At 37.0% G+C, this 72,089-nt stretch overlaps 1 pseudogene; it reads right to left on the bottom strand.

Annotated features, from left to right (window-relative positions):
• Positions 1-23,339: 23,339 nt before the first annotated feature.
• LOC116900161 lies at positions 23,340-55,768 on the bottom strand (annotated as a pseudogene).
• Between the last annotated feature and the right edge of the window lie 16,321 nt (positions 55,769-72,089).

Genomic DNA, 72,089 nt, shown 5'->3' with positions numbered 1-72,089 from the left:
GAGTACACATGGGAGGGACCCCTGGCTCCAGCCCACATATGTAGCAGAGGATGACATTATCTGGCATCAATAGGGGGAGAAGCCCTTGGTCCTGCGATGGCTGAATTCTCCAGTGTAGAGGAATGCCAGTGTGGTGAGTTGAGAGAGGGTGAGTGAGAGGGGGAGCATCCTCATATAAGGAGAGATAAGGGCTATTGAAGAGGGAGGTAGAGGAGGTAACATTTGAAATGTAAGTACATAAGATATCCAATAAAAATATCAAAATTAAAAACGAGCCTTGATAATAATATTCAACAAAACAATAGCCTCTTGGTATCAGAAATATAATGGCAGAGAACAAAAGCAGCACAATAGGCATTAACTCAGAAGTCCTGTAAAGCCATTCCTCTGTGCTTTCTTCCAATACAGCACACTGCCATGTCTCTGATCATCTGAGAGTCCAGGGCAGGAGTTGGACCCTCTTTTAAACCACAGAGGTACTATTAAACGCAATATTGAAAAGTTTAATGATATTGAATAATGCAAAGTCAGTCCTGGTAAATGATTAAGTGGCTGCTGTGCTGCTGTTCTAGTATTATAAGAGTGTTGTGTAAACTTGATATGAAAAGAAATACTTCTATCTAGGTAATTTTACCCTGTAATCCTAAACAAAAAGGAAACGCTGTTCTGTTTGTATTTCTACTTATCTCTCATGCACTTTTTTCTTGTTTTTGACATTACTATCTATCATGCTGTAGGATGAGAAACCTCATGAATTAACATTCGAGTCTGAGAATGTAACAGAATTCTCAGGTCTTAAAGAGCAATCTTAGTCTTCTATGGCTGTGACAAAACTCCAATGGACGAGCCAACTTGTAAAAGAAGTCATTTAATATAACATACGTTTTCAATGGTGTAGAGCCCACGGTGGCAGAAACAAGAGCATGTTGGCAGGAACAACCGAGAGCTCACATATAGATCTAGGCAAGAAGTAGAGAGAGCAAGAGAGAGAGAGAGAGAGAGAGAGAGAGAGAGAGAGAGAGAGAGAGAGAGAGACTGGGAATCACAAATCATGTGAAACTTCAAAGGCCAAGAGACAACCAAGAGACAACTCTTAATCCTTCCAAAGGAGACCCTCCATCTTGGAAACAAGTATCCAAATATATAAGCACATGGTGCCATTTTCATTCAAAGCACCACATTCCATTCCCTGGGTCCTATAGGCTTCTGGCAATATCATGATGCAAAGTGAATTTAGTGCAAGTTGAAAATATTCCTGTAGCCTTTAATGTCCTCAACACTTAAAAAGTCTGAAGTCCAAATCTCTTCTGAGACTCAGGACAATGAGGTGGGCACTTCCTGAGTTGACTCATGAACTTTGACTGTACTATGTTAAACTAATTGCCAACACTAAGGAGACCTTTGTCCCTTCAAGACATGCGTGACTGCTGCTGTTTTTCCTCTTATTCATTAGGATATTTCTTCACCATATCTTTTTCCTATTGTTTGTAAACTTTTACTATAACCCACCAAGTTATGGTGATGAATTACTTCCTAGCACCCTCCAAACCTCAACAAGTAAGAAAAGGTATAATTTTTTAAACTATTCAGAATATTGAATGACTATTTTGGGCCTTCTACCTTAGCATCCTATAATATGAATTTGTATTGTTATTTCCCATAAAATATTCATTTATCTGAAAATAATTTTTCTGTATTTTTTCACCATTTCATATAATGTATTTTGCCATATTCATCTCCCTGCTCCAACTACTCCCATACTCCTCTCTTACTTCCCTACTTACCCAGCTCCCCAAATGTATGCTTTTCCAGCCCACTCACCCCTTTTCCTCTCCTCTTAAAAATAAAATATATCTAGTCTGGTTTGTACTGGATTATACCTAACATGGAGACTCCCCTTAACAGATGTCACGTATCATTCCATTGGGAAACAAACAAACAAACCAACAAACAAGGTGACTTTCACTCTCTTAAAAGCAATCAAATGCCAATAATTACCCTGCTAGTAACAGGATTTTGTATTCACTTTTCCTTGTCAATTCTGAGGTTTTTTTTTTTTTTTTTTTTTTTTTTGGTCAAGTTTGATCTTGTATAAATGTCATACATATTGTCATAATCTCTGTGAATACATTTGTAAATCAGCAGCTTTGTCAGCATATAAAACAGTCTCTCTCTGAAGTCATCCATCATGTATGGTTCTTAGCAGGTTTCCATGCCTTCTTCCATAGAGATCAGTGAGTCTTGAGGGCTATGACACAGGTATCCAAATTGGGATATACCTTCTAAAGTCCCTTATTCTCTGGACTGCTGAACAAGTGTGGTTATTTGTGCAGATTATCATCTACTACAAGAAAGAGCAATGCGTTGATTAATGAAAATGGCAATGTATCATGGGTAATTTCTGTTTAACAGAATAATTGTTTTCCCAAGGGCTCAAGATCTATCTATACCTAGGTTGTTTGAACATCAATAATAGTATTGAGTATTAGATAAAAGTTCCAGTCAGTGGAAGAAGCTTCAAACCCAAATAACGTTTTGTTATACCCATAGCATCCATGTTCCTATTGCGCCAATAGGCATATCTTGCCACACGTTAGTATTATAGCTCATATGGTTCATAGCTGAGTGAGATTAATGATTACATCACTCCTTCAGTAGCATGCACCATATCTTCCAGCATTATGACTGCTACCCAATAAGGATGAAACTTCCAGTTGAAAACAAGCTAGATTTCTCCATATTCTATGACTCAAGTATGTGGCATCTTCATCCAGAGAACCTTATGAACAAGTTCTTGAACATAACCCACAACAATGACATTAGCCCATAATATTGGGGGAAGGCCTATGGGAACCCACTAACCAACAACTGAAAAATAAAAACAATGTATCCGTGATAATTGGATTTTTATTTGGGACCATATGTTTCCTAGTTGTTGCAATGTTCCCCAATTTTAGGCTGAATCCATTGTAAATTCTACTTATATATGTACAAACTTTAGGAAGCTTATGAAGTGGTAGGGTTTCCATCTGGCTTTTTAAAGAGGTGTTTAGTGTTAGTTCTCCATCCCTGTATCCCCTTCTCTACACTCACCTCCCATCTGCCATCCCACTTAATCCTTCCTGTTCCATTTCCCACTTTCTCCCTTTATAACTCTGTATTCTTCTCCATTTCCTTGGCTGATACCCTACTCCCCATGGCCTCTGACTATGTTCCTAACCTTTATGAGTATTCCCAAAGAAAGATATGTATCTGAAGCTTAACTCTAATATCCACATGTAAAAGAATGGATATAATATTTTTTTTCTTTCTAGGTACGTTGTATAGATATTATTAAAAAGTATGCTTTATCCAAAGCAACATTCTTTCTACACTATTCATTTTTTTTGATACTTGTTTAAAAGCTTTCAAGAGCAAAGGTAAAGCTAGTATCCTATCATGTTAGTGTGTGTATGTGTGTGTGTGTGTGTGTGTGTTACACACGAGTATGCACACACACTTGGCAGAACTTGAAGGTATGCAGCAGTTACTCCAGAGAGCACTTGTGGGAATCGTGCAGGAAGCCCTGACACCTGACTGACTTCACCTTCTCACCCAGACTCATTCCAGGACAGCTGAAGCTATTAACAGGGTATCCTGTCCACTTCCTGTGTGGGATCTATTTCATGACTCCGGGGAGTTCCTTTCTTCTGAGATGATTATTTTTCAATGCATTGGGAAAATACTTATTTAAACTTGTGATATTTCTAGGGCAAATAAAAGTGGTAAGTGTCAGAAATGATATGTTCAATATTTTAAATAAAGAATGAATGAACTCACTAGTTTGAGTTTATGAGTTCAGTTATGTGAAGAACTGAGTCTCTCTTTCGGAGTCAAGTGACTACTGACCACTCCTTCCTATTCACTGCTGTGAAAAATATAAACACAAAGGGACCCTTACCTGGATTTAAAGGGTAATAAATACAGAACAAACAAGAAGAAACATTTCCTCAGACATCAAACAGTTAACATAGTTAACCTGCAGCATCGTTGGCTCAAGGGTTCATTAATGAAATAACCTACACACAAAGAATTGGGTAATTTCATGTCCACTAATAACATCATCCATTCCAGAATGCCAACATGGAAAAGTTAAATCAAACTTCAGCCTCCTGGCATAAATTAATTGCCCATAGAAGATAAGTTGAAATTCTCCTCTACTTGCAAAAACACTGAACTGCCAACTGATAAACCCCATTAACTAATTTAGGAAGATCAGGAAGAATGATTGGAATTCTCCTTTAACCCCCAACATAAAGCACAACATTGGTACTAGAAATATTAATATTTGGATATTTATTGGCAAAATTTAACAGTAAGCCATTGTCTGTGTTTTATACCTAGGGGAAAGGGCGTGTGCATATGTGTGTGTGTGTGTGTGTGTGTGTGTCTTTGTGAATGTTTGTGATTTATGTATATTTCTGATATATTGGCACATAAACATGTGTGCAGATGTGTGTGGAAGCAAGAGATCAATATCTGATTCCTATTCTAATCATATTTACCTTATTTTGGAGACAGGTTATACTTCTTCACTGAATATAGAGTTCATCAGTTAAGGCACTCTGATTGGCTAATGACCTTGGTCCTTACCCCCTACAATTCATAGCTAGTTTGTGCACTATGGTAAGGTTCTTATGTTTGTGCTATAAATCCCTTACCAAGTGAGCCATCTCCTCAGACCCCCAATATAATACATTATATTACGGGAAAATGTATAGATGTGAGAGGAAAACAAATTAGGGAAATTAAAGATAGATGTGAATATTCAGGACTTGCTACATTTCCTGCCTGCTCATTTCTGTTATTGAAATACTAGACAATATATTAGAGATAAAAATGTGAAGCTATTAAGTGTATTAGTCTGCTCAGGATGCCAGGAAATGTTACTTTGAAAACAGATATTTTTTCTCAAAGTTCTTTTAGAGGAGTCTGAGACTAGGGTATTGACATGGTGAAACTAAAGCAAAGAACCTCTTCTTGGCCCATAAGTGATAAACTTTTTCGTGGGTTCAAGAGAGACAAAGAGATGTCCTCTTAAACTTGTCTATGAGGGCATTAATCATCTCATAAGGGCTCTATCTCACAACCTCATCCAAAGGTGATTAAGCCTGTTTCTGAGTGTCGTCATATTGAGGATTAAAGCTTTTACTTAGCCATTTTGAAGACATTAAATTATTCACTTCAAATGGCTAGTTGGTCAGAAAACTTCCGATGTAGTCAACAATTACATTCTTTATAACAGCTATCGTCCCTTCAATGTTTGCCCAGTTTATATGATGTTTTGTGCAATACAGTCACACTGCTTTAGACTCAAAGAAATTCCAGGCTATAGAATGAAGCACAAGAGCTTTGAAAGAGGCACCAGTGTCCCAGACAGAGTTGAACTGTTTACCTTGCCAAAGGAAGAGTAGAGGTCTGGGTTACACAATGTGATAGATCACATAATAAACATATACTATAGAGAATTTGAAAAAAAACCAAAATTATTAAGTAGAGAATCAGTAATAGTAAGGTATTGAATTAAAATAAAATAGACATATGCAATAAGCATGGGATTAAATTAGGTTTTTTATTTCTATGCTGAAACACCATTACTGAAGAAGTTGGGAAGGAAAAGATTTATCTGGCCTACATTTTGAAATCACTGTTCATGGCTGAGGGAAAACAGGACAGGCACTAAAACAAGGCAGGGACCTAGATGTAGGATCTGAGAAAGAGTCTAACTTACTGGCTTGCTCCTCGTGCCTTGCTCAGCCTATCTTCTTATAATATCCAGGAATACCAGCCCAGGAATGGTCCTATCCATAATGGGCTCCCTCTCCTCCCATTCCCTTAGATCATTCATAAGGAAAATGCTCTACAAGATAGTTTATACCACAGTCTTTACTTACCAAGACTCCATTCTCTCCAATGACTATAGCTTGTGTCAAGTTGACACAAAACTAGTCAGCACATCATGTGAGAACATGCAGAAGAATAGGAAATATTAGATTATACTATGTGTATGTATTACGGATACAGGCATTTAGCATCATTTATGCTCATGCGATGATGCGTGTTTTCGTCTGCCACCCTTATGTGGCTTTTACTTGTGAATCATGTAACTTCGAAGTAAATATTGCCCACGTGTTTCTTGACACACTTAAAACTTAAGTTGTACTGAGCTTTTATGACTTTTAAATGGGATCACTTCTATATCTTTAGAGATTATGAATTTGGAACATTACTGTCTCAACATAATGAAAGCTCCTAATACAGAAAAAAAAACCCAAAAACCTCAAAATGAATCCAAATGGTCAGTTTAGAAGAACAAAATTAAGGCACTTCAGCACACAATCCCACTTTCCTACACAGCCATCACTTTTGAATCTATAGTTTACTTCTTTTTTATTCTTAATAAGTCAAAGCCTCCAATACCAGTATACCTAGATAATGTTTGGTGACAGTAGTTAGAATTGTTACACAATGTTTTTGTGTTAACATCATGTCTCTTAAGCTTTCCTGCAGGGGATATGTTATGTAATTGTGGATGAGGTAAACCACCTTTGACTACAGAGCTTCCTCTTACTACTCCATTGTCATACACATAACTTGACTGTTTCCTAGGTGTTTTGATATTTGAAGAGCATGACCATAGGCTGTCAAAGGGACTGTTTTAGAACTATCATACAATGCATAATCTATTGTCCTGCCACCAATAGGACACATCCTCTTAGACTGCACATTATGGATATCTCTTTCAAAATGTTTCCAAGTGACTTCCTGTTTCCTTATTGGGGTACCATGCTTAGAATGCACTGACCATAAACACAATTTGAATGTGTTCATGGAAGCATCCCTATTTATTTCCTTTAAACCTCAGAGTAGAATTTGTCCTTCATACAATCAATTTCTTCTGATTGCCTACTTCTTTTTTTTTTCCATTTAAATTGTGAATTCTATTAGAGAGTACAATAAGGTTATGTAATGGAGTTTAAACACACTTTATTGCAACAATATAAGTTCAATGTACAGTTATAAGCAGTATGGATATACTTAATAATTTTACATTACAAATATAATTATAGTATCAAATTAGTAATTTCCACAAAGCACTCGCATTAGAAATTTCTATGACATAATACATTTCAACTCACAGTTGCACAGGAAGACAGCAATTTGTTTAATAGGAGAACTGGGGATACAGCACATATTCTAAAATCTGATTGTCCAGCTTTTTGCAGAGCTTAGAATCCCACTCATAGAATTTCACAGCTTGAAGAGGCCTTGGAGATCAAATAGTTCAACAACTTCATTTTGCAGAGAAGAAAGTAGAAGTTAAAGGAAATTCTATGATCTCACTAATATAGCATCGAGAGAGTGAATAAAAAACTCAGAACGATTTTTTTCAACTTTCTGGTAATTATGAAAAGATGCAGGTATTGAGAAAAAAAAGTAACCAGAAAAGGAAGGAAGTAACCAGTCAAACATTAATGGGGTATAAAAGCACCAAACCCATGAAAGACCCAGACTTAGTTCTATACCAAATTTTACAACATTACACAGAAATGACAGTTGACCTGACAACTTGGTCTTATCCTACAGCATGGAATCCATTGGTTTTCCTGACATTTGTACATTGATAGAGTTGCTAGTACAAATCATGGAGGCAATAGCGAGAGATAAGAAAGTATACAAAGTACCTTAGGATGTTGTTTTGTAAGACAATGGTAAGGAGCTAAAAGCTTAAATTACATCTTCACTTAAGTGTTTCAAGTTTGTATACCAAATGGCTGAGGAAGAATTATAATTAACATCAGTAAATGGTTTGTAACTTTTATATCTAACATGTGCATAAAATTTTATGTATTTTGCCCTACCAGGGTTTCATAAGAAGTGAATTATTTTTTCCTAAAATGTTGATAATGTTTACCAGAATATTCCAAGGTAGAGCTCAAAAGTCTTACATTTTTTCTTTGGTCTTACCACAGCACCCAGGCAAAACCTCAGAGAAGTTCCTTTATCTTCCAATGCGAGCTGACACAGGCACCCCTTGTCTGAAATGGTCTACCTTACTGACTAGCTTCTTCCAGTCGAGCTCATCAATATCTGCACAGTCTTGCCGGCAGTGAGGAGGCTTGTCCATTAATGAAATGTTAATGACTGAATTAGACCTGTAATAACTGATGTAGCATGCACTGCTGTGAGTCCATTAGCATCAGCGGATCCTGCTGTGGAACAAGCAAACACAGCACAGAGTGAGAAAACTTTCTACAGAAAAGCTACAAGTACTGGCACAGGTGTTTTCAGATGGAAAATGGCATTTCCCTGAAGCAGAATTAGTTTATTTAGGAGAGCTAATCTCACTCATTGTATTTCTTCGGAGTACAAGAAGGCTGACGTCCTATTCAAGAGTGTTTAGCTTTTGAAAATTCCAGGCTTGCACAATTTGATTTTGCAAGACTTACAAAATTTGTTATAGAACTAAGCCTGCGTCTTTCAGGATAATTTGTAGGTGTCATCAGGTATCAATTATTCTAAGCAGATACTGCTTTTCTTGTCAGATTTATGGTTTATATTTTATATTTCCCAATTTTAGCTATTCTGTTGTTTTGATCAAAGTCAGGATATTTATAAAAATGAAGGAAAGATTGTGAGGTCTGCATTTTTTTAAGTAAAATTTGATATGTTCCAATGAGTTCTAGATATTTTGAACATTTTTGGAACCTGATTGTAGAATTTATTTCTGAGTTTTAAATATATTATATAATATACTATTATGAATTAGGACCCCACTAAGTTCAATAACATATTGAAATATGGCATTAAATATTTACCATTATTATTAAAACATTGTAATTCAATAATATTTGAATTTTACCAACTGATGTGAAGCAAAAATAATCATTATTGTATTTCAAAAGAAATTATTGAAGGCAAAGTTTACTAGATTTATTATGAACTAGACAGTTTTTTATTGTTAATTCTTATACTTAAATATTTTATTATACTTAATATACTTAAATATATTAAATGAGAGATTTGAGAGGTAGTCTTTAGGATTTTACTAATATGTTTTTGAAATATAAAATTAAAATGCATTTTTATAGATATAAGATTAAAGCATAAAATTTTGAAAACATAGTAATTATATATAACTATCATATCTGAAAATTGTCCTTGAATTCCAGCAATTTATTATACTACTAAATTCCTTGTGTATTGTGCTTGTGTATTTGAACAAAACATTCTTTAAGATATTATATTGTACATTTGTCAAGAAATATGACTTTAGAACAGGTCCTTTACTTTTTAGTCGTAAAAAGGAGAACTTTTCAAGGTTTATAAATAGTACACAATAGAGATACTTACATTAAATATATTTTAAGCTTAAATTTTTATAATAGGTTTAGAACAATTTTAATCAAGTGAGAAACATGACTGCTTTGGCAAGAAATTACATCCAAAGACCTTTTGGGTCTGTGTGATCTGGTTGGAATACAGATACCACTAAAGTATACACCATTTCTTTCCTTTTTTAAAAAATTTGGATTTTTTTATTTACATTTCAAATGCTATCTGCTTTTCTGACTTCCTGTCCATAAACCCCCTATAACATTCCCCCTTCCCCTTCTTCTATGAGGGTGTTTCCGCACCCATCCACCCATCCCTTCCTGCCCCACCCCTGCTTTGACATTTCCCTAAACTGGGGGTCAAGCCTTGGCAAGACCAAGGGCTTCTCCTCCCATTGATGCCCCACAAGGCAAAGTAAATTACACCAAAGCAAGATGGGAGCAGTCTTTAGTGCTTTTCAGCAAATTTATATGAGTGTGTGTGATTGAAAAAAAAAATAAACCAAGTATATAGAATGTTAAGATGAGATTGGAGAAATGCAGAAATGACCTGGTTAGGATTATTCAAAAAGAAATAATCATATGCTGTGTCTCATTGCATAAATATTCAAACATCATAAGATTAAGAATAAAATAACTTAGCAAGGATATTTTTAAGTGAGGCATTTTGACCTTACTTGGAAAGCATAGATTTTTAGGAGACAGGAGAGGAAAGGACGATGGGGAGAAATACATTGGGCGGGAGGGAGAAAGGGAACGAGGGAGGGAGGGAAAAGGAAGACAGAAGGAAAGGAAGAAGGGAGAAAGGAAGGGAAACTGGTGGGAGGAAGGAAGGAAGGACAAAAAGGAGTAAGGGGTGGGCAAGAAATAGGGCAAGGAAAGAAAACTGGAACGATGTGTGGCCCTTTGGAGTAGAAGCAAACTCTTAAGTCATTCTTAACTCAATTAATCCTCGTGCCACTTTCAATGCCACTCACTAAAGATAAGCAATCTTACTGTGGACTATTCTGTTAAATCTGACCTTGAGACACATGAACTTTCAAGCATGCTGAGATCGGTTGTTACCAAATAAAATCTAACATGCTGAAGACAAAGGAGGTTCAAAACATGTAACAAAGTAAAAGAGAATCAAGAGTGCTTGGCTTAGGATAGGAAACTATTGCCATAGATACCATCAGTATCATGGTACCATGAAAAATGGCTTGGATTTCATCCTGTGTATTTGCTATTTTCCAAGGATGGCTATGTTTCCCACATTCTTTTCTTGATTATGTGAATCCAGAGGAGCAGAATTGAATCTGTGTCTGTAGATTTATTTTATGGAAATTTGCCTCTTCTATCATTCTCAGCCCACTTAAACACTTTCCAATTTCTCTATTGTTTCTCAGAATCATACTGGGCTAAATTTAGATTGTATTTCACAAAAGCCTCCAATTTCTTATTGATTACTGGTTCATTATCAAGGACAGTGGGAGAAGTATATTTTTCCATCTTGGTAAATTCTACTCAGACTCTCAGTGGTGATCATAATGATTTTTAAGCAGAACTGCAAAGTCTGGCATAATACCTAAACAAGGGAATAGTAGTTATACCCAAAACTAAGTAGTATATTTTGAGCACTATTTTGAGGAGTAGAGGGGAGTTAATGAAAATTGTGGTACAGGTCATAAAGAAAGTGGTGTCAGCATTTCATTGTGTGTTACTCTCACTGTATAACATGAGGTTAGAATGGCCTGGTGACTATTTGGTCCTCTCTCTTCTCTGACACACTTCACACCTTGGGTGTGTGATCTCAGTATAAACTCAGCTGGCTCTTGTATCCATGTAAAAATGTGATAGAGAAGAGTTTATCTGACAAGTTTCTTTTTCACTTGTCAGTTTATGAGGATGGATGGTTACCCTGCACTCATCAACAATAGGAAGGGAAAGGCAAAGCAGAGCAAAAAGATTATGTACTTCATCAACTAGAATGGCTTCAACCTTTATGTCAACCATAGTCCTGCTAAAGGCAGCTAAGAGATGTTTTATCTTCCAGGTTTAAGAAAACAAATGGTGGACAAGATTTCCTCTAGTTTCCAACTCTGCCTGGAGCTAATTTTGTGCCACAGCACTCTTTACTCATATCCCATGAAGAGAGAGCTGCATTCTAAGATGTGTGAACAATCTTACAATCTTGAGAGCACAATTCTACTCACATTCCTGACTGAAAATGAACCCACCTGGAGACCACTGAGGAACAGTATGAGACTGAATACTTTCAGTTTCTGCCTGATCCTGGAGTTGACCCTGTGACAGAGCTCTCTGTACCCAGATCCTGCTGGGAGAAAGCTGGTCTGCAGGGATGCTGTCATACATGCTTACAAGAGGGTCAAGCCACTGTAAGAGACAGCAAGACCAAATAACTCTAGAGATAACCAAATGGTGAGAGGAAAGCATAAGAACTTAAACAACAGAAAACAAGGCTACTTGACATCATCAGAAACAAGTTCCCCCACCACAACAAGCTCTGGATACTCCAACATACCAGAAAAGAAAGATTATAATTTAAATTCACAACTCATGATGATGTTAGAAGACTTCAAGAAGGACATAAATAACTCCCTTAAAGAAATACAGGACAACACAGTTAGAAGGCCTTAAAGAGGAAACACAAAAATTCCTTAAAGAATTATAAGAAAACACAACTACCAAACAGGTGAAAGAATTGAACAAAATCATCCAGGATCTAAAAACAGGAATAGAAACAATAAAGAAATCACAAAGAGAGACAACCCTGGAAATAGAAAACCTAGGGAAGAGATCAGGAGTCATAGATGCAAGTATCACCAACAGAATACAAGAGATAGAAGAGAGAATCTCAAAGGCAGAAGATACCATAGAAAACATTGACACAACAGTCAAAGATAATACAAAATGCAAAAAGCTCCTAACCCAAAACATTCAGGAAATACAGGACAGGATGAGAAGATCAAACCTAAGGATAATTGTGATAGAAGAGAGCAAAGATTCCCAAAAAAGGGCCAGTAAATAATTTCAAGGAAATTATAAAAGAAAACTTTCCTAAACTAAAGAAAGAGATGCCCATAAACATACAAGAAGCCTACAGAACTCCAAATAGATTGGATCAGAAAATAAATTCCTACCATAACATAATAGTCAAAACATCACACACAAAAAACAAAGAAAGAATATTAAAAGCAGTAAAGGAAAAAGGTCAAATAACATATAAAGGCAGACCTATCAGAATTATACCAGACTTCTCACCAGAGATTATGAAAGCCAGAAAATCCTGGGCAAATGTCATACAGATCTAAAAAGAACACAAATGCCACCCCAGGCTACTATAGCCAGCAAAACTCTTAATATAGATGGAGATAATCCATGACAAAACCAAATTGACAAAATATCGTTCAACAAACCCAACCCTACAAAGGATAATAGATGAAAAACTGCAAAACAAGGAGGGAAACTACTCAATAGAAAAAGCAAGAAAGTAGTCTAATTTCAACTAAACCAAAAGTCCAGAGCCACACAAACACAATTCCACCTCTAACAACAAAAATGACAGGAAACAACAAACATTTGTCCCAAATATCTCTCAACATCAGTGGACTCAATTCCCCAGGAAAAAGACATAGACTAACACACTGGATACATAAGCAGGACCCAGCATTTTGCTGCATATAGGAAACACACCTCAGTGACAAAGACAGATACTACCTCAGAGTAAAAGGCAGGAAAACAATTTTCCAAGAAAATGGTCCCAAGAAACAAGCTAGAGTCAATCCTAACATTGAATTAAATCAACTTTCAAACAAAAGATATCAGAAAAGGTAAGGAAGGACACTTCATATATTCATCAAAGGAAAAATCAGCCAAGATGAACTCTCAATCTTGAATATCTATGCTCCAAATGAAAAGGCATCTACATTCATAAAAGAAACCTTACTAAAGTTCAAAGCACTCATTGCACTTCACACAAAAGTAGTGGGAGACTTCAACACCTTACTTTCATCAATGGACAGATCATACAAACAGAAACTAAACAAAGGCATATAGAAATGAACAGAAGTTATGAAGCAAATGGATTTAACAGATATCTATAGAACATTTCATCCTAAAACAAAATAATATCTCACCACCCCCATGGTACCGTCTCCAAAACTGACCACCTTATACTTCACAAAACAGACCTCAACAGATACCAGAAGTTTGAAATAATCCCATGTGTCCTATCAGATGACCACAGACTAAGGATTGTCTTCAATAAAACAATAAGGACAGAAAGCCCACATACATATAGAAGCTGAACAATGTTCTACTCAATGATAACTTGGTCAAGGAAGAAGTAAAGAAAAAAATTAAAGACATTTTAGAATTTAATGAAAATGAAGGCAAAACATTCCCAAACTTATGTGACACAATGAAAGCAGTGCTAAGAGGAAAACTTACAGCTCTGAGTGCCTCCAAAAAGGAACTGGAGAGAGCATCACTAACATCTTGACAGCACACCTGAAAGCTCTAGAACAAAAAGAAGTAAATACACCTAAGAGGAGTAGATGTCAGAAAATAAACTCAGGGCTGAAATCATTCAAGTAGATATAAAAAGAAGTATACAAATAACAAACAAATCCAGTCATTAGTACTTTGAGAAAATCAAAATAGATAAACCCTTATCTAGACTAACCAGAAGACACAGAAAGAGTATCTAAATTAACAAAAGAAGAAATGAAAAAGGAGAGATAACAACAGAAATTGAGGATTCTCAAAAAAATCATCAAATCTTACTACCAAAGCATATACTCAACAACACTGGAAAATGTGGATGAAATGGACAATTTTCTACATAGATATCAGATATCAAAGTTAAATAAGAATCAGATAAACCATCTAAACAGTCCTATAACTCAAAGAAACAGAAGTCATTAAAAGTCTAACTAACTAATGAAAGAAAGAAAGAAAGAAAGAAAGAAAGAAAGAAAGAAAAGAAAAGAAAAGAAAAGAAAGAAAAGAAAAGAAAGGAAAAGAAAACCAGATGGGTTTAGTGCAGAATGCTATCAGATATTCATAGAAGACCTAATACCAATACTGTCCAAACTATTCTACAAAATCAAAACAGAAGGAACACTGTCCAATTCATTCAATGAAGCCAGAATTACACTTATACCTAAACTACACAAAGACCCAAAACAGAAAGATAACTTCAGATCAATTTCCTTAACGTACATCATGCAAAATATGCAATAAAATTCTCCCAAACCAAGTCCAAGAACACTTCAAAAATGATCCTTCACCATGATCAAGTCAGCTTCATGCCAGGGATGCAGGGATGGCTCAATATAAGGAAATCCATCAACATAATCCACTATATAAACAAACTCAAAGAAAAACACCACATGATCATTTCATTAGATGCTGAGAAAGCATTTGACATCCCTCCATAAAAGTCTTGAAATGATCAGGAATTAAAGGCCCATAACTAAATATAGTAAAACAATATCCATCAAACCAGTAGCCAGCATCAAACTAAATGGAGAGAAACTTGAAGCAATCACACTAAAATCGGGGAATAGACAAGGGTGCCCACTTTCTCCCTAATTATTCAATATAGTTCTTCATGTCAATATAGTTCCCAAAAGTTCCACCAGAGAACGACTAAGCCTGATAAACAACTTCAGCAAAGTGGGTGGGTAAAAATTAACTCAAACAAACCAGCAGCCTACTTTCACTCTAAGGATAAACAGGTGAGAAAGAAATTAGTGAAACCACACCCTTCACAATAGTCACAAATAATAAAAAAAAAAATTACTTCAGTGTGACTCTAACCAAGGGAGTGAAAAATCTGTATGACAAGAACTTCAAATCTCTGAAGAAAGAAATTAGAGAACATCTCAGAAGATGGAAAGATCCCCATGCTCATGGATTGGCAGGATTAATAGAGTAAAAATGACCATCTTGCCAAAAGCAATCTACATATTCAATGCAATCCCCCATCAAAATTCCATTCAATTCTTCTTAGAGTTAGAAATAGCAATTACAAATTCATTTGGAAAAACAAAAAAACCCAGGATAGCAAAAACTATACTCAACAATAAAAGAGTTCCTGGGAGAATCGCCATCCCTGACCTCTAGCTCTGTTACAGAGAAATAGTGATAAAACTGGTATTAGTACAGAGGCAGGTAGATCCACGGCATAGAATTGAAAACATAGAAGTGAACCCACATACCTGTGGTAACTTGATCTTTGACAAAGAAACTAAAAGAATCCAGTGGAAAAGAATTTTCAACAAATGGTGCTGGTTCAACAGTACATTAGCATATAGAAGAATGGAGATGGATTCATTCTTATTGCCCGTATAAAGCTCAAGTCCAAGTGGATCAAGGACCTCCACATAAAGCCAGATACACTCAAACTAAGAAAAAGTGGGGAAGAGCCTCAAACATATGGGTACTAGGGAAATTTTTGCTGAGCAGAACACTGATGACTTATTCTCTAAGATCAAAAAATCAACAAATGGGACTTAATAAAATTGCAAAGCTTCAGTAAGGCAAAGGACACTGTCATTAGGATGAAATGGCAATGAACAGACTGGGAAAAGATCTTTACCAATCTTACATCCAATAAAGGTCTAATATCCAATATATACAAAGAACTCAAGAAGTTAGACTTCAGAGAATCAAATAACTCTATTAAAAATGGGGTACAGAGCTAAGGAATGAATTCTCAACTGAGGAATATAAAATGTCTGAGAAGTTCCTAAAGAAATATTCAACATCCTTTTTCATCAAGGAAATGCAAATCAAAACTCTGAGATTCCACCTTACATCAGTCAGAATGGCTAAGAGCAAATGACAACAGATGCTGGCCAGGATGTGGAAAAAGAGGAACACTCCTCTATTTTTGGTGGGATTGCAAGCTGGTACAAGCACTCTAGAAGTCAGTCCAGAGGTTCCTCACAAAATTGAACATCATACTACCTGAGGATCCAGTTATACCACTCCTGAGCATACACCCAAGGAATGCTCTAACGTATAACAAGGACACATGTTCCACTATGTTCATAGCCGCTTTATTTATAATTGCCAGAAGCTGGAATGAACCCAGATGCCCTTCAACAGAGGAATGGATACAGAAAATGTGGGACATTTACACAATGGAGTACTACTCAGCTATTAAAACAATGACTTCAAGAAATGTATAGGGAAATGCCTGGAACTAGAAAATATCATCCTGAGTGAGGTAACCCAATAGCACACACACAAACACACACACACACACACACACACACACACACACACACACACACACACACGGATTTAGCCCAAAAGCTCAGATTGCCAAAATACAATCCACCAACCACATGAAGCTCAAGAAGAAGGACTACTGAAGTGCAAATGATTCAGTCCTTCATAGAAGGGAGAAGAAAAATATTCATAGGAGAAAATATGGAGACAAAGTTTGGAGCATAGTACGAAGGAAAGGCCAACCAGCAATTTCTCCATATCCACCAAACCCAGACACTATTGCTGATGCCAAGAAGTGCATGCGGACAGGAGCCTGATAAAGCTGTCTCCTGAGACCTCTGCTAGAGTGCTAGAGCATGGCAAATACAGAGTTGAGCTGAATGCTAGCAGCAAACAATTGAACTGAGAATGGGGTCCCCACTGGAGGAGTAAGAGAAAGTATTGAAGGAGTTGAAGGGGTTTGCAACCTTATAAAAACAACAATATCAACCAACCAGAGCTCTCGGTGACCAAACCAACATCCAAAGAGTACAAGTGGACAGACCCATTGTTGCAGGTACATATGGAGCAGAGGATGGCCTTGTTGGGTACCAATGGGAAGAGAAGCCCGAAGTCCTGCCAAGGCTTGATCCCTAGTATAGGGGAATGTCAGGGTGTGGAGGTAGAAAAGGGTTGGCTGATGGGTGGGGAAACACCCTCATAGAAGGGGGTGGGGGATAGGATAGGGGGTTTATGGTCAGGAAACTGAGAAAGGGGATAACATTTGAAATGTAAATAAATAAATATACAATAAAAACAAATATACAATAAAATGAAAAAGAAAATAGAAACATTTAGAAGTCTGGGTAAACAGGGACACTGCCCACAGCACTTCTCTATCTGTTCTCCTAGACCTGACATATCATTTTTGTTCCTATTGCTGCAACAGAATGTGCTTTATTTCCCGCAGACCATGTCTTTGCTCCTATCTTCTGTCCATGAAATTCTGCACTGTATCCCAGCCCCAACTTCAGAAAGCAACCCCTGCTAGACAATGGACTAAGAGTCCCAGAAAACCAAGCTGCCTGTGGACCTTCTCCTCTCTGTCTTTTCCCCAAGACCCAATCCCTCCACCTCCTCTGGAATACTCCAACAGGACATGTGTTACAGCATCCCTTACCACATGGCCACATGGCCTTTGGATAGCACTAGCTTTCCATTCATACCTTTGGTTCCCCTATGCACAACAATGTCCCAGATTCTAACATCACCAGTGTTCCCAGTGAACACACCAGCTGAGTAGGGCAGGAAAACGCACGACACACACCTATTACATTCTGAACATCTAGAAAGGAAACAAAATCCAAGCAACAAAACAAAGCCTATTCCATCATCGCTGAAGATTAAGAAAAGGACCTTAAAGGCAACTATGTGGATAAAATAAAAGTCCTTAAAGGGAGTGGGTAAAACCCTTAAAGGAATCCAATAAAACACAATCCGAGGAAATGAATAGATCACTTAAAATACTCCAAGAAAACACAAACTGTTAAATGAAATAAATAAAACAGTTTAAGAACAAATACAGAAAGATAATCAACACAGAAAACACAGAGGGAATTCTGGAAATGAAAAATTCAGCAATTTGAGCAGAAACTACAGGGGCAAACTTTATCACCACAATATAAGTGATAGAAGAGAGAATCACAGTCATTGAGGACACTATAGAAGAAATGGATATGTCAGCCAAATAAAATGTTTGAACTCAAAATTCATGGGCACAAAACATCCTGAAAATCTGGAACATCACGTAAAAACCGTACTTAAGAATAGTAAGACTAGAAGAAAGAGAAGTGTCCCAGCACGAAAATCCAGAAAATAATTTCACCAAAATCATAGAATTTTCCTAACCTATAGAAGGAGATGACTATAAATGTGTAAGAAGCATACAGAGCACCAACTAGGTTGAACTAAAACAGGATGTTCCATCCCTGTATAATAATCAAATCAAAAAAATAGGGAACAAAGGAAGAATGTTAAAAACTGCATGGGAAGAAGACCAAACATCTTATAAAGGCAGAGTTATTAGAATTACTCTTGAGATTCTAAATATCAGAAAGGGCTAGACAGATGTGTGGCAGATTCTAATTTTCTAAAAACAATCACAGATGCCAGCTCATACTACGATGCCCAGAAAATTTTTCATTAACTGTAGATGGAAAAAATAAGATATTCAATGATAAAGTCAAATTTATACTATTCCAGACTTGCAGGAAGTAATATAAGAAAAACTCCAAGCTAAGAAGGTTAACTACCCTTGAAAACATAGAAAATGTGTTTTTGAAATAACTATATTAAAACTAGAAAAAACAAAACAAAGAAAACACACACACACACATACATATATATATATGTATATATATATATATATATATATACACACACACATACACCACTACCACTAAAAATAACAAAATAAGAATAAATAGTCCTTGGTCATTTATATCTCTCAATATAAATCGTTTAATTCCTCAAGGAAAGGTATGAATGTGAAAGGAGGATCTATCCCTCTGCTGCATCCAAGAAACACACCCCTCAACATCAAAATAAGTATCTCAAGGTAGAGGATAAATAATGATATTCCATGCAAATGAATATAAAAAGCAAGCTGGGACAGTCATTTTAATATCGAACAAAATAAACATAAAATAAATCTAGTTAAAGCGAATGAAATACATACTAATTAAATCTAATTAATCTTATTAAAGAGATGAAATACATACTCATCAGAGAAAAAAAATCTACCAAGTGACACTTCAATTCTTAATATTATGCCCCAAACACAGTGTTTTATAAACACACAAGTTTATAAAAGAAAGAGTATTAGAACTGAATTACACATTGACCCTTGCACACTGATAGTGAGAGACTTTAATACCCTATGCTCACCAATGGACAAGTCATTAAGGCAGAAACTAAACAGAGAAATAATAAAACTAACAGATGCTATAAACCAAATGGACCTTACATATATCCACAGAGCATTTTAGCCAAACACAAAGAATAGCACCTCGTGGAACTTTCTCCAAAACTGTCCATATACTAGGAAACAAATCAAGTCTCAAAAATTATTAGAAATTTGAAAGAACTCCCTGCATCAGATTATCACATATTAAAGCTAGACTCTGCGACAACAGAAAAAATAGAAACTTTACAAATTCATAGAAACTAAATAACTTATTACTGAACAAAAATGGATTAAGCCAGAAAACAAACAAACAAACAAACAAACAGCACTAAAGTCTTCCTAGAATTCAATGAAAATGATTACATAGCCTACCCAAACTTATGGGACGAAATGAAACAATGCCAAGAAGAAAGTTGACAACACTAAGTGCCTAAATAAAAAATAAAAGTTGAAATGACTAGAATTGTGGTAGAGGACAAGCCCATTCAAGATAGAGGGAAATGCGAGGGACCAATCAAAAGATGTTAGTCCAAAGCTCCTTAACAAAGTCTGTTCCTATGCATGTGCATTGTCAAATAGACAGGAGCAATGGGAATAGGAAATGATACCAAAGCCATAGCCGTGTGGCCCAGTTTCTAGTTTGCCTGAAAGTACGATGACCCGTTGGAAGTTTTTAATGCACAGTGTTCAAATGGCATTTCAGACTATATAACTAAGCAGCCCTTTTCTACAGTTGCCAAGCAACATTGCACAAATAGGCAGCATTAAAATCGCTAGTTCAAGGCAGTCTGGCTCTTATAAGATTTTAAGATTTTACTCTAGAATGCAATTTAAAGATTTTACTCTAGAATGCAATTTACTCTAGAAATGAATTTTAAAGATGCCCAGATCTATACACTAACAAGCTACATATGAATTTATTTAGAAAAGCACGGCCTTTTAAACATACCATTTGATTTCTAAATAATCCTTATTACATCTGTCCTTTTGTATAAAAAGTAAACCTCTTGTGCACTAACCTAAAAGAAATGCATGGCATCCGATAGTTCTCCTATGTCCTTAGATAGAACCTGGGCAAGTTGGGGCCTTTACTAAACCTGTAAGGTGAAGCATTACAGAGAGAGGCAGTGTTCACACAATTAATACCTTAACAACAACAGAAACTCTCATATTTATGTACAAAGCACTTTAAAACGTAAAGTAAAACACTCACATGTTTTAATAAAGTTTTTAATATCAATAATCCCTATTTAAGTACCAAATCCTAGGTTAAATATTCTAGTTTTTGTAATGGCTGAGATGGTCAGATCTTTTAATGTGGTTTTTAAAGCTCATGAGCTAAAATGAAAATAACTCCTGCTCTTTCTCTTCCCCCATCTCTCTTCTTCTTCCCTTCTCTCCCTCTCTCTCCCCAATAACACCCCCAGACACATCTTTTTCATTTCTTTGCACTAGTGTGATGTGATCTTTCTTGATATTGAAATGTAGAATTAAATGAAATTTCTCTATTCCACAGAAAGGCAGCGCATTAGAAAAACCTCAGGGGCTGGGGGTTTAGCTCAGTGGTAGAGCGCTTTACCTAGAAGCACCAAAGGCCCTGAGTTGGTCCCCAGCTCCGGAAAAAAAAAAAAAAAAAAAAGAAGCAACGGCCTCCTTCATACCTAAATATAATGTCTCAGGCTAAGAAGCATTGTCGATGTAAGACTTTGAAGTTTTACGGCATTTCATTTGTTTTAGAGAAAATGACTTTTTATGAAGATGATAATAAATCATAGGGAGGGGAGGGAAACATAGCTTCTGAGGTAATAAGTTTTGCTATCTTAAACAAATCACTGAGCAAGCCTTCTTGACATTATTTTGTGTGTGTGTGTGTGTGTGTGTGTGTGTGTGTGTGTGTGTGTGTGTGTGTGTTTTATTTCTCCACTAAAAGTACTTGGATAACACTAAGAGTTTAGATGCTTCTAGCCTGAACTTCTAACAGCACATTTTACATCTGTGACCTATGGGAATAATTACATTTTGGGGATTTTGATGGCAATTCATTTCATTTGCTATAAATCAAATGGAGGGTCAATAAGTAACTTATGTAGAGTTCCCAGAAGAGATTGGAAAATTTTTCTTTCCTGTAACTATGCTTTTTATAATTGCAGGTTACGAAATTTCCATGTTATTTCAGTTAGAGAAGTGCACGCTAACATTGACTTAGAGCATCAGACTACATTAAATATGTAAGCCATACAAAATGACAAAATGACATTATATGTGCATATGATTAAGATCCTTGGTTGTGTTTCTGAACAAAATGCTGTTTCTGTAGAAAAAAAATAGTTAGAAAGAAATGGTGGAATACAAAGCAAAAAAAAAAACTTCAAATGCTTAAATACTGCACAAATCAAAACTCAGAATCTCCCCGGTAACAGTGTAATGATCTTTTTTGTATAAGCTGAGAGGCTGGCTTTCCAAAGCACCTCTTTACCCTGCGTACCTGAAGCATGACTTTGTCCATTTTTTTTAAGCACTGCCCATTTGTTTCCATGACTCAATTTGTTTTTGTTTTGGCTTGGTTTGGGGTGGAGGTTCTTTTTTTTTTTTTTTTTTTTTTTTGGGAAAAAAAAATGTGTTGTGTGTTTATACATTTGTGGGTTTTTTGTTGTTGTTGTTTTTTTTTTTTTTTTTTTTTGGTTGGTTGGTTTTGGTAAGAAAAGAATAAGGTGTTCAATGCTGTTATCCACTTCCTTGACAGAAATAGTTCAAGGTTGATCTTTAAAAATCAAATTAATAGGATGGCATTATTTCTTTTTTATAGGGCCCCTAAATCAAAGACAGAGATGTCCGATATTGTTCCTCTGTCTTTGGAACCCACGCTCTGAAGAGACATTATGACCGAGGCAACTCCTGTAAAAGAAATCATTTAATTGAGAGCATGCCTGATTTAGAGACTTAGCCTCTTTTCATCATGGTGGTGAGCATGACACTGGAGCAGTTGGCATGGGCTTTTGAAATCTCAAAGCCCACTCCAAGGTATACACTGTTCTAATGAGGCCAGATCTCCTCCAAACCTACTCCCTTCAAACAATTCATCAATTTGGAAACAAGATAGATCTTCCTATGGAGGTCATTCTCATTCAAATGACCATACCACACAGATGAGAACTATGATTACAAGCTACGAACATCTTCCGAGATAAGTTGAAACCCCTGTAAATGTAAATGAATTGATAGAGTACATCGATGTTGTGGCTCTGTATGGAAGTTTTGTCTTTTTTATTTTTCATAGTCTGTGCAGCTTTTATTTCAACGGGGCAGTAATAAAATCTATATACAGTCTAAAACCAGTAGAAAAGGTGAGTAAAAAGGATCCGTGGTCCATCTGGGTCCAGCCAGGAGCGGTGGCACGCGTTTTTACTCCCAGCACTTGGGAGGTGGAGGCAGGCAGATCTGTGAGTTTGAGGCCAGCCTGGTTGACAGGGAGTTCCAGACAAGCCAGAGATACATAGAGAGATCCTGTCTCAAAACAAAATCTGTGGAGTGATATGAATGGTGGGGCCGGGCAAGCATCATACCTGGTACCCAGAGAAGGGCCTGGGCATTTCTCTGGTAGAAGTAAGAGCAAGGCCTTATGAAAGACCCCTCCCTGAGAAGAGGCAGAGATGACATTCCCTAGCTGTTTGAGCCTGTCCACCTGTCTCCACAAGACAGGCAGACATTCCAAAGTCTTCATGAAGATCCAGCCTGATTTACAGACCCAGAGGGAGTCAAGCCTGGCTTGGATTCTTTTAGTATGTGCAAACCTTCCCAGTTCTATCCACAGCTCCCGGGAAGAGCCGGCCCCAGGAGACAGTAAATGCTCTGATGGTGCAGCAGTGTCTGTGAGCAGATTGTATTGTCCATAATCCAGACCCTGAGGAACTGGTCATAGGATGCACTCAAGACTTTGGTCAGATCTGGTGTTGAAATGACTGCCAGGATATATACTGTGCCCACATGGCCCATTAGGGTCTGCAACTGCTTATTGGATTCAATGTCCCATATATGAATGAGGTTCTGGTAGGTGCTACAATGTGGTGATTCGTCACAGTAACGGAATACATGCAGTCAAGGGTCCAAATGTCCCAGATCTCGATTGTCTAGTAAGAGACACTGTACAGATAGCTCTGTGCTGCCACCTGACCCAAACTCAGTGGCTGAGGCCTGTGACTTCCTTCTTCAACTTTAGCTCAGTGCCCACCATGTCCCAGACGTTGATGGCTTTAAGGGAGCCACTGAATAGCATGTTATGGGAAGACACCAGTGTGCATACAGAGTTGTCGTGGGCCCAGATGATATTCACCTTCTGTAGGTTCTGGATGTCCCACACAATGATGGTGCACTCTGCAGACCCCTGCAGTGTGCACCCCTGGTTACAGAGCGACAGCACAATGCCGTCATGACCTTCCTGTGTCTTTTGGCACTTGTAAGTGGTACAAGTGTCTGGCCACACCTTGATCATCTTGTCAGAAGAGCCACTGAAGAGCAGGTCACCCATGGAATAGACACAGAGACACCAGACAGGGTCCTGGTGTCCCACAAATGTCCCTTTGCAGTCAAAGATCTGCTGAGGATCATAGGATCCAAGGATACCCATGTTCTGGCGTGCATCGATGTGAGACAGCTCATCATTCAACATGGTTGCATCCCTTGGGAATTCCATGAAGTCCTCACTGAGCTTGGTCTGGTTCTCACCTAGGGCATCAAACTTGAGTTCAAGGCTCTTCCAGCTGGTCAATCTTCTCTGAGAGTTTGCCGAGCATGAAACACAGGAAGGCAATCTTCTGGTCTTTCCGAGCCAGTGCCACATGCATCTCGTGGAAGTGGTCTTCGACTTGCTGCAGGAACTCCTTCAAGCCCTCAAAGTGACGGGTTTCTAAGTGTGTCTCATAGGTGTCCTGATTCCCAATAAATGTCCACCCGTACTTAGAGTGGGGACACTTGATGTGATCGCATTCTGGTTCCAGGTCACATCCTCTGAAGAGTCTTGCCGCTAACGGTTAAATTGGCAATCATTCCCATATGGTACTTTCAGTATATATAATGCAGTTTAATTTCCCCTGTTACTTTGGACTGTTGTAGTGAGTATTCTTTCCTACTGCTCCTAGTAAAACTCAGAAGTAAAGTAAGACTGAATCATATGCAATTTTATCCAGGGCTACAGGGAGAAAATTCAAATGTGGGTTTTCTTATTCTTCAGGCTACAAGAAATTATAAGGTCTCTCAAATAAAACAGCACACATTTAATCAGTTCATCTCCATTTACAACATATTTACCCCAGTTTTTCTGTACATGTCGTTCTTGACAAGAGATTAAATGATATACGAATATGCCTTCACATTTGTACATATGCGTAAATACATTAGCCTTTCTAGGACAGGTTAAAGCAATATCACATTTTATGACATTACACTAAATCTGAGTGTGAAGATTTTTTTTAACTCATCATGGTATCTTGTCTGGTACCAAAAAAAGGTATTTGTTCCTGAGCAGGGAACAAATACTCATTCAGAATTTTTATTTCTATTAGGAATTGTTTCTGTTTCCATGTCTCACGGCCTCTCATTTTTCAAAGTTAAATGACTGTCTGACCTCTTCAATCACACAGTTTAGCTGGCACCATTAAGCAAAAGGAAGACCTCTATCCTGAGAATTCTCAGCACGCTTTGTCTGTGCCTCCTGTCTTTCCTTTGGTTTTGATCTTCTTGTTTATACAAGCATCTTTGACAGAAGGAACAAAATAAATGACAGTAGTGTCCCTTAGCTGTCACATTTTAATGTTCTTCTTGGTTTTGGCTTTGTGGTAAGGATTCTATGTTGCTCCATTGAGAACCAAGAAATTAAATAAAGACAATACAAATTACACATCACCTAGTATACTTACTTAGCTAAAGGAGGTCCATGATGCATTGAATCAAATTACTTTCATTGTTTGCTATAGCTGGAAGGGAATTCTTTGAGTCTATCTATCTACCCATCTATCTATCTCACCTATCTATCTATCTATCTATCTATCTATCTATCTATCTATCTGTATCTCACAGGGTAGTGGTGCTTGAGAGTGCATTTTAAGGCAAGGGTTAGATATTGTCCTTAATAACTATTTATGTTCGTTTTTGTGTTTAAGTTTTTCACTGAACCAGAAAATCGCTGAATTAGACTGTCTGGACAGCAAGCCCCAGGATTCTCCTGTTTCTGAAACTCCAGCCTTATGGTTAAGACCAATTCCAGTGCACCCAATTTTATATAGATGCTGCAAATCCAAACGTAGGTCCTAATGTTTGACACTAAACAATCATAAAAATCACTTTTTCTATTTTTAACAGTTTGCAACTAACCCAGAAGAAGGAAAAAGTATGGTTTCTATGGTTTCATACGCTCTTTGAGTATCTGTATACATTTAAGACTTTTCTAATGTTGCATTAGGACCTACATTTCCATATTTTCAATGTGTGAGCTTTTTTGCTTCTACCAAGTGTGTGATGGCTGCAGAATTTTATAGTGAACCATTGTAAGAACTTCTTCTAGGACTTAACACTAGTTTCTCGCATTAGATAATGAAGCAAGGAATCTCTAAGAGGCTAAGTGTTGAAATCAAAAATAATATTTCCCTTTAGTTAACAAAGAAACTCAAACTCAATGCACATATATAGAGATATAATTTACTTCCTCTGTTCCTCACAGCTTTCTTAAAAAAAGAAAAAGACAAATCTCACAGAACATGGGAAAACACTGTAATTTATATTTGCAATATCTTAGTTTGTAGAGAACAGCATTAGCAGACATCATGGTTGGCTTCATTTACAAGAGAGAGAAAAACAGAAACAGAGAGGAGGGTTATAAACTCACTTTGCATTTCTAACTGGTCTGAAACTTATTATGTAGAGCAGACTGGCCTAGAACTCACAGAGATCATCTTGCCTCTGTGTGAAGTAAAGACATGGGCCACTATACCTGGCTGTGGCTGGTTGGGGTGTGAATTTAATAGGACTTAGTATAACTGAGTAGGAAGCCTCACCCACAGTTTTCTGACCATCTTAATGAATGCAGAAAGAAACAACTCAAATCTGGGCTGCACCTTCTGCTAGCATGGCAAAAGGAGGATCATCGTGCTTAGCCTTCCTGCTTATAGGCTAGTTATTTTGCCCTGCTGCTTCTGCTGCTGCTGCTGCTGCTGCTGCTATTGCAGTATGATTCTTTCATCAATAACAGAACTAAATGATATGACTAGGCCTTCATCATGCAATAGGGACCAGTGCACCTCCAGGAAACCTCTAGTTTTCAGTCATTATGAGATTACTCCCACACTGGTACTGTTTTATACCAGATTATTTGAAAGTTAACTTAATAAACCCTTAATATATGTTGATTTGCACATTAAATGTATTTTCAATATAACATTAATGTGTCAATATATTATAAGACACTATAAATAATATAGTGTGATAATTTAATGTTAATAAATTGTAATATAAAGGTATTTACAAGTATTCACCTTATTGATTCTGTCCCTCTGGAAAACCTGGTCAAATACAGCAAATGTCTATCCCACTGAAATATAATAAAAGGTTAACTCTGACACTGTAGTGGCTAACTAAACTAAACCCAAGCAACTAAGTCTGTCTATGAAAAATTTCTTTCAATGGATTATTTGAGGTGACATGACCCTCTCTAAATCTGGATGATAAGCTTCTGATGGAGGCGCAAAATTGAAACTATTGAAATACTTCCAATACTACTAGGCAGTAACCATTATTCAACTATCTGGATCACAGTCTATAAGCCACACTAATAAATCCCCATATGTATGTGTATATATGCCAACATTTATACATATTATGTTCCAATATGTATATTATATGTATTCCAATGTGTATTCCAATATATAATCTAATGTGTAATAGAAATATTTTGATATGTATATACTCCCATATTTATATATACATATATGCATGTAATATACATATATGCACATGCATATATAAGTATGTACATGTTTTATATACATATTATGATATGTATATTATACATTATCATGTATTATGTAAAATATTATGTGTATATTATATAATTATATATGTATAATACCTATATGAATTTATAACACTAATAGTTGAAAATACCCAGGATCTATATATTGCAGTTACTTTCATAAGTACTTAAGCAGATTTAAATAATATTAATCATGGAAAATTTAATAGTCCATTCAAAAATTGAGCTTTTAAATATCCTGAAAGTAGACTCCTATCTCTTCACATTTTAAATGGATCAGTGACCTCATCAGTAGTACAGATACTCCGAAACTGTGTTAGCCACTATGACATCCCACAGGTTCCATGGTGAATTTTTTTTTCTTTTGGGGAGGGACATGGCCAGGGGAGAGGGCAGATATAGAGGGGTATGGAAGTGAGTAGAATTAGGGCATATGATGTGAAATTCACAAAGAATCAAAAAGGGTTTAAAACTAAAGAAATCAAATAAAAGCAAGAAATGAAGCTGGGAAGGAGATTGAATGAAGGGCACCAGGGGAGTGGGAGCAAGGGAGTGGCATATGGATAGAGATCTTTACGAATCCTACAATTGATAGAGGGCTTATACCCAAAATATACAAAGAACTCACAACGTTAGACTGAGGGAGACAAATAACCCTATTAAAAATGGGGTTCAGAGCTAAACAAAAAATTCACAGCTGAGGAATGTCGAATGGCTGAGAAACACCTAAAGAAATGTTCAACATCTTTAGTCATAAGGGAAATGCAAATCAAAGCAACCTTGAGATTCCACCTCACACTGGTGAGAATGGCTAAGCTCAAAAACTCCGGCTATAGTAGACGCTGGCGAGGATGTGGAGAAGGAGGAACACTCCTCCATTGTTGGTGGGATTGCAGACTGGTACAACCATTCTGGAAATCAGTCTGGAGGTTCCTCAGAAAATTGGACATTGTACTACCTGAGGACCCAACTAGACCTCTCTTGGGCATATACCCAAAAGATGCTCCCCAACATATAACAAAGACACATGCTCCACTATGTTCATAGCAGCCTTATTATAATAGCCAGAAGCTGGAAAGAACCCAGATGCCCTTCAACAGAGGAATGGATACAGAAATGTGGTACATCTACACAATGGAATACTACTCAGCTATCAAAAACAATGACTTTATGAAATTCATAGGCAAATGAATGGAACTGGAAAATATCATCCTGAGTGAGATAACTCAATCACAGAAAAACACCCATGCACTCATTGTTAAGTGGATATTAGCCCGAATGCTTGAATTACCCTAGATGCACAGAACACATGAAACTCAAGAAGGATGACCAAAATGTGGATGCTTCACTCCTTCTTTAAAAGGTGAACAAGAATACCCTTGGCAGGGAATAGGGAAAAAGGAAGTTTAGAATAGAGGCTGAAGGAACACCCAATCAGAGCCTGCCCCACATGTGGCCCATACATATACAGCCACCAAACTAGATAAGATGGATGAAGCAAAGAAGTGCAGGCTGACAGGAACTGGATATAGATCTCTCCTGAGAGACACAGCCAGCATATGGCAAATACTTAGGCGAATTCCAGCAGCAAACCACTGAACTGAGAATGGGACCACCGTTGAAGGATTCAGAGAAAGGACTGAAAGAGCTTTAAGGGGCTCGAGACCCCATATGAACAACAATGCCAACCAACCAGAGCTTCCAGGGACTAAGCCACTACCCAAAGACTATACATGGACTGACCCTGAGCTCCAACTGCATAGGTAGCAATGAGTAGCCTAGTAAGGGCACCAGTGGAAGGGGAAGCCCTTGGTTGTCCCGCGCTATGTCTCGCCAGCAGGAACGACGCGGCACACACAGGATCCTTCTACAGAAAAAGGATTAGCGTCTTGGAACACCCATATAGCTACAATGCGGAGGGAGGGGTTGAGGAATAATGTGGCCTGGAAACCCAGGAAGGGCGAATGTCACTCTCGACTGTAAATAAGAAATACCCAATTTAATACAGATGGCGAAAAAAAGACCATAAAATGCTGTCCCTTAAAATTAAAAATTCAACACGAAAAGTGTGCCCTAATTCAATACTAGTGCGTTCTGCCCAGATGCTGGTTTATCTTGTAATGGGTATGTATGCAGAAGCTTTCATAATTCAGGACTTTATCTTAAATGACAGCTCCTAAACATCTTGAGGACAGCTAAAGGACAGCTCAACAATTGGTCCTAGATAAAGACTGAAGGGGTGGGCAGGATTTCTTGAGGGAGGGCCTGCATGGTGGGAGGATGGGGAGGAACACCCATATAGAAAAGAAAAAAAAAAAGGGTTAGGGGATAATTGGCCTGGAAACTGGGAAATTTTATTTGAATGTAATAAGAAATGCAATTTAATAAAGATGGGGAAAAAAGAAAACAAATACTGAAACTAAACTTAAAATTAAAAATTCAACACAGAAGAGTAAAGTAATTCAATATATATTCCTATTTTACTTGAATATAATATGCAGAAATTTGCATAATTCATACTTTATCTTAAATGATAAGCTTAAATAAAAATTTTGACAGGTAAAGGACAGAACGAACAACAATAATAATGTATATCAGAATTTATTTAAAAATCATAGAATTATGAATGTAAATATAGGTATACAGTAGAGGAAAATGGGTAAATTGACATATTTTGAAGATATAAAATTATGAAAAAACCATCAAACTCTAAAATACATATTCCTAATTACTTAAATTTTATACACCTTTTATTTTATTATTTATTTGAATATGAAAACAACTTCTGTTTAAAAAACTCAAATAACATCTTACAATGTATGAAAATTAAAATGTGTCATGTACCTTATGTGTATTTTAGCACACCATGTGCACCCAGTGCCTGTGGAAACCAAAAGAGGGCATCAGATATCCTGCGAATAGAGTTACAGAAGTTGTGAACTGGGAATCAACCCCAGGCCCTCTAGAAAAACCATCATTACAATTAACCAGTGAGCTATTCTCTAGTCCACCTTTTGTCAATTGGATATTTTGTTTATTTACATTTCAAATGTTATCCATTTTCCTGGTTTCACCTGCATAAACTCCCTATCCCATCCCCTCCCCCTGGTTCTGTGATGGTGTTCCCCCACCCATCTACTCATTCCTGCCTCCACGAGCTGTCATTTCCCTACACTGGGGCATCCATCCCTTTCCAGGACCAAGGGCCTCTCCTCGAATTGATGTCCAAAAGAGCATCCTCTACTACATATGCAGCCGCAGCCTGTGACACATTGGTTAGTGGTTTAGTCCCTGAGAGCTCTGGGGGGAGGGTCTGGTTGGTTGATATTGTTATTCTTCCTATTGGTTGCAATCCCCTTCAGCTCCTTTGGCCCTTTCTCTAACCCCATGCTCAGTCCAATGATTGGCTGTGAACATCTACCTCTGTATTCTTTAGACTCTGGAAGAACCTCTCAGGAGACAGCTATATCAGTATTTCTTGCCATCTGCAATAGTGTCTGGCTTTAGTGTCTGTATTTGGGATGGATCCCTAGGTGGGGCATTCTCTGGATGGCCTTTCCTTCAGTCTCTGATCCACACTTTGTCTCTCTGTATTTCCTCCCTTGAGTATTTTGCTCCCCCTTCTAAGGACTGACATATTCATGCTTTGGTCTTCCTTTTTCTTGCGCTTCTTGTAGTCCTGAATTTCATTTTGGGTATTCCAAGCTTTTGGGCAAGTCCAAGTGGATCAAAAACCTCCATATAAAATCAGATACGCTGGAACTAATAGAAGAGAATGCTGGGAAGAGCCTCGAAGACATGAGCAAAGGGGAAATTTTCCTGAACAGAACAGCAATGGCTTATGCTCTAAGATCAACAATCAACAAATGAGACCTCTTAATATTGAAAAGTTTTGTAAGGCAAAAGACACTGTCAATAGGACAAAATGGTAACCAACAGATTGGAAACAGATTTTACCAATTCTACACCCTATAGAGGACTAATATCCAATATATACAAAGAACTCAAGAAGTTAGATTCCAAGGAACCAAATAACCTTATTAAAATCAGGGTGCAGTGAAAGCAATGCTAATTGCAGCCAACAAACAAAGTCAGTATTCTGATGCCAAGAAATGCTTGCTAACAGAAGCCTGATATGGATGTAACCTGAGAGGCTCTGCTAGAGCCCTACTGATACAAATTAAGATGCTTGATCCTAACCATAAGACTGAGCATGGGGACCCTGATGGAGGAGTTAGAGAAAAGACTGAAGGAGCTGAAGAGGTTTGGAGCCGCACAGAAAGAACAACAATATCAAGCAACCAGACCCCCCAGAGCTCCCAAGGACTAATCTACCAACTACATGGGGGAAGTCATAGCTCCAGCTGCATGTGTAACAGAGGATAACATTGTCTAGCATCAATAGGAGAAGAAATCCTTGGTTCTGTGAAGGCTCATTTCTCCAGTGTAGGGAAATGGCAAGGTGTTAATGTGGGAGTATGTAGGTTGAAGGGGTGCACTCTCAGAAGCAGGGGGAGGGGGGATGTGAGAAGGGGAAACCCGGAAAGGGGATAACATTTGAAATATAAATACATAAACTATTCAATAAAAAAAAATAAAGTATATATGACTGAAAAGAAAATGGAGTACAAAGAATTTTCAACTGAGGAATAGTGAATGGCTGAACATCACCTAAAGAAATGTTCAACATTCTTAGTCATCAGGGGAATGCACATCAAAACTGCCCTGAGATTTCACCTCACACCAGTCAGAATGACTAAGATCAAAACTGAGGTGACAGCAGATGCTGATGAGGATGTGAGGAAAGAGGAACATTCCTCCATTATTGGTGGGATTGTAAGCTGGTACAACCACACTGGAAATCAGTCTGGAAGTTCTTCAGAAAATTGGACATAGTACTGCCTGAGGACTCAGCTATACCACTCCTGGGCACATACCAAAAAGATGCTCCAACATACAACAAGGACACATGCTCCACTATGTTCATAGTAGCCTTGTCTATAATAGCCAGAAATTGGAAAGAACCCAGATGTCCTTCAACAGAGGAAAAGATACAGAACACATGTTACATTTACACAATGGAGTACTACTCAACTATTAAAAACAATGACTTCATGAAAGTCTTAGGCTAATGGATGGAAATAGAAAATATCATCCTGAGTGAGGTAACAGTCTCAAAAGAACACACATAGTATGCACTCACTGATAAGTGGATAGCCCAAATTTAAAAAAAAATTGTGTATGAATGTTTGGCTTGCATGTATGTCAGTGCACAGTTTATGTATGTTTTCGAAGAGTAGCTCTTGAAGGAGAATGTCCACATCATTTAGTTGTTAACAGATGCTCAAAAAGACTTCACTAGGCCTTGTGGTACACACTTATTCTCCCAGATTTTCAAGTAGAAGGAAGAAGAGTAGCTAAAACTCAGGCTTCACTCCATAGCAGGTTGGAGGCCAGCTCAAACTACAAGAGGTTGTCTCAAGTCACTCACCATGACAAAGCCCCTGAAAGTACCATGAGAATATATTTTACCAGACAGAATACACTCAATACTGCATACAGTAACCTTTACGTTACTCAGTATTGAACAACGAGCAAGTAATAAGGAAGAGGTATTGTTGTTGATTGATTGAGAACATACTTTCTGAAAAAATTAAACACAGTTCCCTCTGGAAACGCAATTAGCAGTGAGGCATCATGGTGCCTGGGCAGGCCTGGAAACCTCAGAATGAGAATATGTACATGTCAGTAGTCAGCCATGTGGTATCCTGTTTGTCACCTGGCAACCTGAAGGTATTTTGTCCTTTGTCAAAATCCAAACTTTAAGTTTCTAGTGCTGCTTAAATCTTACTTTTATGAATTATAACCAAAGGGATATTTTCTTTAGAGGTACAACTCTGTTTTATTTTGATAGATTTTGCCAAAAGATATTTAACTGCACAGTGACCATAAGTTCTATTTGGATCAGAGTCTGTCTTAATTATTTTAACCTTTGAGAGTGTTACAAAATTTTAAAAATCGTGTGGAATTTTATGTTCTTAGTAGGTCTTGAGATAGTGAATAAGCCTCAGATAGTCAGAGTAGTCTTTTAATATCACTTAGCTATTACTTCAACACTCTTGAGACTTCTGAAAGTCCTAGAAGTCCTTTTGGTTCCAGTTTCTTCTTTTGTAATTTAAGAAATTTTGTTTGGGGAAAGCACCAGTTGGTTGGGTTTAAAGAGTTCTTCAGTTACTTTCTAAAACTTCAAGTAATTATAAAATGAGTTTCCTTTTCATGTTGATATTTCATCTATATTCCAATGCAAAGTCTAATACAGACCTAATATGTAGAGAAAACAAATTCCAATAAAATTTGTGAGGCTATGATTCACATTTACAAAGTGTTTTTGTCATCATCATTATGGATGGTCATCAAAGACATTGAATTATTGTTATCTATGGAAGAATTTTATCACCTCTTTCTGCTTATTCTGTTTACTCTACATTCCATGAATAAGCCAGGATGTTTTATGTAATTTAATTTGGTTGTTCCTGGGTAAGAAATTGAAATTGGTAAAGCACTTCTAAATTCTTCTTGATAGCAGCCTTAAATAATAACTTACATCAGGACAAATAATTTCACTATCTTTAAAGGCCAATTTGCTCTTGCTTCATCAGTGACTATGACATTCAAAGGCTATGGGGTGTATGAGTAAATATTTGTCACTGGAGACCATCAGCCTATGGCAAAATAGACACTAGAGTGCAACATAATTTCTGTTTATTCAGAGAAAAAACTATTTCGATTTTTATTATCCTAATGATAAAAAAATTGCTCTTGCTACATGTTCCAGGAAAAGAGGAAAATATTCTTAAATGGTAAAACAATAGTCGCCTCTTTGGTGAGTGATGTGCCACTTAGTAGAAATGCAGTACATTTTGAACAGATCTGTAGTTTTTCAAAGACAAACATCAAGTAGAAAGAAAAAGGTTATGTCACCTTCACCCTCGCAGTACTGCCATTTATATGCTATCAGCTCATTAAATTCACATTAGGACACTCCATGGGACTTGAGTTGCTATTAGTGCACCTAAAATGGCATAACAAAATCTCAGCTCACTTTAGGAGAGATGGCATTGCGACATTTTGTATTTCATCACTGAATTATTACCGTCTCGGATGCATTCTGCTGTGATGGTAATGGAAGGAGGAGCTCAAGAGACGAAAGCTGTCCATTTGCCGTTCCCCAGGGAGAGAAAGAGCAAAGTTTGATTAAAAAAGATTTAAGGAAGTGAAAGTAAAGCATTAACAATTTAACCCCTGTGTGGAAGCGCTCCATTCTGAGCTGGGCTTTACAGAGGGAGCTTGAGATGAAATGAGCAAACTGTATTCCTAAAGAGCATATTTGGAAGTGAAGTCCACAGGCAGGTGGCCTTTTGGATTCTCTCTTACCTTTGAAGCTACCTACTTGGAAGAGCTTCTGTCTTATCTATTTCATTAGCATCATTACAGCCTCATGAAAAGGTGGGTAATCTCTCCAAAGTAAATACCACAAATGGTTTGATTCTTTTTCTCCCTGGGGATAAATTAGTCCAAGAGGGTAAATGCAAGTAAGCCTCCTTTTCTGAATTACATGCTTCTATCCAAGACTTATGACACACAGTTTTTACTCATCCTAACTGTTATTTGGACATTGGCACCAAGTGCTCATGGACAACAGCCTCACAGAGAAGTGGGAGCGATGGTGTTAGACATAGATAGCTGTTGCTACTTAAAACCAGTACACTTGATTTTGTTTTGTTTTGTTTTTTGTTTGTTTGTTTTCTTTAAGAAATGCCCTACAGAGCGATGGTTCTCAATATGTGAGTCCTGACATAAAACTACCTTCCCAGAGGGGTTACTTATGACCATCAGAAAACACAGACAGACAGACAATCAGATTTATAAGAGTAGGACAATGACAGCTATGTGATAGCAACAAAAGTAATTTTATGCCTGGCCATCATTACATGAGGAACTGTATTAAAAGGTAGCAACATTAGGAAGGTTGATAATGACTTGTCTACAATATACACTTCATACAATATAAAAGAATATATAGTCAAAAATATTTGTTTATAAGTTCCATTATAACATATAAAAACTTTTATAAGGATCACCTGTATGTATATTATAGATCCAGAATTTGAAATAAGAAAGATTACTCTAATATCCTTAAACTATCCAAACAAGTATCCAAAAAAACATAAATATGTGAGCAACACTAAATCCACTCATCAGGAACCATTTACCTATTAATTTTTATGTACGTGTAATATTAATAATTAAAGTAAAAGGAACCATAATTTTGAGTGGGAATGGAGAGAGCATGGAAAGAGTTGGAGGAGAGCGAGGAATGGGTCAAGTGTCATAAATAAAGAAGACACACATGAAATGTAAAAAATATCTTTAAGCTGTTTTGAACATTTAACAGATCTTTACGAGTATTTAATGCCTTGAGTTTATTACACTATGCACACAATATGCAGGTATTGTAAAATTCATGGTTTGTGTGCTTTTCCTGATTTTTTCATAAGTTAAGTAATAACTGAATGAATGTGAATATTCACTGTTCATTAAGATGCCTGGTTGTAGCTGTGGTTCAGTTACTGGCTGATCCAGTAGATAATCATTATAATTTTTTATAAATGCTCAACTTCTTTATGTTATTTAGTGTAGCACAATGTTTACAGCAAGGACCAAAAGGGAATCTAGAATGATAGTTCTGGTTCACTAGTAACCTAAAAATCCTAGAGTCACGAGTTACTAGTGATAAATAACAAATTTTCCTTCTACAATGTAAGGTAAATCTGCTTTCTGATCCCCTAAAGTATTGGAGATCTAACTTTCTATATTTCTGTTCTTCAGTTCTTTCCTATCTTTTATACAAGTTAACATGTGATATCGAGCAAAATACTAAAAATATATTGAGATACATCTTTATTAACTTGTTTACTTCAGAGAAACAGAAATAAAAGTGAAATTAGGTGATTGATTTACATATGACATATTGTGATAATAGATGATAGATAGATAGATGATAGATAGATAGATGATAGATAGATAGATGATAGATAAGGTAGTTTAGTATGAGGAATTAGTTCTTATGACTATGATGGCTGAGGAGTTTCCTTGTCTACCTGGAGAAAATTGAAAGATGGTGACATGGCTCATTGCTTTGGACTGGGTGACCTGCCAAACAGAAAAGCTCATTATGTTAGTCCTAGGCTAAGAGTACGAGTTAAAAAATAAGATATGTCTGCTCAATCATCGAGTCGAGATAAAAGAAGAAACTTCCTCTGGTTATCCATAGGCTGAACAATATCCACCTACACCGAAATGAACATGTTTTCCTGGGTCCTGCAACTCACATGCTACTAACTTCACCATGAAATTTCCTTTACAACATTCAGAAATACTGTTTTGTCTGGGTATAATAGAAATAAAGTATCATGATATTATGGTACAATTCTGCCAACATCTGAGGCATTTTAATACATGGGACTTAACAGGATTTCACATAGAAAGCTATGAGTCTTTTGAGAAAAAATAAGAAGGGAATCTTGGCTTGCTTTTGTGTTTTCGATAGCATGGAATCTTGTGACTCTTTGTTCACTATCTTCAAACACTCTCAGTCAGAAATTCTTCCTAGTTTTAAGAGATAGTCCTATTATTCTAGCCGTCTTAATAAGAGCAGTAAGTGGAATTCACACTGGATGAATAGCTCATGTAAAATAAGGCGGAAGAAATACAGGATCACGAGCCATTGTAAGTCCTAGACCTTTTAGTACCCTGCTCATTTGCTCAGTGCTCTGTTTGGCTAGACTCTTCCTTTCCGTTTCACATCACTTCTAGCAAGGTAAGTTAAATAAATTGTGATTGTACAGTTATAAGATTTTAATGGTAGGATATGAAAAATCAATTGGCCATGAGAAAGGGGTTTTTAAGGGAAAGCAATCCATTCTGGAGCTCTCTGAAATGAAGTGGGTAATAGATGATCATTTACTCAACCTGAGAACAAGTTCTGATCTATATTTAATATATTCAATATACTTTCGGAATAGCATTCTAAATCTTCTTCATCTTCATGTCACTAAGCCAAAGGCAATGCCTGGACTTAAAAGGGAGCTACATTATAAGATTATACACTAATGAATTGTTGACGGTGCCCATCATACAACAGAATTTGAAATTATGTGACATTTAGGTGTGCCCTTCTCCTTACAGAAAGTAAGAAAAATATAGTATATTCACAATGCTATCCCATAACTGTTTATTAATTATGTGGTATATGTTTTGACATCAGGCTACAGAACTAGAAAACAATGCAAAATGTCCACATACAGTTATTAAATATTAGCTAACAAAATGAGGCATTGTTCAAGCACATTATCCATTTGTAGAAGTATGTCTTCCCCAAGTAGCTATTTTATATGTCATCAAGATATGATGCATAGGACTTGGAAACTCAAGGAAGAGTTTCTTCTCAAAACCTTTTAGGGGTGACAGTGATCAGAAATGTAAATAATAAAAGATAAGCTAGAAAACAATAGTTTAAATGAAATAGTTATCACAAAGAATAGAGTAGACAAATGATTATTGCAGGGTCTTTAAGAAATAGGTGGTAACAAATGTGTTTAGATGTAAGTTCTACACTTTGCCATGGCTCCTTGACACGAAAGAGTTGGTGGTGAGTATGCTAGTCTTCATTTTTTCACAGGTAGGAACTTGTATATCCCTAAAGCATCCAATTTGTTATATTTTCCATCTTCATTCGTCATATAAAACAACAGATCATATTTTCCTTTTTCAAGAAGATGCTTGAGTTGCTTGCCATTTGATATAAGTATTGTGTTACACAGAGCAGCGGGCTGCTTCTTGGAAAAGAGTAAATCAGCATTTTGGTTCATAATTCTGCTTGCTACAAATGGGTTTAGCACTAATGACTTTTCTAGAGCCTGGCTATATCTAGGAAAAATGATGAAATTGTGTCTCTGTCTGGGAAAAATGACTTGATTCTAATGCCACTTTAACAGAACTTATAGAAATGCCGTCCTGCCTGGAGGATTCAGTGAATCAGTTATCCCCTAATAAACAGAAGTGTGAAAAACTCTCTTCGAAAGAAAGTCCACAAATGGAGAATACAAGTATCTATGATATTCATCTTCAACCTAATGTATTCAGACATTGACAGAACCCCATGATGCCGGATAGTACAGATGAAAACTATTGACTCCAAGAAAGAATAGAAGTAAATTATTTTTAAAAAAATACAAAACAAAACCATATCTGAAGGAATAAAAGTAATGTTTTTTTTATCTATTTTTCCTCTTTGAGTTATGGTGGAGTTGAGCTTAGATTATTTAGAAAAAAAATTAGTATAGGTTTAAACACAGATTATAAAAGGAAGAAACACTGAAGCGATGGATTGAACACCCAAGAGTGAGCTTTCTTAAGGGAATGCTATCCAGAGCTGCGACACTGCAAGAGCCGCATGAGGGGGTCTGTCATCCTTCACTCAATACTGAAACATTTACATATGAGAACTATTTGCGTCAAGAATTTTACGTGATCACTCTTAACAAATCAGACATCATACCTGAAAAATAAATGGACCCATGTAACAGAGTGCATAAAAAACAGAAAAGAAAAAAAAATGATCATAACTTCAAAGCAAGGGAAGTGTTCAAATTGACTGGTTAAGAAAACAGAAAATCACTTTTGATTGGTTGGTGTACTCAGCTTACTGGAGGGGATATTCAGCAATTATTAACAAAGGTGAATCCAAATTATTTATGATGAGTCAGGAAAAGAAAAAAAATAAAACAAACACATAAAACACATAGCAGAGAATATGGAAGCAAAGAAGAGGTGATGTGACAAGAGCCTATCTATTGCCTGAATAGAACTCAAGGAATATACTCAGGACTGTGTATTTCTTTTAGATGAATATTTTACTCACCATCCCATATCTACAAAGACTGTTGGGTGGAGAGAGAAACATATGTGAACATGATAAACATAAGCATAAGGAGATTTATATAATGCACCGGGGTTTGGGCACATAGACAGTTCCAGGAACAATTACTAGTGTGTTGATAAGGAACTAAATAGATGTAATTCAGTTGATTACGGTTATGAAAGAGTGGATGATTCCTAAGAATTATTAATAAATACAGACATTAGCCCAGGAAACTTAAGAGTCAGGTCATGAATGCACATGGAGCTGAGTAAGTATGCATCCTATACATCCTTTCTCACTCTCTCTCCAATATTTATATCATATATTGACTTTCCCCCTTTTATTCCTACAATAAGAGAGGGTTGAGGAGGCAAAAACCACACTGGCTTCTTCTTCACTGTTCTTGTTCCATTTTTTGCTTCATGGTAAACACTCAAAATATTTGTTTTATTATGTCTCTACATATGGTGAAAAAACTATTTATATTCATTGGTCATACCAAAGGAAAAGGTAAGTTTAGAATAACTGCATTACTTTTAGAAGCATGTTTATTCTCCCAGGCAAATGATATGTTACAAAGATTATATATTTATTTCACTAGAAATTTCAAACTGGATTTCCCATTAAAGATGTCTTTGGGTTAAGTTCAGAAGAATTACATTTATGTCAAATAAAAACAAGCATGTATGTTCCACATATGTTTAGTCAATGTAACTCTTTGAAAAAAAAACCTGGTAGAAATCTCTTGGTCATTACAAATATTTTAGTGAATTATGTCCACATGTGGTCACAAAAACCCATAGTGTGCTAACAAAAGGATTTTCTTCTAGAAGAAAATAAAACTGTGATTTTTTTCCTTCTATTTAAAAAAGTTTGTCTGCTGTCACTCTCCAGTTAAATGATTTGTTTCTGCCATGTGTTGTCTAATGCAATAAAAACTGAGGGTTTTGCAAAATATGCTAATGAGGAAAATGATAAATATATTAATTATCTCCAATTTTACATTTAAACATATTTTCCAGAACAAAATACATAGTCAAGCATATGTGATATCCAATCAGCCTTCCATTTGATCATGTCTTGCACCTGTCTGCAATATGATGCTTCTAGATTGCCAGATCCAAGACTTCTGTGAAAATGTCATGCATGTTAAAATGCAGTTACCTCTTACCTGTCTGCATGTGAAATACCCTACCTCCAGACGAGACACAGCGAACTGTAAATAGTATTGAATTTTCTCTTCCATAAATTTTTATGAAATATTTTATAGATTGTGTTTTAAGGTTTATGGATAAATGTTTATTTCATTTCTTTTGCTGCAATAATAAATAAGTTCTATTTCTACACACTTATCAGGAGATTTTAAAGTGAATCTTTCAAAACTGTATTTTGACAAGATTTAAACGTTTTCATTCTTCTTTGAAATAGAAAGCTGGCACTCTGACGACAAATGCAAAGACACACTTTGCCTTTGCCTGTGCTGTTCCTACCAATTATCTTAATCTGTTTAACTGATGAAGAATAGAAATGTTGCCGTAGCCTCATTTCTGCTCTGTGCTTTCCAGAGTCTTTCTGGATAGTCCAGAAGCTGAGGCAGAAGGATGGTGACTACCAGGAGCTTGTTCTGTGTGAGCTTTATTCTCCTATTCCAGAGGACATTTTCTTAGACCCTAAAAACCTTGTTCATTTCCTTACTTCTCATAGTATCATCTAGGTCAGTCCCCACACTTACATTTCTGAGGGGAAGTATTCGATCATGATGAATATGTAAAAGTTATAACTGTACTGAATGCTAGTAAAAGACAAGAATTATAGTTAAGATGAGCAGAGGTTCTTAAAAAGCCATTGGGCATGGTTTAAGACCATCTATAATAATTTCTTAATGCAAAGATGAGAATTTAGTTCGGTCCCTCTATAACATCTAGAGCCAAATTAGTACTATCTAACATGTCTGTTTTGCCACACTCCCTGAATTTCTTTTACTGATTTTTAGCATCTATACTACATCTTTAAATTTTCTACTTTTTTTCTGTTCAAAAGAACATATCCAGAGTTGCAAAGATATCTCTAAATCTAAATTTATAAAGTCCAGTAAAAATAACATGAACAACTCAACCTGAGAAAACTTTCTATCTTGGTTATATAATCTAATGAAATTACTAATTGTAAAGCTATGTACTTTAATTCATTTACTTGCTCTTTTTGCTTACCCTCCATAGGATGTTTAACAATATTATGTAACATTTGAAACATAGTTGATAGCAACACTTGTGTTATCTGCAATGTGGCAAAGTTTTTTTATGTATATGAAGGATAACTGAAAATCTTCAAGAATTTTGTAAATGTATACAAGAGCAAGATAGAAAATACAGGAAAGTGGATAAAAAGTTAGAAAACCATAATTCTAGAATAAATTTTTGTCCGCAGGGAAAACCAAAACAAAGCAGATTAACAAAACTGGGAAAAATAGCAAAACTGGACACCAAGGTCCTGTATACACAGCAGCTTAAGAGTGGGCATTTGACTGCATGTAGCAGTTTTGAGGAACTTTATTGATCTTGTTTCTTAGTCTTGATGATTGAACCTATCATAATAAGGGAATGTCTTTACTTAAATGAAGGAATGCAAAGATTTGTGTGAATTGGTTAAGAGAGCTCAAAACTATTGCTGCATGCGTTGGAACAACATTTCTTGAAATTACCTGAAAAATAAAACTTAGACTTAAAAGTAAAATCTTTTTCTACAACAAAATAGGATGACTCACTTGATCTTTATGCGTGTCATAGATGGTATTTCATATTACCTCTGTTTCATGTAATCTTTGGATCCTTAACAATTAGTGATTTGTTCTTTTTCCCTATAGGAATCAAGAATACTTGAGACTAGATTTCACTTGTTTTTGAATTTTAAATGATGACAGAAGGAGAGTTATTAGGCAATTATGTATCTAATAAATTATATATATATATACACACACACACACAAATATATATATATATATATATATATCTTTATGTTGTGTGGACTAGTGGACTATACTATACACTCTTAGTTTCTATAACGACTTGTAACTATGGACTAATAAATGCTTTAATATCACATGCTTGGTTAAAATTTGCTGTGACCATTTGGTCAATTCTAGGAGATAACATATCATCTAGTTGGTTTTATTTTTTTTTATAACCACTAATTTTCACAGAAGTGAAATTTTGCTAGCAGCATACCACTGAACTGGAGAAGCAGGACCCCCACACACACACACACACACTTGGAGGAATTAGAGAAAGGACTGAAAGAGCTAAAGGGACTTGCAACACCATAAGAAAAACAATGCCAACCAATCAGAGCTCCCAGGGACTAAACCACTACCAAAATACTATACATGGACTGAACAGAGCTCCAACTGCATATGTAGCAGAGATTAGCCTTGTTGTGCACCAATGGAACCCTTGGTTCTGCCAAGGTTGGATCCCCAGTATAGGGTAATGTTTGCGGGGGCGGGGGGGGGGGCGGGCGGTAAGGAGTTTATAAACAGGAAACCAGGAAAAGGGATAACATTTGGAATGAAAATAAATATCTCTAACAATATAGACACTATTAATGACTTAAAAAGATGGATCAAAAATAAAAGTAATTTAAAATATTATTTTGGCATTCACCTTTTCTTGCCATGAACGGACTCTTGGATTTTTAACAGAAAGAGAAACTAACACAAAATCAGGCACGATGAGACAAGTTGATTTTCAAAATTCAATTAAAAGTAATCAAACGAATCGAATGTTTTTTATTATACTAATAGGTTCTTAATAGCTTCAGACCTTAGAAAGTGAGAGATTTAAGGTTTTTCTTTATATCACCACCGTTGTTACTGTTATTTTTAGAGATGGTTGTTTGTATTCTAATGAGAGACAAAACTAACCGGTTTTTACTTGAGTAGGTGGGGAAGTTGGGAGTCATCTCCAAACCCTTTTTTCATCTCCAAACCCTTTCTTTCACAAAATGGAAGTGCAGGTACAGAGGGACTTTGCCTGGGTAAACAGAAGAACTGATTTCTAAAAAACAAGCCTAATGGATTTCAGTTTACTACAAAAGCAAATCTCTTATGCAGTTTCTTTTGTCAGGAACCTTCCTGAATCCTCTGGGAACTCCCTTTAACCTTTCCCTGAAGATCTACTACCTCTGGCAAGAACACCTAGCTGTCTTCAGCTCAAATCCTCACTCTGATAATTATCATGTAAATTCTACTTGCTTTTCCACCCTCCCTCCTGGCCAAACCCCACTTCCCTGACCTTGGCTGTTTGATCACCAATAAATCTTTCTGCACAGAGAGCTGCCCAGTGTGGTAGTTTTTCTGCACTATTGCTTATAGGGAGAAGCTGGAAAGACTTAGTGAAGGACAAACCGTAATCAGAATATACTATATGAAAAGAATCTGTTTTTTTTTAAATAAAGACGAAAATAAAAATAAAAATAATGGACTAATATTTTTTGACAGATGAGGTTTCAGGACAGCCTAATAATGAGTCTGGAACATGATGATTAGTCATGAATCTACTGTAGGAAAAAGCAGACAAATTAGAAAGAAATACAAAATGTACAGTTTGGAAGGAAAAGGTATATTAAGTAGCTGATGCTATAGTAAGGCTCATTCTGAAAGAGGCTGTAATTGCCAAGGGGATTGTTACCTTAAGGATGGGCCAGGGCTGTTCTAGATAAAGGGAAATGTGCCTTTTGGGCAAACTCCTCCCAGGTAAACATCACACTTAGGAGAGAAAAGAGCCTAAGCTTTTCCCTGCCTCTAGAAAACAAGAAAATTCATCTATCTATCCAGTTGTGGGTATATCCCTAGTAAGGAACTGAACTTGGCAGAGATGTCTATGTGGAATGGATGGATGTTTGAAGGGGTTCTAGACTCTTCTTTCACAATTTCAGTAAGTCACTGAGGCCAGGCAATGTGTGGCAGTCTCCACATAAATTTCTTAAGAGGACATTGTACAAATATGGTAGCATTAGTCCTAAATTCCATTGGCAACCTCAAAATATTGGTGATTCAGAGCTAAGGAGTATTTGACAGAGAGTAACACACAAGGAGCAGCCTATCCAAGAGAGAAATATGAGTGTTTCAAGTAGCAAACCTGAAGGGTCAGAGCCATCTTGTCCCTTTGTCACTGTACATGGAGCCTGAGAACTAGTGTTTGCCTTGCTGCACTTAGACCAGTTATTTCCCACACAATGGCCCCATGCTGGCTAGTTTTATGTCAGTTTTGACACAAGCTATAGTCATTTGCTATAATTGCTCTGTATAAAAAGAAAGCAAATTGCATCCTTCAAACCTATAATGATACAGAAATGTATCATTCCAATATGGATGAATGGGGGCTATCTTAGGTTTACTGTTGCTGTGATGAACCAACATGGCCAACAACAACTCAGGGAAGAAAGGGTATATTTGGCTTACACACCACATCCCTTTCATGAAAGAGGTCAGGGTAGAAACTCAAGCAAGGCAGGGTCTCGGACACAGGAGCTGATAAAGATCGCTACTTACTGGCTTACTCCTGATGATTTGATCATCTACGATTGTCCCCATACATGAAGGGCTGAGCATTCCTCTATTGACCCCTAATTATGAAAAATACTCCACAGATTTGTCTTCTCACCCCCAGAAATTCTGAGGCATTTTCTCAATTGAGGATCTCTCCTCTGACAGTGTATACTATTTGCTTTCTTGCTTAACAGAGACCTAACTACAGTTAAACAGAATTGCCTTGGGTCTCAGAGGAGACCAGATTTTTTTGACTCTTGAACAGTGGCGATACTGTAGACATTTGGGAATGAATTAGATGTGTTTGCATTATATGGCCACAAGTCTGTGGGGCTGGAAGTAGAAGAATGTAGTGGTTTGAATATGGTGGCTGAGACATTTGAATACTTGGTCCCAAGTTGGTGTCTCTGTTTGAGAAGGTACAGGAGTCATGCTTGTTGGAAGAATTATGCCAGTTGAGCATGCTGGCTCCTCCTTGTGTGTTAAGTTGTAACCCCTCTGTTTCTGCTTAAGGCATAGTGTCTGCTAGCTGGTGCCACACTTTCCTGCTATGACAGAATCTCATCCCTTAGGAACCCTAACCTAACTTAACTTTCTTTTCATAAATCACCTTGGTAGAAGTATTTTATCACAGGAATGGGGAGGTATTGATAAATTGTTTCTTGGAGTTTCTTGTTTTTTAAAATAAGTTCATGGCATGAAAGATATTACCAGTTAGTAGATGCCTCAGTTTATAGTGCAAACAAGGAAATAAAAAACTAGCGCTGTAGCTGTGATAGATATTATTTGTGTCACTTATCATGGCTTTAAAGATAATGACTAAGATTTTAAAAATGTATTTGTTGAAATATGGTGACCAAAAACATTGACAATGTGAGAGACCAAGAAGACTGAGGGAGGAATATAGCATAAGATTTAAGCATTCAACTCAACCAGATAAAGTAGGACCCCAGGGAAATGGAACATAGGACAGTCATGTTTTGATAGAAGGAATGAAGAGAAAGATAAACTACAATATCTTCACAAGGTTGACTAAGCACAGCCTTATTTAGACTATGCAATCTCCTTTGAACAACTCATTTCAGCAATGTTTATTTAAAGAAGTCACGATTTGAAGTTGGCATAATAAATTCTATAGCTGTTGACCCTTCAGAAAAATAACTTACTGTAAGAAAAGTGAGTAAAGGTGGTAAAAAAAAATCTATAAGGAAAATCTTTTAAAGGTAAACACAGGTCGAACTACAGCTGTGTCGAAGATACAGAGGAGACGCAGGAAAGTATAAATAATTGCACAGAACTAGTACTGAACTACAATGAAAAGAGAAATGTATTCTTAAGTGTCTAGGTACAGTTGTATTGCCAGGGAAGATCTGTCTAGTGCTCAATGGAAATAACTTTCCTCATTTCTAGTCAGTCACAGCGGCAGAAAAGAAAGCAAATAGAAAGAATAGATGTGGAGTCTGTTCTAAAACAAGCAATGCGAGCGCAGATGTCAGAGCTCACAGGTAGATTATGGGGAGTTGTTCCTCCTTTCTCCTTGAGCTTAGATCTTATCGGAATTTTAACTCAGAAAGTAAAACAAAAATAACTCCGAATTTTCATCACATGCATAAACAGCACATTTGCCGATATAGTGTTTAATTCTCATTAATACACTAAAGAAATGAGGGAATGAATTTCTAAACCTATTAGTAATATTTGAAGAAAATCTTCATTTAAAGATAATTTATAAGAGTTTCTGTGTAATTGTGTGTTTCAACATTTCAATACAATTAAGATGGCCTGAGATACCACTGCATATTCTATGCAGATTGATATTTCGTGTCAAAAATGTTAAGGAACTTACATAAGAATAAAGAGCTACTGGGTAGAAAAGAAAAATCAGCCCATTTTAGCTTGCCTCAAATTTCTACTAGACCACATGAAACAGGAGATGAAGGTAGAAGAAATGGCTTGCAAATCCCAATGCTACTAAAATTAATGTTCCTCAAATTTCCCATATTTAGTTAGACTGTATTTAATTTATATTAAAAATCAAGTCCCATTTGTACCATTCTTTGCTCAATATGAGCCTGGAAGACAGGTACCATAATAATCTCTCACTCAGGCTTTTGCCAATAAATCATGGATCAGGACTGTACTCACTTCTGACATAAGGGGCTAGGCTTCTTTCTATAACCAAAACCATTCAAGTAGTAAGTTTACTTAGAAATTTTAAAGATCACATGAGCTCTTTCTTTAAAATATTTGTTCTTACCTAGCCCTTATTAAAAGACTATCTCCCATTTTTCCCTTCTGGAGGTTTGTAGGGTTCATTTTATCATCAAACCTCACTGAGTACAGTTTCTGGAAGCTAAGTCTCTATGGAGAAGGATTGTGTTTATCATCTCGACTTATCACAAAATTTATGACGTGCAATCCATGTGTTCATAAATACTACATTTATTCACACATTTATTTCTTTTGATGAAAAAATGATGTCAGTTACTTATAGGAATATCAACATCTTCAATAGACATGAGGGAACAAAATAGAAACATACAGTAGAACATTAATTTATATAATCGCCAGTGTTCCTTGACCATTCATCTTCTAAAGGCATTGTTAGTTCCAAAGACAGTAACTAACACAGCAATATGACAAATATTCTTTAGGAGCATACATCATATCTAAAATAAATAAATGAATAAATAAATAAATAAATGACAATGAAATGTACAAAGCCAGTTGGAGATTATAATAGTAAGGAAAGAAAAAAAAGGAAATTTCCTTTTCTTGAAAGAGTTAGCAAGAATTTGAAGTTTGGAGTCTTGAAAGTCTATGATGACTACTAAGTTTCTTCTTTTACCGAGAGAAATATATGTGGGAATAAATAAAAATAATGTCTGTTTTTCATTAGGACATCATTTGGGGAAAGATCGTGTTGATTTGTATTGTTAGCCATAAGTTGCTTTTCTTCTGAGTTAATGCAAAATTTGATTATAAAAAGTTAGATGATGAGATGTGATATTTAACTCAACTTCTAAGAACATGATTAGTTTAGGTATAAAATTGTCTAGGACATGCATGGCTTTCCAAGAAGAGGGGATGGACTTGAAAAATTGCTGAGATGTGAGTCATTCAGACTGTTCAAAGATCAATGACTAAAATTGTTGTATGGAGAGCCATGAACAAGAGTGAAACATATCATGAAAAGAGCAGCAGCCTCATGAGCTCAGAATGAAGATAATTTTTAGTCTGGGGAAGTGCAAACCTATGAGGTGAGTTTGATAGAAACTACAGTAGTTTATCCTACATTTCATAACTGTAGTCCAGATAAAGTTAAAGTGACCTTTGGTTGGATGGTTAATATGAGTGGAAAAGAGATACCTGGGGTGAGAGATGAGGTTTTATCCACTGGGATGGCAAAGTCTGTAGGAAGTATGGGACTTTGTGAAGTAGCAAACAGACAGAATTGTTCAGTATTAAAGCAATATGTTAGGAATATCAAGCTTGAGATATATATGAATAAATAAGAAACATAACAATTTTTGCTATATTTTCCTTCAGTTACCTGACTTATACCAACAAAGAAGTATGAGAATGCTGAGGACAGAAATCAGAAGTTCCATTTACTTATATAAATTGTTTTGGATCATATTCAACACTAGCTTGGAACTGTTGAAATAAGGCACAAAGACAATGGATACATGGGCAGATTATCAATTAATTACTTTCTTTCTTAATATTTTCTGTTGCATAATAGGAAGTATACCAGCACATACAAGAGTTGTGAAAAATAAAGGATAATGGAAAAGTGAATTTAGCTGATTTAAAGAAATTATTTTTGTTAAGAAATATAATAAAACAAAACTGAAAATCAGAATCTAGTATTAAAGTTAATATCCAAAACCAGTGTATTTTTTCATGTATATAGTTAATTTATTAAGAGACAGGGTTGCTGTAGTCAGTCCAAGCTGGCCTGAGACTCAAATAGTTCCCATGGGCTCTTACTCATAATCCTCTTCCCTCAGCTTTACTAGTGTTGGGATGGTGCTATCATTTCTGGCTTCATTGTATCTTAAACACTTAAAATGCTACTTTTTTAAAAGATAGCATGTGTAGTTTTCAAATAGAATTCATTTCTATAATTTCCACCCTCAAAATATACAAAGAAAAAATTGAATCTAATAGTTATCACCTCATTTATTTCAGCGGCAGTTTTTCTCTTCTAAAAAGCTTGTGGGACAAATATTGTCTAGCTCACAAAAAGAGTCTAACTGTAGAGTAAAAATGAGAGACAAAAACTACAATGTGGATAATTACCTACTATTTGTATATAGTCTGTGGCATGCATTCCCATCTGTCATGCAAGTGTATTACCTGAATAGTTTACAAACTGAAGTTTAATTTACGTTTTTTCTTCCCTTGTAGTGGGAAAAAATGCTGGTGGAAATTTAATTTGTAATACAATTTAATTCTGGATTTTACTTTCAATTGTACCCAGGGTTTACTTTGGTGTTTTCAAAATGTATTTTGAAGACCATTTATTCAGTTAAATTTGAGAATGGAAACATGCTGGGACTTTTATCCCACTTGGTAAGCAGCCATCCTGTAGTTTTATCCAAGTTTCCCCATGAAAATGCCAATCGGGAATAGAACTGACAAACATATTCAATCAAAGATGGGATTTTTTTGCTCTTAAGTTGCAAATGGCCTCATTAAAATCAAAACACTTCCTTGGGGACTGCATAAAGCAGAGTATTGGTACCTAAATGGTATTTATGACCAAGCTAAATGTAAAGTGAATTAAAATTTAAAGGATTATAGTCAGGTAGGCCACAGACATCTGTAGAGCAATGTCCATTAAGAAGATGGAAGCAATGGCTGTCCCAGATGACAGGCCACGTCAGGTTAGTGGTCAGCTGTACCTTTGCAGAGAGTGCCACAGCAAATGAGAAACACATTGCCCAGGGGGGAAAGGACTTAGAAATATTTATTTTATCCTATGGAATTAAAACATGAAACCAACATTTTGAGATCTCTATCCATCATTGTCATCAAAATCAAGTCAAAAGAATGAGAAAAAGAAGACGTGGATTGATAATAAATACCCTCACATGTGTGTTGATGTAAACTGTATATACTCCATCTTATGCCTATTTATAGACTCAACATAAAGTATAATCTTTTAAGTGTGTAATTATGCCCGTGATACTGTAACCAAAGAGAGGTACTCATGCTCCGCTACAAATAAAGGCCTTATTTAACAAACAATAACACAAAAATTGATGATGCCCATAGGGCGTTAATTCACCAAGGATCTTTTTCACAATGTGATTTTTGTCATCAAGTCAGTTGCTATTTTTTTTCACCTTTTTGAATCTCAAATTTTTTCGTGTATGCATCATTTTTCTGTTAGATCTGTCTTGTCAAAATACACTCTCCTCTTCCTCTTCCTCCTCTTCCTCCTCCTCATCCTCTTCCTCCTCCTCCTCCTGTTTTAATGGCCATCAAATGTTTTTAAGTGATAAATCATAAAAACAGGAAAATCTGCTCCATCAATTAGAAGACACCAAGTATTCCTTTTTAATCATTTTCTCTGTTTTTTTCCTAAGTGTCTTTATATATTCTCTCTCTCTCTCTCTCTCTCTCTCTCTCTCTCTCTCTCCTCTCTCTCTCTCTCATTCTCTCATAGGAATCATCTAGACAACTGTTTACATACAATATTTTAAACATTGGGAAAATAACTTTAGCATTGACGAGGAAATTAGAGTTGAAGCTGTTAACCACTGCCCCTGAATGTTTTCCATAATCAGAGATTAGCACTCTCCCACTCTATGGTTTGTTTGTTTGTTTCTGCATTACTCAAAATTGAAATTTTTCCTACTAAGTTTTGAATTTATTTTCTATTCTTAGGATATGCTACTTTGACCCACACTGGCAAAACCTCGTCAGCCTTACTTTTTTTAATAAATGTAAAATTATCATCAGTCATAATCTAGAGCATGGAGCATGGGCCTGACAACCTCTGAAGGCATGAAGATTCAAGTTGCATATGCCATTTCCAATAGAATTTGGAGTGAGCATGGGGAACTGAGTTCCAATGTAGTAGTCCAATGGATAGCAGACTATTTCTGAGTCAGTGAACTCTGGCATTCATAAGGGGTCTAAGGAAAAATAAAATAGGAAAGAGAACTGGATTCCAATCTAGTAGAATCTAGCTTGGTATAGTGATCTGCATCCCTACACTCTAGTGAGTAATGCAAAAGACATGTAGGTTCAAGGAGAGAAGGAGCTCTACAGAGTGAGTTTGAGGCCTGTCTGGAAGACATAGTAAGATTATGTCTCACAATGCTAAACATAAGCTGTAGAACAGAGGTGAAGGACAGGGAAGAGGGGAAGGAAGAAGAGGAAGAGTTGAGGAAATCTGTGGAAACATTACATATATTGCATGGAATTTTTAAAACCTTGAATTCTGTGATTCTCAGAAATCTATTATTTAACTTATCTGACCTCACATCTAAGCGCCTATGTTGTACGGGGTGCTTGTGTAATGTATGTGCTGTGTGCTTTCGTTGAAGCCCATGCTGGGATTGTTCTACCTCTCATTAGGGGGCACTTTCCTGCTTTGTTTTCACAATTGCACTTTGCTCTTAGTTATCAAGCAGGTTGATATGAATTCAAAGCATGCAGATGGTAGATAAATGAATGTGTGTGCTATCACAGTTACTTTGAGATTCAATAAACAACAAGCCTTGTTTAAAAAGCCAATCAGAGATGGACTCTCAGCGAATTATGAACAATGCCCCAACACAGCTAGCTTCCTACTCCATATATGTAGGACTCACATTCCCAACGAATTCAGAAGTGAAGGAATGTTCAGACACCATATTGATCACTTACTCTCCTCCACTCTAAACAAGCTACCTCCACCAGCAAGAGATTCTGAATAATCCCCCCCCCCAAAAAAAACCTAAAAATTGGCACTAAGTGTGTTTTTATGAACTGTCAAACAATCCTGAATCTATTTAGACACATAGATTTCTGCTGGGTTCAGATTGTATCATATCATGACTGTGTAATGTGGAAAAGGTTTTATAATTCTCCAACCCCACACTGATTCCTGAGGGAGTCATCTTAGACAGATTCGTTGGAAAGACACAATAACGTCAGATGATGTAGGGTTGGATCTGAGCATGCCATCTCTAGAAACTGTAATCTGAAACGGCTAAGCTGCTTGACATGTATTTATCACTTTTCATTAAGAATGCGCGATTAGGTTTAATTCTCATACCTAAATCAAATAAGTAAAGAGGAGGATATGTCCACTTCTAATATAGATAGTATACCTCAAAGGCAACAAACTAGGTTTTACTCATTTCACAATCATTTACTCAGAAATTAAAACTTTAAATCTCAGCTGAGAGTGGGTGGTGCAAACCTTTAATCTCAACATTTGGGAGCTAGATACAGGTAGATCTCTGAGTTCAAGGCCAGCCTGATCTACAGAGGGAGTTCCAGGACAGCAGCAGTTAGGGCTACACAGAGAAGCCCTGTCTAAAAAAGAAAAAAAAAAGAAAAGAGGAAGAAAACAAAAGAAAAAATAAAAAACAAATAAACAAAAGAAACTTTAAATGTTTGACTTGAAAAGAATTTCAAGCATTAACTACTATCTATGAAATTTAAATTTCCTTACTAGTGTTCAGGTTCATACTTACATTGGTCTATAAACATTGGATTCAGTGATTCCAGAACAAAAGACTTCCTATGACAGCATGTGGAGCTGGTCGTCGAGATGAAAGGTGCAGCATTACCATTTAGTTCCAAGTAAGAAACTGTGGTGGTCTGAATGAACATTGCCCCAGTAGCCTCAAAGGGAAAAATACTCTTTGAAGAAATTAGCACATGTAGACTTGTGAGAGTAGGTATAGCCTTACCATAGGAAATGTGTCATGGGGGTGGTCTTTGAGGCTTCACAAGCTAAAGCCAGGCCGCGAAGGCTCACTATCTTTCTGCTGCCTGCTGATCCAGATGTAGAACTCTCAGCTTCCCAAGACCATGTCTGCCTGCATGCCACCTTGCTTCCTGCCATGCTAATGGAATAAACTCAGCTGAAAGCCATCCCCAGTGAAATGTTTTCCTTTAAAGAGTTGCCCTGGTCATAGTGTCTCTTCACAGCAATAAGACATTAACTTGGAAACTAAGCCAGGCAATGGTGAGGTTTAATCTGTTGTTAGGTATTGAATGGCAAATTCTTGCCCTGCTTGTCCTCAGGGATGAGAGAATCCTCGTATACACAGATAATGCTATGTGAATTTGCTCCTAATTGAAAACTGCTGGCATATAAAAAGTTAATGGTTGAATAAGTTGCCTGCATCTGGGCCAAAGAGAGGTAGGTAGGGTATTGGTTTCTGAGCTTGCAGTCGGAGAAGGACCATGAGGAGGCAGGGAGAAAGAAGGTAGAGAGAAGAGAAGACACCATGGAAACGTGACCATGAGGGCTGGCCAACTGGACTTAAGAGCGGTTCAGATGTATTGTGACAGGTTCTGTAATGCAGTTATTGATGGGGAAGTAGACATAATAGCATAGAGTGTAGAGATTCTGTCCTGCTGTGGTGCTTTAAAGGTTTATTATAATGTAAAAGTTGTGTCTCTTTTATCTTGGAACTGAATGATCAATGACAGGGTAGAAACCCCTCATTGAGATTAAATATCTACTAGTACAGGACAATGGTAGCACATTCCTTTAATCCCAGCATTCAGGAGGCAGAGGCAGAGGCAGGTGATCTCTGTGAGTTTGAGAATAGCATGGTCTATGAAGTGAGTTCCAGGACAGCCTGGCCTGTCTCTCAGAAAAACAGAGAGAAGACAGAGAAACCTTGTCTCTCAAACAAACAAAAGACAAAAAATAAAACTGCTGGCATACAAAAAGTTAGAAAATATAAGGTTTCTATATATAATAAAGGCAGTAAATGCTTTTTCAAGGGGCATAAAGGAAGTCATGAAATGTCCGCCATCTTTTTCTTCAATACTTACCACACAGTCTTATACATTATGGGACAATTTGAGTGTAGGAAGGACCAAGGTCCATTTTTAGATAAAGATGGCCACTCAAAGTGGACCTCATAATTTTGAAGCAGTATAGTCACAACACTAACACACCTGTTTACAACAGCTGTGCATGGTAATATTGTTACCTTTCAGCTTTGGGGAAACGCCTGTGAAAGACCGCCTCAGAGAAAGCTACTCTAACTGGGTAGCAGCATTGTCTGGGTGGCATCTTGGGCTAATGGAAGGGCAAAGGAAGTTGAAGCCAAGCATCCATTCCACTCAGCTTCTTCATTGTAAAAGCAATGTGATTGGCTGCCTAAGACTTCTGCAGGACTTTCCTGTCACGAAAGACTGAACCCTAGAACCATGAGGCAAACTAAATGTTTCCCCGCTTAAATTACTTATTTAGGGTATTTTACCACAACAAAGGAAAAAATTAACTAATTCAGCATCATGTCAACTATTATACAATGTAATGTAAAATAAGGTAATGTTGGACATTTTACTGCACATTAATATAAATTTATTGAAAAGTTGTCCTCTTTCTATTGTATCTCTGTGCATGAAACCGATCTGGGCAAGATAAGTAGGCAGATTCTTCATAAAGCAGTAGTGGTGCTTGATCTGCAGTAACAAGCTACGTTATTGCTCTCATGATTATTTTAGAAAGAAAACCTTCAAGTGTTAAAACGATACAAAATAAAAGTGGCAACCTGCAGCTTTCCCAGGGCCTCCTTCTCACAGCTGAGCGTCTGGATTGACTGGGGCACACCTGGAGTTAGCCCCAAGGTTTGGGGTCCATTTCCAGGCCAAAACCTAAGTTTCCAGTTCAGGGCTTCCAGATTCCATTAAGGTTCCCATGAATCAGGCAGGGCTAATTCAGTCCTGAACAATCAATCACACTCACTCCATTTTTGTGAGTAGGAGTGATTGATGGTCCTCTCCTGGTCATGGCTGACCTAGACGTAGGAAACAGACCTGAGGACGATGCCTCATGTGTGAGTGGCTTATTTAGAGTCAGTCAACTGAATGAAATGCTCATGTGTCTTCCCTCCCTCCTAACTAAGACAAACCCACATCCTTCATACATTTCCTGCTGGCTCTCACTGGCTTGGAACTAGTGTCATTCTCATCCTGTGACTTTCAAAGCCAATCTGAATGCCTATACCTCTTCACAACATCTTATAGCTCCGAAAGCCTGGAGATCTCAATATTTTTTTCACTTGATCTTTTCTGTTTAAAGTCTGTCAGCTAGTTTGTAAACTCTTGCCTCCTCTTCCATACCAAGGGAAAAGGCAGAAGGAGTTGTTCCCTTCCTTGCTGCTTTCTCATCATTTGTTATGGAAGAGAAAGACAAGAAGTGTAATTTTAACTGTCCTCTCCCTTTTTCACATTGTTCTTTCAAGCAGCAAGGGGGGCAGGGAGGGCATGCTGACTTTCTGATTCTGAATTAATATACATTGCTTGCAGTGGTGGCAGCTGTGGTGTTTTATTTTTTTTCCTTCTTGAGAATATTCACGTTGCATTTCAGAGAACAGCATGGCATCCTGTTACCGTCATCATTATCTTTCAGCTGAGAATCACCACTGCTGTTAGCTTCCACACGTAAGTATCTCCCACTCATTTATGTGATAAGAAGCTTCCTCTTGTCCTCACATTCAGGGAGTCCACGTTGGCAGCTTGTGTTGTCAAAGGGAGGCTAGTGTTCCCCACTATTTTTCAGGACCGTTGTTTTCTTCCAGATCCCTGAAGTTGCAAAAATGGTTACAGAAAGGATTAGAGAAGTTTCTAAAGTTCACAATCGAAAAGCCTCACTAAAAGCAGTTCTAGTCATCATTTCTCTTCATTGGTGAAGAGGAAACTGAGGGTTATTCTCTCTTGTCTTGGAGAAATACCATGGTTACAAAGCAATCACCCCATGCACTAACAGGAAATTTCCAACAGGATGTGTTAGAGAAGAAAGCGCAACCTCAAGAATAAGTCAGGGAGAAGTAGTGGATGATTACCCTCAGGGTAGAAAGAAAGGACAGCCCTTGTTCAGCATTAACGGTAACTCATGCAAACCATAGTCAACTGCATACATAGATGTACATGATATGAAAACCAGAGAAGAGTGTTATAAAATACAAAATACATCTGTGTGAGTATATGCACTGTGTATGTGTCTGTAAGATGCATTTTGAAACCTCAATATTTTGCTTAAATAAAAACATGAGAACAGATTCTTTTCTAAATTTAGCTGAATCCCTCAGAGGAGGGAAATATTTTTAGGCAAAGTTTATAATTGTATAATCTTTGCCATGGTCCCAAATACAATAAACATATTCTATGGTGTTTTGCAAATTGTATTTCTTTGTTTTTTCTGATTTAATTCCTCCTTCACTACAAAGATTAGCAAATACTATAAATACATGTTTTGGGAAAAATTTTAGTTAAGTAATCCATGTTACATTTAATTCTATCAATACTTTAAGTAAGGATTGGCAAGTTAATCTGGTAGGCTTCATGTTTTCGGAACTCAACTGGGAAGGAAACACATGGGCTAGTGAGAGAAAGAAGTTATACTTTTGTCAAGTGGGAGAACCCTACATGTGGCCTGCGTTTTCTCATGGCAATGGAAAAAAATTCTCCATTACTCTAGCATGGTGTCTTTGACATCCCAGGAAGCACCTTACTCTGAAGAAGACAGGGGCAGCACAGTGATTTCAGGGGAAGTAGGCAGGCAGCCCACTGTGAACAGTTCTTTCTCCTCATGTCATGGCCACATACTGACACTGAAACAGTGTTGGGTGAAGAATTGTTGAATCCCAGAAGGAATCTTTTGTTGTGTGTTCTATAAACATTCTTAGATTCAGAAGCAAGTTTAGCCCTGGACAGAGAAAACGAGAACACTTAAAAATGAGGAGTGATAAATAAAATTTATAAAATAATGTCCCCACGATTGGGAGGGAAGAATATTGGGATCATTGCCTTTGGAGAAATAAAACTATTTTATTCTGTCATTCACTAAGGCTGCATGTTCCCTTATAGTACAGGGCACATCATGGCCCTAAATAAACAAAAGTGAGTATTCTATCCAGTGCCCTTGCCATATATCAGAATGTCTTTATTAATGTTATTTGGTGAGATGAGTTTTAAGCAAAGAATATGTTGTTGAGATATGATATCTTCTGTGATAGAGTCAGGCAGATGCATATCAAATGTGTAGAAACATCAGAGGGTAGATAAGAAAATATTGGTCTCGCTTCAATTGAGATAGAAAAAATGATAGACAATTATTACTTATCAGAAATGTGGTGGAAAGAAATCAGGGCCAGGTATGCAAACCTCCAGGAAACACAGTTGTAAGCAAATGGACAGTAAAATTTAAGATGCATATTATTGAAATGTTTCTGTGCTTGCTTAACTAAATGACTAATAAAATGTATAGCAGTTTTAATGGTAAAAATGTTGTTGATTAATACCTACAAATAAAGGGCAATTGAGCCCATCTTCAGGTTAATAAACATTATGACCACCAGAAAACATCAATTTGGAAAGAAACCTGATTTCTAAACTGCCTTAAGTACATATGTTAAAGTTCTTACAGCTTGCACAACACAAACACACACACACACACACACACACACGCACACGCACACGCACACGCACACGCACACGCACACGCACACGCACACGCACACATACACACACTTGACCTAAGGGGTAAATGACCCTAACACTGCTCATTACCCAGTTCAACTTGGTAGAGGTATCATGTTTATAAAATATATCCGTAATATATACTGATGACCCATTCTACAGTTGGGTTTATAGTTCTTATCTAGAATGATATATGTGTACCTATAGAAACAATAATTCATTTAAAAATCATTTTTATTGCTTTGAGTATTGTTTATTAGTATGTGCTTGCATGCCTGTGTGTGCATTCATGAAATATATTGAAAAATATATTGAAATGTCATTTATGTGCCCCCATAAAATAACACTAGTGCTCATCAAATACAATGAAAGAGTAAGCAACAGTTACAGTGGTCGCTTTCAAGGCCACAATGAACACAAAGTAACAGAGGACTTCCTGGTGGCAGGTTTATGAAGCTGGTTTTAGTAGTTCTGTCACCATAATTTGAAGGAAGCATCTTCACACAAGATAAATGGGACGTTTTATAGGTTCGTCAGGCTCAACACTATTGACTTTTTAGATTAGTAATACTTAGCAGTTGAGGTTTCTCCTAGGCGTTCTTTCTATGCTTAACAGTACCCCCAAGTTTCCTACATTGAACATAGTATTATCTACACACCCGACATAATAGTTAAAAAACTGAACTTGTCTCTAGCATTTAAATACTTTCTTTGTGAGAACAATTAACCACAGATGAAAATGACTGTTCTTGAAATCCTTTGAAATAACTCCACTTTCATATTAAATACGTTGTGTAGGGTTTATATTGTAAAACAATTTAGAAACTCACTCCACAATAATACTTGTGAAGTCCAATTAGCCCAAACTTTCAGAGAAATGTCTCAAATTCCAAGTTTATATCATGGAAATGCATGCTTTTTATTATATAAACCTAATAAACATTGCATTAACTGAAGACTCAGATAAGTTTATAATACTTTCTAGGCCTCTATCAATCAGGTCTCATTAGTATCACTCAGTCTAAACAAGGCTTTGGAAAGTATGCTATAATTTGTATAACAAAGAAATATGAGGCAAAACGTTAACTCTGTTGTGGTTCAGCCTGTTTACCCACTGGTCAATCTTGACTATTATCAGATAGAGTAATTGGCTGCCTTATGTAGCTGTAATCCTTCCAAGAAAAACGAAAACAGTTATTATTAAGAGAATATCTTTAATATGAGTGTACTGGGAGTTCAGTGAAATATGTGTCATTTCTTTTGAAATCAGCCAAGTGGTTGGATGAAATCGTGAGAACGTGAATGAACCTGGAAGATGAACTGGGAAGGCCATTGAGACCGGTCATGTGAACAACATAAACTGTAGTTTTCCAAGCTTCCCTTCCTTTCTTCTCCCAAAACAAGAGCCTGAGCTCATCTCTCTTTCTCCCAGCTCTAATTGCTACATTCTGCTCTCTGAACATCTTCGCTGCCCCTTTATCTTTGCAAGTAATTCTAAACTTTTGTCTACTCTAAATGCTTCCACAGGCTGCTTGCCAAAAGATGCTTGTGAGAGTGTCCTGTTTTTGTAACCTTTTTGCTGAGCCCCCTTTCTAACTTCCTTCCTTATTAACCTTAATATTTCCAAACATTCCTGTTTCAAAGGCCAAGAGCAGCTTGTTTGTTTTCTTAGCAGATGAGCATTTTTAAGGAATGCTTTTTCCTCTTCACCACTGCAATAATCCCTAGAAGGACTGGTGCAGACCTTCTCCTGTGGCTTTTCAGCAAAGGGGAAAGGACTGTGTTCCTCAAAGAAACACAGAATAAAATTAAATTCTGCTTAGAATTTTTTTAAACAGATGATCCCAAATAAAATAAGTGCTCACCGTCAACATATCATACAGAAGCAGGAAGAAGAAAGGGGAGAAATAACAAGATAAAGGGGAAATGGAAATAGAAAGGATCGGGCTACCGAAGGCCTCAGAGAAATAAGCTATGCGTGAGTGAGGGGGATAAGGAAAGGAAAGGGAACAGCAAGGTTAACCAAAATAAAGTGTGTTTGAAAAAAGCTGAATGGAAACATATGCTCTTGCACCTCAAGAAACAGATATAGCAGCGGACCGTGGAAGACACGCATTATGAAAGGACCGGAGTGAATGCTGGGAGCAGAAGGTTACCTGGCTTAGGGGTAAGGACAGTCTACAGGACAGATTAACCTAAAGTAAGGATACACAAAAAGCCTTACTAAGACACACTAGCCTGTCACACAATTAAAAACATAACAGAGGTAGCCTACAAAGATGAGGAAAAGTTGCACTAAGAAGACATCACTTATTAAAAGAGCATCGCAGTGCCAGACATGTATTACTTCCCTATGACTTACTGGGTAGGGAATCATCAGAGGCACCCCAAATAATAAAGATTATTACCATTACCTTTGGTTGTCAATCTTAATTGATGATAAGATCCTATGCTGAAGATACTAAGGTTTACTTGAAAGACACAAATGTATCAATCTTCAACTGTCCAGAAAATACTCTTCTGAGTTATAAGGTCCTGGGGATGTTTCTGTGAAGTGGGGTGAGAGAAGATAACACAGCAACCAATGTTCCAGTGCTGTAGCCGTCGAGCTGAAATACTATGATGCCAGGAAAGGTGTGCCCACTGTCGCAAAATAGCTGAGACTCTTTACGGGAATAACTATCAACTTCCTTCATGAGATTTGAGGCCTACTCTATTCCTGAGATTTTAATCATTGTGGAGAATCATGTTTAGAGAGTTTATGGGCCTTATGGAGAAATCTAATTTTCTTGGTTTGCTAAGGCATCCTGTCACCAAAGTGATAAATATTTATGTTTATATTCAAAACTTGTCCTGTTCTCAACCTTGCTGGGAGAAAGTTCATATTACAGTAGGTAGTTATTAAAGCACATATACATAACTATCAGTGCTGAAAATAAGTGACTGAGATTGCTCAGTTGAATACCAGATATCTGTATCCATGTATGCTTCCTGTAGGTTCAGAGAACATTAAGGAAATGAAGATCATATATGAAGAATTGCAGAGAGGTGCTAAGAATCCTATTTTATAGACTTGGCATGGCTTTTGCACCGATGAGCTCAAATCATCTGTGGTTTTCTTTTCTTTTTTTCTTTTTTTTTTTCTTTTTCAGAGCTGGGGACCGAACCCAGGGCTTTGCGCTTGCTAGGCAAGCGCTCTACCACTGAGCTAAATCCCCAACCCCAGTGGTTTTCTTCATAAGACCTGCACAAAACTAAAACTAGTAAAGATGGCAACATGAATGGGCTAGGAGCTACCAAGTCCCCATTCATAGCTGAAGATCTGAGCTATGGATGTTGATAGTTGCCAGGGGAGTTGGGAGACCACTTTGCTTTGGTGGTGTGGCCACTGACAAGTTACCTATGTCTCAGTGAATGACCCTGTATTCATACACATAATAGCACCACAAGCTAGACTTAATGAATTAAATCAATGACAGTAATTTGAAGAGGGAAAAGCAGTTTCTATTTTTACAAGAACCTTTATAACAATGTACTAATTTTTCTGATACATAGCACAAAATGAACATATATCCCACTGGACTAAGCTTTCCCACAAATATCTATAGTGGGCATTCTTAATCCATACTGTAGAAATGTATTCTAGTTACATGACCTACGAGTCTGTGCCCCTTCAAGTGTGCATACTAAACGCACAAATCCCCCTGGTGGTGGTATTACGAGGTAAGGCATTTCGTGATGTGGTTAGGGCTGTATTTTTGAGTGGAATTATTATTCCTATAAACGGGGCTGCAGGGAACCAGCTGCCCCTTCAGTCTCTTCTGCCTTGCAAGAACACAACAAGAACACATCTTGTAAAAATAGCTCTCTTACCAGACACAAAAGGAATGTGCATGCACCTACACTGTGGTCTCCTTAGACTCCATAACTACAAGAAATAAGTGTATAAAATACCAACATTTTTTGATTATGTAAGAAATTTCATGAAGTACAAAATATTAAAAAGTACAAATGCAATTAAAATTTAGTTCTCCAGAAGCTGAAGGAACACCCATTCAGAGCCTGCCCCACATGTGGCACATACATATTACAGCCATCAAACTAGATAAGATGGATGAAACAAAGAAGTGCAGGCTGACAGGAACCGAATGCAGATCTCTCCTGAGAGACACAGCCAGAATACAGCAAATACATAGGCGAATGCCAGCAGCAAACCACTGAACTGAGAACGGGACCCCCATTGAAGGAATCAGAGAAAGGACTGAAAGAGCTTGAAGGGACTCGAGACCCCATAGGAACAACAATGCTAATCAACCAGAGGTTCCAGGGACTAAGCCACTACCCAAAGACTATACATGGACTGACCCTGGGCTCCAACTGTATAGGTAGCAATGAATAGCCTAGTAAGGGCACCAGTGGAAGGACCCTTGGTCCTGCCAAGACAGAACCCCCAGTGAACGTGATTGTTGGGGGGAGGGCGGTAATGGGGGGGTGAGGATGGGGAGGGGAACACCCATCCATATAGAAGGGGAGGGGGAGGGGTTATGGGGATGTTGGCCTGGAAACCTGGAAAGGGAATAACAATTGAAATGTAAATAAGAAATTCCCAAGTTAATAAAGATGGAGGAAAAAAGGGAAAAAAAGAAAAAATATTTAGTTCTTCATGGCAACCACTATTAGCAATAGTGAGTGTCCATGTATAATCAATTAGAGAATATTTGTACACAGTGTTTATAAAAAACACTGCACTTCATGGCAATATTATTTAATACATCAACATTTAATACAGTCACTCTTGAGTTGACGAAGATTAGTAATTAATGCTCAAATTTAATAATTTACAAATTCAGTTTGAAAAGCTGCCATTCAAGTTTCATTTTATCAAATGATAATTAAAATAATTTAAATTAAATTAAAATTACAGCAAAACATCTAAAAGTGATATTTCTGAAATTCTTACAGTATAATAATCAATGGAATTTTCCCTGTGAGTTTATGGTTCAGGTACAGCTGTATATATTCTTTTATTTTTAATCTTCCTTCATTTCATTTGTTCCCATGTGGTACATTAAATAACTTCTTCCTTTTTCACTGAAGTGATTGTCAAAATTTTCTGTCTCTCATAGGAATAAAACATTTGGAAAAGCCTTTTTTCACTGTCTTTTCTGCCTTGATATACCAGAAATTGTATAGTTTAAACTTCATCTTGACCTGGCTTGCTTGTCTCTAAATTAAATCATGGACATGTCATTGTGAGTTCTGATTGATCCATGTGCACAGTGAGAGAAAGAAAAATCAAAGTGAAGAAATGTAACAGTTCAAGGTTTTAATTTAGAAAAACAATATGAGCCAATGTATAAGGATGTAAGGTTTGGCTCCGGTGACAGATGACAATACCTCCAGAAAACTGTAGGCAAAGTCAGGAGAAACAGCATAAGTTCCAGCCCCAGGTTATCCTGAGTTACCGTGAGCCTTGCCTCAAAACTCTATTAATTAATTAACTGAAGTAAACAACAACAACAACAATAAGATATTAAACAAAAATCTATAAATGATTTTTTTCCACAATGAGAAATGAATATCTTGCAAAAATCCCAAAGGTATCCATCAAACAATGAAATTGAAAGTCATTTCTGTCAATCACTTCTCTCAAGGGAATGAATTGAGAGAAATCCGCGAATTGAGAGAAATCCGCGTTCAAAGGGCCACTAACATGTCTGGACTAAATAGGAAAGTTCCATTCATAGAAATGCAAATGTTGTGAAAACAATGTCTTCCCTTATATGAATACTCTAATGCTTGTTCCTATTTGTCAACTTGGCTGGCCCATAATGCCTACTGTCTTTACCAAACACAAATCTTTGTGGTGTTTTGCAGTTGTTAAGATATAGATAACACATATTATTAATTGGTTTTAAAGGAAGGTGGGTACTTTATGTTATGAGTATTAGTTTCATCCAATTAGTCCAGGCCTGAGAGAAAATATCAAGACTTCTCAGAACAGAAATGATTTTACTTTAAGAAAAGTACCAACTTTCAGTTTCATGTCTAATCTGTCAGAACTACAATAATCTCAGCTACTTTCTTCATTTTTGTCTCCTCTCTTCTCTCTTACTGCCTTAGTTAGGGTTTTACTGCTGTGAGCAGACACCATGACCAAGGCAACTCTTATAAAGAACAACAATTAATCAGAGGTGGCTTAGAGGTTCAGAGGTTATCATCCAGATTAGAGCATCCAGGCAGGCACGGTGCGGGAGGAGCTAAGAGTTCTTCATCTTTATCTGAAGGTTCTTAGCAGACTACTAGCTCCCAGGCAGCTGGATGAGAGTCTTAAAACCCACACATATTCCAACAGGACCACAACTTCTAATAATGCCACTCCCTAAGCTGAGCCCAAACAAAGCATCACACTTACACTAACCCTCTCTAAGACACAGATACATTTTATGCATATATTACTTATATTCATAATATCTATGTTTATTTGTTTTTCCTTTTTAATCCTTTATTAATCTTTATTAATATCAAAGCCAGAAGGCAAAGTAGATATTGTCATAAGGTCAATGGGTGGAGTTTGGACAAGATTTTTGAATTCTATTGAAGTAGTCGTTTGCAATATTAAAGGGCAGGAGACTGACTTACAACATAACTGAGAAGTTTCTTAGTTCCAAATCTCAGAAACAGCTTGGATGCCTTACTTTAGCAAATATGAAGGAACTAAAACCGACTATTGGGAAGACATCTGAGGCTCCATTACTTGAAATGTCTATGAGCTCTTGGGACTAGAAGATCCTTATTTCCGTTCTCCTGACCAAGCAGGCTGCAAAGCTAAGCTCCATTTTTCTCTAAGCATCATTGGAAACATTGTGCTCACTAGGGTTCAGTGAACATTGCCTACTTATTGTACCATAAATTATTAATATATTATTTTTCCTTAACTCCAAAGTATCCTATCAGCAAGGTAGTTAACACCAAAACAATAGATTCCCTTCCATTTATGGAGTAGAAAGAAAGCAAACAAAATAAACCAGTAAAATGTGAAAAGAAAATTGCCCCACCTTTGGGACTAAATACAACACAGCATCTCATTCATACTGCACATTTCTGGCAGGAAATATTGGAAATAAGGGTGAGTCGGCATTGACCACAAAGTATATCTGTGAAAGATCCACTGTGCTTGAGCTCTATTTCTTCTTTCTCTTTTCCAAAGGTGTAATCAGGTACATCTCTCGAAATTATATCTATCTGGTCAGTCCTGTTAATTAGAGTCTAGTTAAAAACACGCAATAAAAGTAGGCATAGGCATTTCTTCCAGTCACTCCAAAAATAAAATGACTCAGAATGACTTCAATTACTTCATCTTTGGTTTCCAATATAAATTGGCTTTAACCTTGAATTGTTATAGACCTGCATGTTTCAGGGAGACACTCAAAGTCACCACAAGGAAAAGTCCATCTAAAGCTGCCTTTGGTGAGTTTGTAGTTCTGCACCACGGGAGGGTTATAATAACTGTATTGCTTTGTTAACTGCATGGCTGTTTACACAGGTCTTTCTTCCGCATACCTAGGCAAGACTCTTTCATTTCACTCACACATTGCTCAACCTTGGATCAATGCCAAATTCCTCACCTTCATGAATGATCAACAAAAGCAGCCTGTTGCTAATGACATGTGCATTTGACAGCTGATGATATTTATTTTGGACAGAGCAAATGCAGGCCTTGGTTGTTTGATCTTAGGGTGGTAGCACACAGTGTGTGTGGCCATTCTTACAGGCGAAAAAGATCATGATCTAAATCCTCAGGTAACCACTCATCTCCCCCTTTGAACTGTCAAAAGAAGCGAGTTTGAACTCACTTCCTCATTCACGATTTAGCTGCAACTCAGCCTTGTCATTGTGATTCATCACAGTTATACTACAGCCTTTCAAGAGCTGAATCTCACTGAAGTCTCCACGCACCAGGCTGGTGCCACAGGGTATTCCCCTACAACAAAGATCTCAAGCGTAGTTTAAAAGGAAACACAATAAAAGAGAAAAATAATGGTCACAGTTGCTACTAGAGACCAGATCCCACAAAAACCCACAGCATTCCCAACTTCAGCAGCAGCTAAATTACAAGGGAGGCTCTCTGCCAACAGCTCTAGGTCTGATTACTTGGAGTCACCCTATGAAGATGGCCTTTTTACTTCTTCTTTGATAGTAGGATCCTCCCCACTAATATTCTAAACTGATACTGAAAAAGAACATGATTTGTCATCCCTTTGCACACTGAAGAGGTCGATGAAGGAGGGATGAAATTGCTGCTTCGTTAGCTGCTTTATACTGTGATGGGTCACATGATCTATCAAGAAATCCACTCACCTTGTGAGTCTGGTTTATATTATAAACTCTGAGTACACACACACACACACACACACACACAATATATATATATATATATATATATATATATATATATATATATGAGAGAGAGAGAGAGAATGGAGGGCACATTTCAATATTATACTCACTATACTCATAATAATGCTGTCTTCCCTTCCTTTCCTTCAGCTTCCAATATAAAGGTGTTACTTAGACTTCTTTTGCCTCTGCCCTTCCCTGGTTATACCCTGTCCTCTCTCCGTACAGCTTCGGCAGTCGTAGGTGTTGAACCTAAGACACTGCACATGCTAAGAAAGAGCTATACCACTGTGCTACTTCCCCATCCCTTGAGATTTGAGAGTCAATGTTTAAAATGCTCCTCAAGAAGTTGTGTTGTTGTGTACACTAATCTAACCTTGAAGCATGAGACCTTCTTGTCTCTCTCTTTCAAGTTCTAGAATTACAGTTTGTTCCATCACACTTGCCTGATAATCCAGTTTTCATAAGTTTATTTATTTGTTAGAAAATGCTTAGATGTTCGCATTACTACTCAGTCTTCAGCAATGGTGAAAAGAAATTTTCTGTCACTTCGTTTCCTAAGTAATGGTAAAATGACTTTGTAGAGGATATTCCCAATTTTTCTTACTGTTCCGAGTAAAGCATACAATTTAAACATTACAGTTCATGTGTACACGACTGAGTATGTGGGTGTCTACATGCTTACAGTTCCTTCTCTCTGAAAATGGTTTGTTGCCTATGTGCAATAGCACTCTTATCACTGACATAACAAATTGCTACATCTGCACAGCATATAGCATAAAGTAATCATGTTTTTATCATGGTTCTGGCCAGAAGTATGCTGCTTCCTATGTTTTTAATTTAAAAAAGTGAAATGTTGTTGTCTAACTTCAAGCACTTTAGCTGGGGTTGTTGTAGGGAGATCAGCTGATAGAACTCAGCTCCCCAAGGATGAAGAGCTGTGTGGTCTAGGGTTTCTATGGCTTATCAGCTGGGAACCCTCACAGACTCCTTGTCACATTGTCCTTTCCTCGCATGTGTCTTTGAATATTGAAGAAATTCTTTTGTCATCCATATGGTAAGACTTACCCTACAAGCTAATTCTTGCTACATTCTATTTCTAGGTGACTTTCTGTTGTAACATATTTTTTTTTTGCCTTTACCTCAGGAAATTTAGATAGATTACTTAGATTTAGATTCTTATGGTTAGATTTGACTTGTTTGAGATAACCATTATGTATTCAAGTCTACAGGTCAGTAGCTAAAAGTACACTTTTAAAACCTATTTGTGCTATTATACAACATAAAGGAAGACATCAAAGTATAGAGACCATGGGTTCTATTTACACACATCAAATAAAACCATTTGTTATTCTGATATCCTTGTCATGGCAATCTCTGTAAATAGCCCTACATATATAAACACTAGATAAAATGGGCCTCTCTGCTACCTGCTTCAAGTGTGTATTTTGACAAATGCGAGGGGACTTTTTCTAGCTGCCTAACTACTGTATGTTTTGTAGGAAGGTGTAACTCAAAGAGTAAAAAACAATAAAAAGGGTCATAAAACTAGAGCTTGATCACAGTTAGTATCATCTATTCCTGATTACCATGTATATGAGACACCTCTTTGTTCCACTAGATGTTTTTACAAACAGAGTAAAGCAGATCTAGTTTTCTATATGATCTTAGAAAATGCTTTTGTATGTTATCCTTGATCATATACATATATGTTTATATATATATACGTATATATATATTCATGTTATATATATATATGTATATATATATATATATACAGGTACTAAATCAGGTACTACACAGTCCTTCTACTGTGAGAAATGGAGTTCTACATATATGCGTATGTAGTTATATGTATGTATAGACACATATGTATGTATAAATATACAAATTTTTTGTGTATATACACATGTGTATACATATATATGTGTGTGTATGTGTTGTCCATGTATGTATGTATGACTTGATTTTCAGTAAGTGAAGGCCAGTGTAGCAAAATGAGCTCAGTTCTATGTGGGAGGAGACAACCAACTTGTCAAAATTACTTTCTGACATCAATTCACACATACACACATATCTAAATATATATGTCTACATATATACATGTATGTGTATGTGTGTGTGTTGGTTAATGGTTACAACACTGTTCTGTATCTAGCCTTTTTGTTGTTTTAACAAGCAGCCTTGGGAAGTGTTCCAAGTTGACCTTAAGCTTGCTTTGTTGCCCAGCCAGCCCCTGAGCTAGAGTAGATTGTCTCATTTTACTTTTCTGAGAGGTTATGAAAGGGCCATTTGCCGTACTTTGTGGCATATCAGCCCACACCTGAGTAAGAGATTAGGAATGAAATCTTTTATTCTACCGGAAGAGTAATCATTCTTTGGAAAGTAGTACAAGACAAAAATTTTGTACAGTGGATATGCTTGTTTCAATGATCAATCTTGAGAGATCCTTTGCAGTACATAATTTATGATTTTATGGTCTAATTTTTATTGTCCCACTTTTTAATTGTGGCAGTTTCAATGTTTTTTGTTTTTGTTGTTGTTGAATAGTTTATTTATTTGCATTTCAAATGTAATCCCCTTTCCTGATTTCCCTTTCTCCCATGCCCCTCACCCTACTTCTTTGACAGTGTTCCTGCACCTACCCATCCACTCTCACCTCCCCGCCATGGCATTCACCTACACTAGGGCATCCAGCCTTCACAGGGCCAAGGGTCTCTCCATCCTCTGCTACATACGCAGCTAGAGCCAGGAGTCACCACATGTATACTCTTTGGTTGCCAGTTTAGTCTCTGGGAGGTCTGGAGGGTCTGACTGGTTGATATGGCTGCTCTTCCTATGGGGTTGCAAACCCCTTTAGCTCCTTGAGTCATTCTCTAACTCCTCCATTGGAGTCCCCATGCTGAGTTGGCTGCAAGCATCTTAATTAGTAACAGTAAGGCTCTGGAAGAGGCTCTTAAGAGACAGCTATATCAGGCTCCTGTCAGCAAGCACTTCTTGGCAACAGCAATAGTGACTGGGTTTGGTGGCTACATATAGGAGGAATCGCCAGGTGGGGCAGTCTCTGGATGGCCTTTCCTTCAGTATCTGCCCCACTAATTGTCCCTGTATCTCCTACCATTGAGTATTCTGTTCCCCCTTCTAAGAAGGACTGATGCATCCACATGCTGGTCTTCCTTCTTCTTGAGCTTCATATGTTCTATGAACGGTATCTTGATATTTGGAGCTTTTGAGCTAATATCCACTTATTAGTGAGTCTTCTTTTGTTACTGGGTTACCTCACTCAGGATAATATTTTCTAGTTCTATATATTTGCCTAAGAATTTCATGAAGTCTTTGTTTTTTATAGCTGACTAGTACTACATTGTGTAAATATACCACATTTTCTACATCCATTCCTCTGTTGAAGAACATCTGGGTCTTTCCAGCTTCTGCCTATTATAAATAAAGCTGCTATGGACATAATGGAGCATGTGTCCTTGCTATATGCTGGAGCAACTTTGGGCTATATGCCCAGGAGTGGTATACCTGGGTCTTCAGGTAATAGTGTGTCCGAATTTCTGAGGAACCACCACACTGATGTCCAGAGTAGTTGTACCAGCTTGCAATCCCACCAACAATAGAGGAGTGTTCCTATTTCTCCACATCCTCATCAGTGTCTGCTGTCACCAGAGATTTTGATTTTATCCATTCTGACTCATATGGGGAGGAATCTCAGGATTATTTTGATTTGCATTTCCTTGATGACTAAGGATGTTGAACCTTTCTTTAGTGCTTCTTGGCCATTTGAGATTCCTCAGTAGAGAATTCTTTGTTTAGCTCTGTACCCCATTTTTTAATAGTTATTCGGAAGTCTAACTTCTTTAGTTTTTTGTATATACTAGATATAGGCCCTCTATTGGATGTAGGATTTGTAAAGATCTTTTCCTAATCTGTTGGTTGCCATTTTGTCCTATTGACAATGTCCTTTGCCTTACAGAAGCTTTGCAGTTTTATGAGTTCTCATTTGGTGATTCTCTATCTTAAAGCATAAGCCGTTGGTGTGCTGCTCAGAAAATTTTCCCCAGTGCCCATGTGTTCGAGGCTTTTTTCCACTTTCTTGTCTATTAGTTTCAGTGTATTTGGTTTTTGATCCATTTGGACTTGAGCTTTGTACATGGAGATAATCATGGTTTGATTTGCAGTGTTCTACATGCTGACCTCCAGTTAAACCAGCACCATTTGCTGAAAATGCTCGTTTTTTCCCCCACTGGGTAGTTTTAGCTTCTTGTCGAAGATCAAGTGACCATAGGTATGTGGGTTCATTTCTGGGTCTTCAATTCTATTCCACTGATCTATCTGCCTGTCTATGAGCAAATACCATACAGTTTTTGTCACTATTGCTCTGTAATATAGCATGAAATTCTGGTGATTCCCCCACAATTATTTATTGTTGAGAATAGTTTTCGCTATCCTGGGGGATTTTGTTGTTGTTGTTGTTGTTATAAATGAATTAGCAAATTGCTCTTTCTAACTCTATGAAGAATTGAGTTGTAATTTTTGTGGGGATTGCATTGAATATGTAGACTGCTTTTGGCAAAATGGCCATCTTTACTATATTAATCCTGCCAATCCATGAGCATGGGAGGTCTTTCCATATTCTGAGATCTTCTTCAATTTCTTTCTTCAGAGACTTGAAGTTCTTGTCATATAGATCTTTTACTTGCTTGATTAGAGTCACACCAAGGTATTCATGTTATTTGTAACTCTTCTGAAGGGTGTCCTTTCCCTAATTTCTTTATCAGCCTGTTTATCCTTTGAGTAGAGGATGGCTACTGATTTGTTTGAGATAATTTTATATACAGCCACTTTGCTGAAGTTGTTTATCAGGCTTATCAGTGTTTCTCTGGTGGAATTTTTGAGGTCACTTAAGCATTCTATCATATCACCTGCAAATAGTGATATTTTGACTTCTTCCCTTCCAATTTGTATACTGTTGACCTTTATTGTTGTCTAATTGCTCTGGCTAGGACTTCAGGAACTATATTGAATAGGCGGGGAGAGATTGGGCAGCCTTGTCTAGTCCCAGATTTTAGTTGGATTGCTACAAGTTTCTCTCCATTTAGTTTGATGCTGGCTACTGGTTTGCTGTATATTGCTTTTACCATTCTTGACTGAAAAGCCCATTTTTAGAATACCTGGTAACATTTTAAAGCAAACAAAAAATAAGGCAGTAAAATGTCATCTGGTCAAGATGGTATGACAGCCATGGAGAGAACAAGTGAGTGCCAGCTACACAGAGTCCCTTTGACTTCTTTATGTTTGACAAGCTGAGTGTTTCTTGAATGTGTAGTTCATGATTTTCAGTTTATAAGTTTAACCAAAACCTCCAAAAGTACATGAAAATTATCTTTCAAAAGAGAGTGTTAATGGTTAGAACACACTTGCTGATGCCCTTTTTTTCTTATATTTCCATCTTCTCATATACATAGGTTATTTCATGGATAATCTTGTTTGCCTAAATTTGGCTCAATCTATCCCCAAAGTAAATGAACTCAGTCTGATAAAGATCTAAGTTTCTGTCTTATGCCAGACTTGGTATTCATCCCTGTGTGACTAGATTCACTGTGTACATCAAATCCTTCTCATGTCTAAGTGGATAGTACAGTCATAGCCTATATTAGCTATTAAGAACTATATCTTTATATACTATCAAATGTTCAATGACCTGGGGACAGTGGTTTGGTTTTATATTGGAGTTAGTATTTATTTCTCAGGGTAAATTGAGCTTGAAACTTGATAGGAAGACTTTCAACAACTATTTAATAATAACCTGACATTTTTCCAATGTAGATAATAATCTACATTCAAGATCCATAAGAAGTTAATGTTGCTTGTTTTAACAACCAATGTATAAAAGGGCA

Source organism: Rattus rattus, chromosome 5, assembly GCF_011064425.1.
Source record: "Rattus rattus isolate New Zealand chromosome 5, Rrattus_CSIRO_v1, whole genome shotgun sequence".
Classification (NCBI taxonomy): Eukaryota; Metazoa; Chordata; class Mammalia; order Rodentia; family Muridae; genus Rattus; species Rattus rattus.
The sequence above is the reverse complement of the archived record's forward strand: the minus strand, read 5'-3'. Positions and strand labels throughout refer to the sequence as shown.